We start from the raw sequence: 69565 nt of genomic DNA, 5'->3' as shown, positions 1-69565 counted from the left end.
CAACTGAAGCCGGGCTTATTCTTACGCGATTGTGTGCGTCACTGTGCAATTACATCGCCAAATGCTATTTGGTGGTGGGGTTTCTATGCTGCTGTGTGTGTACTTCCAGAGTTGGAGCTAATGGATTTTGAACAGTTACCGTTACCGAATTTACAGCAGCCCCGAAAAAGAGAGGAGACGTCGGAGGAGATAATGTGTACAACCACTGAACAGATTGAGGACAAAGGTAAGGTGAGTTTTTCTGTGCTCGTCCAGCCATTGAAACCACATAGATGAGACACGCTACCAAGTGGACCAATCAAATTTGTCGCAGCCTGCTTCGCAACAATGTGTACTTACATTCCTAGTGAGGTGCATGCCAGAAGCCTCAAGGCAGAAGTATGACGCTCTAGTAGTTAGTTATTATTAGTATATTTGTAGAATTTTTACTGTGAAATAAGATTTACTCCATGGACGATGCAGCTATAATCAAGTTCTCTGCTATTGTATATCCACATTTCCTTGTAAGCTTTTCAATTGTCTCAATGAAACAAAAAAAACTGACTGGCCTGCACAAAATATATCAAACACTGTCCATCACCGCGGTACTGCAGACTGAGCACTGCAGTAATTGGTGGTGATGTGCTACACTGAGATCACATATGTTAAAGGTCAGGGAGCAATTGGAAGTAAGGGAAGAAATCATGTATGACCGAGGGCTGGTTAGATCAAAGCCATGCCTGGACAGAGATGAGCCATTTCCTGCTCAGTGCAGACTGTTCATTTGGCAAATGGCAGCTACATCTTTTCTGAGGAGCTCAGCACAGCTCCCCCAGCCACAGCCCAGCAAAAGTGTCTGGCTGATTCAAAGTCCTTCAGGCAACAGGATCAGACTGCAGCGCAAAACAAGCGTGCGGTCAGGTACCGTTATGCTGTAGATTTCAGAAATAACAAGCCAATTATTAAATCATACAGAGTATTTATGCAGGCTGTGAAAGGGGGTGTTCTCAAATGACAGCTTCAGCACAAATCCCCCGGAGAAGACTCCTCAGGAGTAAATGATTGAATAATTTTGGCTGAGAGTGAGAAGAAAAAAAAGGACAGATGAGGCCACAAGTCATCGTAAAAGCAGAAATAATTTTTGAAAGGGACACGATTCTGTAGGTATCAAAATTCTATAGAAAGCCCTCATGTTAATAAATACAAAAACAATGATTGTGGTGTCTGAGCACAGACACCATGAAAGGACTGAAATCATTTCACCAGTAAACTGAACCGCGATATGTGAAGCACTGTCTGACCCTGGTTCTGGATGTTCGTCGAATGTCACGCGTGACCATAAACATTGAACTCTTGTGGAGCGGCTCTTTTGAAACAACAGAGTCCACCCTGTCATTCTGAACTGTTTCTGACCGTACCTCGGTCGAGGTCTGGCGGATACTTCGGGGCATCAGTTGGGATTTCGATGGAGGAACAGTTCCAACGCATATCGGCGAAGGTCTTCTGGCATGTCTTCTTGACCTCACGGGCGGCTTGGATGATGGTTTGCATGAGCTCCATGTTGCTGCGGCACAGCTGAGCTTGGGAGGACACCATGCCGGGCAGCAGCTTACAGTGTTGGGTCTGGTTGATGTGTAAAGACGCAGGAGTGTGTGACAGTGCTCTGCATGAGGAGAGGTAAACAAAAAACAGGGGGAATAAGATGGAATTATATATTCCTCTAGTTGCAGTGGTGATGGCAACAATGGCGATAATTGTTTGATCACATGCGTTGCGTTTCATGTGTTGTGAAACTGTTACATTCATAAGAATACCAAGGCGTGCTGTGAGTTTTATTCAGAGTGGCGTGTCAGCGATTTGAGTTTCTTGTGTGCACATATTTCCAGCCTGTGAGAAGCATCAGCTTTGGACAAACACTTAAGAAAGCGAAACAGATAATGCTTCATGCAGGGAAATATATTTGGCCTGAATCACAGAAAAGAACCATCTTATCAAAGGGAAAATCCCAAGAGAAAGTCAGCTGTGGATTCATAAAATATAAGTGACACGTTCTTGGCACATGGCTTTTCTTTTGTTAAAGCACAGAAGAGGCCTCAGGATGAAAAAAATATTAATATATATATGAAAACTCGGTAGAATTTAGCAGAACTACCACCATTTGCGATCCCTCAGCATTAGTGTTTTCCACCACAGGAAGCATCTTCTTCTGTGGCCTCAGTTTGACATGAATCATGAGTTTACACTATTAAAGGTTGAGCACATTTGAATTGATTCAAACAGTTTGAATTTATTGGGGATCAACTTAATAGAGAAACTACAAGCCGAGCAGTTTTAGCTCTGATCTCTGCTGTCTGTGTCTTGCGCTCTGCTGAGAGTTCGTGAGAACCGATGCACCTTGGCCTGTTTTACATTAGGGGCCGAGGGGGCTGCCACTCTGTGCCCAACGATAAGCTGTGACTCCACGGGGCTTGAGGTAACCCAGCACTCACAGGTGTTTACAACTGCATCTGTTTTGCATTGCGCCGCTCTGCATTATCATGACTGTAAGACTTCTCGCTTAGATTTAGCACATGCCATCCCAGCTCTCATGGCACATCTGCTGAAGTCTTCTCGCCCTGATGGGACATCATGCATGGTTTTGGTGAAGCCAGTGCAGAAAGTTATGTTTTCACAGTGATCGGACATAAGATGAAGAACGAGCAAATTGTTAGGAGGACCTCCAAAGATTTATAAGAATACCAAAGAAGGAAATTCAGTAAAAACATAACTAAACAAATTGAGTTAAAAAAAACTATATAAAAAAAACTTGTCAATTTCATGTACTTTCTAAAATCATTGTGAAAATTATTGTTTACTTTTACTCTATAATAAAAGCAGTGTGGTGTTCATAATGAGAAATCAACATTTGTGTCAACAACGTAGCTTCATTCTGACGCAACTATATTTTACACCCACGTGAGGCCTGACAAGACTACACACAGAAAGCAGTGACATCGGTCTGCGGCGCCATGATGCCCCGTCCCTTTATTTTCTGTTCCTATCTCGTCATTTCTATTCTGCAGGAGGTAAATCAGACTGAGATCTTAAAACTAAAAGCATGCTGGCTAATCTCCTTTCGCCTTCATTAGATACACACGTACACAACATACAGCCTTCCCCTTGACCAGGAGCGACCTGAGGAATGTTAGGGTCCATTTCAAGGCTGCCATGGGCCCGCCACCCCATAAAACATTGAAACACGCAACAAAGAGCCACACAAAAGGGTGCATCCTCAATTGAAATGAAATTGTCTGAATGTAAAACGGGGCAACGGTGAGGACTTGTCTAAAGAATGAAATAGCGGCAAATCCTCAGAAATACTTACAGCCATTTGATGCCAGAGCAGACCTGAGACAGCAGCAGAGCCGAGAGCACACAGAGAGGCAGGACATGAGAGCTGCTCCTCATGGTGGGACAGTGGCTGCAGTTCACGCAGGACAAAAACACAAAGGGCAGTTGGGCTTCTGGGCTCAGGCTCAAAAGTCAGCGCTCATGGCACGGCCTCCTCTTCGGAACCCTGCAATGAATATAATAAACATGATCAGGGTCTCAGCGGTGCCTCAGTGCGCCAGCTTCAGAATATTTTTTTTACTGTGTAATATCTGTGTGAGCTGTGAAAGGTTTAGATGTTGGAAATATTATTTAAAAAAACAGATCAAATGCAACAAGAGAGAAAAACAAACTATTAAAGGAGCATCATTTTATTCACTGACAACATTCTCAGATTCTTTGTTCGTGTTGGACAATGAATAACTAAATAACAAATGGGATAACCATAATTATTAACACAGTTGACTGATAATTCACTAACACTATTGTAAGAAAAATCACGGTAATAGAGAAACTGTTCAGCTTCCTCTTTTACAAATAAACACAAAAGTCAAGAGAAGCGATCGAAATGAAACCTAAAAGACAAAAGAACATTCTCAAATTCTCATGGGGGGGGGGTGTGCTGTGGGCTATCTGTGCCACTATGCTCACTTTTCTATACAAATAAATATACATATATCTCAAAATCACTAGTTATCACAGCCAGGGGTTTGTTTTTTTTCGTAGATCCAGAACTATTTCGGTGATCTGCAGTCACACTCAGAGAAGGACGCATTCAGACAAGGAGGCCTTATTCCCCATGATCCAGTTCATTCCAGGCTGGTAGGTTTCTCTCCCCACACATGTCGCTCTCTTAATGGAGATATAGGTGTCACCCCTGCTCCACTGGGGGGAAACGTATAGAATCCGAGACGGAGGGGGCATCAGTAATCTGGACAACATCTGATCGGCTCGGAGCTGCGTCCTTGAAGAGCGCGTAAAAACAGACAGAAGCTCCAGGCAGGTGATAATGCGCGTTTTTCTTTTAAAGCGCCACGGTTCCGGCCCTCGTCGCTGATTGGCCAAGCAAGTGTCTAAAACCACTGGTATTAATTATTCGAATGGACCAACTGCGGGTTACAGATGCATTTCTAGCACTATAGGAGTCTGACCCATTGAATGAAGTGATGATCAAGTCATCCATCTTACACTATATATGTCCTTTTCACAGTTTGGTCCGCCGCTTGGACGTCGCCTCTGTGTAATAAGTCGAGGGCCTGAGTTCTTAGACGTACTGCTCTGTACAAATGGCAGCTCCGCTTTCCCCCCGAACCGTGTGTCCGCCATCAGCCACGGATACACTGGATAAACCGGCACACACGTACAAGTGGACTGTTGACCATAACCATCAGCGGGGATGTCAGGGATATGAGCCACCTCATCATAATGTTCTTCACCAGCCTGCCCCGAGAAGCAAATGTTTTCACGAGGAGCGACTTTACAGTCACTTTATAGACAATCGAGACTTCTGACGTGATATTAAATTGCAGATAGATAAAATGAGAACCGATAATTATAAAACTTGTGAAAAGTATATAGTGGATTAAAGGCAATGTACCACTAATTCTCCTATCTTGCGTAAACGTTCTTTTCCATACTTCCCCCCCCCCCCCCCAACAGGTCACACCACTGTAGCCAGACTGTGCCTACAAACAAAGCAAATCAACTCTGCATTCACTGAGTAACTCCGCACTTTAAACGCGTGCGTCGCGCGTAAATACGCCGCAGCCACTGTAACAGCAGCCCCGCGCGCGCGCGCGCTGGGTCTTTCTCCTGCAGCCAAACAAGTCGGAACTCACCTTTGCTTGCGGCGCCGGCCACTTCTCACCGGTCAGAACGCGACGCCAGCGAAAAGCTCAACAACAACAAAAAAGAAAACAAAAGCCCAATCACAGTCAAATATCCTTTCAGAGAGTTGTCAGCCTGACGCGTGAGTACAATCCAGCACGGGGTGGTAGAATGGCTCCGGACAGGTACGCATGGTGCGCGTCCAGAGCGAGTGTGTGTGTGTGAGAGAGTGTGTGTGAGAGTGTGTGAGAGTGAGAGCTGCGCGCAGAGGAGGGTGAGTGAGCCCGGGTGGGGGCCGCCTCGCCTCTAAAGTACCCCTGCCCCGCTTTGATCCCGCTGCTGATGTCAGACCCGCATTAACATAAGAAAGCGCCGCTGCGCCGGGACGAGAGCGCAGCCACTCGGACGCAGCGCAACGCGCCGCTGCTGCGCAGTGATATCTCATCGAAGGTGCTCTGGACAAGTCCAACGATATTCCCACAGGGCCGCTGGGAGTGAGTTACTGCGCGCCTGCGATGATGAATAGTCCGCACTGAGCTTAGTTTAAAGGCATTCATGCATTTCTCTGGTATCGTTATCATGCGCTCCTTTAAACATTCCTCAGGTTCCCAGAGGACACGTTTGCAGCGATCTTAAAATGATTAAACGCATAGTCTCATGTCACCAATTATTCTATAGAGGACATATAGGCTATAACATTTTAGTCAGATTAAGATGGTTTAAAAAAGACATAATAGCCTACCTGGGAGATGTCACGTAGAAAGAAAAAGGAATTTACCGCCTTCCTTATAGGCGCTAATACGTCACTTATCTGTAGTTGTGTTCTCCTTTTTTGCGAATGATTCAGATAGTCTTTTTATACAGTGCATTGCTGAAACTAATATAACGTGTCTATAAATGATACACTGGTAACGCTATAACGAGAAAGGGCCACACATTCTCAAATTCTAAGTTCTGTGTCATTCTTGTGCCAAGCAGTGAAATTAAACAAATGTATCCGTTGATTTCAAATGTACATTCTTGTGGAAATTAGATCATAAATAGTAATTGAATCATTCCACTGAATTTAATGAATAAGTCCATGTCCCATGCTTTTCATTGAAACCCTTCACATTTAGGCGTTGCATGATCTTTTCGTTTTTCTTCGTGCACACAGAGAGAACGGCCACCAAAATTCAACAGGGGTTCAGCGGTGGTAGATCTCCTCGCACGGGCCCTCATTTGGGAGCTGACTGCCTTCGAAATGTGTAAAACTAATGCACAGACACACCCTTTCTATCATCATTACCTGCAGTGAAATATAATGTGCCTTTTTGTCTTTTGATCGAATTTGAAAAAGGAAAAAAAAGGCAAATAATGTTCTGAATTTACAATGTCTCAAAAACGTATTTAATTTATTATTGACACTATAGTTACAATATATGTGCTGCATTGTGACATGCTATTGTGGTACTCCAGGTACACACACACACACACACACACACACACACACACACTATTCAGCATATGTTCTTTAAAATCAAATCAAATAAAACCTCCCTGAAGTTACACAGAGTTCTCCTGCACTGGCTGATTTCCTTCAATATTAACCACACTGTAAGTGATACGTTTTCCGAGCCAGCTGTGGGAAAGCGAAGTACAGTTTCCCTGAGGATCTGCTGCACCCCCAGCACTCAGACAAAGGCAATAGTGAGCTGTTGTCCAGACCTTGACCTTGCAACTGGTATAACTAACATGACTTGGCCCCGTGCACTGCTGGCTGCTCCACTGGGAGCTGCAGATCAGGTGTTGTCATGCTGTCTCTGGAGCAGACACATTTACAGACCACAACAAGCTCTCTTCCTCTGGGGACACCCGGATCCTGTGTCGAAATCTGTTTGCCAAACAGGGTCCAGTGCAATAACGTCTGTACACTATGATAGCCCCATATATAAATATATATATATATATATATATTTGTATGTTATTTACAGTGAGGCTGTGATCGTGGTTCCAGAGAGACTCCATGTGTTTTACATGGCAGTCAACTGTGAATGGGCACAGGTCGGAGCGTGTGTGGGAGTCGCAGAGCTCCCAGCAGGACCGGGCCCGTCTTCAGACAAACTTTTTACACACAGGCTCTCCATTCCTGAGCTAGGATCAACACGCAGCCCATTGATCTTCACATCTCACCTACCAAGCAACACAGGCGAGGGAGGGCACCGTATGGGGTGACAACCACTGTAGTTCATCATAATGAAATAACTCATGTCACAAAAAGGCAGAATCAGAGCAGAGTTGTGATAGACAATCCTCATGTAGGATCAAAAACAGCTTCATGGAGATTATGTTACTCTGTCACTTTAATCAGCTTTTGACATGGTATTTTTAAAAAGCTACAGTGTCTCGGAAAAGATGTGCTATTATATTTATGGAAAAAAACATTTCTAGATTTCAAAATCTTGCTGTTTATCATTATTTCTTTTTTTTTTATGACACTATTGTTTAACCCAGATGTGGTTTGAACTTGAGCTGGAAGTTTTTCTCATATTTTCAAACAAGTTTCACTCAGTAAATAGAAAAAAAGAAATATCCTCTTGGATGATTCTGAACCACAATAACATATTTCAAGAACCCAAATGTAAATACCCATAAACAGTCATTTATTTGCCTTGTGTTCAATTTTTGTGTCGCAAAAATATTGACATAATTTAAATCTCTATGAAAAATATGACATTTCTAAATTGGCTGAATGAAGAATGGAATTAGTTCCGCTCTGACAGAACACAGCGTTAATATTTTGGAGGAATGAGTCCTCGGGCTCAGAGCACTGGGCCATTGTTCTTCAAATCTCAAGAGGATTGAGCCATTATCATGAATCTGGAGGCTCGCTGGGGGTGGGGGGAGGAGGACACTCAACTTTCACCCATGAGGATCAGAGCCTGAATGGGTGCAGAGTTACTATTATGCCCCTGGAAAATTATCCCATGCTCTGCACAAGGTGCAGATAAAACTAAACTGGTCTGGAACGAACGGTGCAACGGTGCAATGTGATGTTTTCCTTACCAATTTAAATGATTCAAGGTGATTTGAAAGGGGGGGGAAACTATAAAGTAGATGGTATGTTCTGAACTTGGTTCAGTTTTAATGCCAAACCCTCATTCCACAACCAGACCAACCAAACAATGATAGAATAGCAGAAATATGTAAACCACAAAGATAAATTAATAAAAGATTAACTATCTGATGAAGTATGTTCATTTCTGGCAATTCTTGCCTGTTCTCTATTACCAACCAAAGCTTTCTGACCAGAGATAACGTCCCGATCAAAATTAAAAGCAGGAGTTTGATTAGCAGCCATCATAAAGGCAATAAAGCTGAGACTTAAAAGGGTACTTATGAATGGAAACAATCAGTGAACCCTACCCGTGACGGTTTCTTTTCATTTTGCCTCTTATCTCCGGCTGAACGGAGCTGGGCACTGCTGCCAGCTGATTTCTGACAAATAACAAGAACATTATGTTTAGCATGAACAGTATTGCAACAGTGTAAGGTCTGTCAGGTCAGAGGGACAGTGGCAGCTCCTCTCACCCTCGGGTGTCCCCTCTGTGAGAGCTGCCGTATAGCTCACAGTGGGGATCACCACAGAAACAACAACCGCCGTCCAGTCTGTCTGACTGGACTCACATCTTTTGTGCACCATTTGTTTACAACCTCTGTCTCTATTGTGCTTCAAGGACATGAGCTCTTTCAAGTGACAGACGGGTGGCACCTTTGAACATGTCATGTGGTCCTGCAGGATCCTTCCCCGTGAGCGCTGTGCTCTCGAGGGACCCAGGCAATTTGCCCCGACCAGGAGGTCTTCCATCCATCCATCGTCTACCGCTTAATCCACTCAAGGGGTCGCGGGCCAATGCCAGCTGACATTGGGCGAGAGGTGGGGTACACCCTGGACAGGTCGCCAGCCTATCGCAGGGCCACATACAGAGACGGACAACCAATTTAGAGTCTTCATTTACCTAACCCCATACTGTCTTTTGGGAGGAAGCCGGAGAGAACCCGGAGAGAACCCATGCAAACTCCACACAAAAAGGCCCTGGTCGGTTTGAATCGGGATTCGAACCCAGAACCTTCTTGCTGTGAGGTGACAGCGCTAAACACTACACCACCGTGCAGCCCATAGACCACTCGGCCATCCTGACAACTGATACCAGGAGGGTCATCCACGACAAACTCAAATCCCCCGAGCTGAGATTATGACAGTTGCCTGCATTTCGGGTTGACCAGCCAAGAGGGGGGCGGATTCCTGTGATGTAACTCATCAAAACGAATTAAAAGTCCTGTCATATCGCCACAGCATCATACATCTGAGCTGTAAGAGTCCGTTCTCTGCATGGGGATGAGCTCCAACTACAAGTTTAAAGGGGAAAATCCACCCTTAAACTGCTGTCACCCATCAGGTATGTAAGAATCTTAGGATACTATCCGATGACGTCATCGGGAGACAGGAGGTTGATTGGTTTCATTGACACAGAATTAGTGACTGAATCAAAGAAGGAGTGCATTTTTTCCCCCGACCTCTTGTCATCCAAGTTACATATGAATGTAGGGCAGCTCTTACACCTATAATCCACTAAACCATCTTGAGATTTTGTTCCATTATTTACTGTCCACGGATCAGCTGCATGACATCATCGCTGTCTCTCTCTCTTTACTTTTCAGCCAGTCCAAGACTGAGCCATATATATCACTGAAGAATTAACATCCGGATATTATTTGTTCGGCCGGTGGACTTCCCTTTTTGAAAAGGGACATTACTTGCAACATCAAGGGCAGCAGCGCTGTCTCACACAGGTCACGCCGTAGGAATCTTTATCAAGAAGCGCTGCTAAAGAGGAGCAATAGGTGCCACGTTGGTTGGGGTGGGACCACTTGGGTGGGGCGATGTCTTCAGCGGAGCCTGGTTTTGCTCCATTCATCTGCAGACATCTCTCCAACCGCTCCTCCTGGTACGCATAAGGCAGAAGAGTGGTAGAAAAATCGCATGGATAGGCACCAGCCCAGCTGCAGGCCTTTAAACACTACAATAGATAAATTGTGCCGATACATCTGGTTTTCATGAGCTCAGCCCTTTAGATTTCTGGTTGGCAGGGGCGTGAGCGCACCAGAGCATCCTTGTAAATGATTAAAGCTTACTTTTATAAGGATTACAAAGGCATATTGAATCCCAAGCTGCATACCCATCTTTCTGTGAGAGTGTTCAGGGGCCAACTAAATGGGGGTCAGAGCCCAACACTGATTTGACAGGAGCCATTTCAGACAATAAAGCTGAATCAGCCAGCAATCATGAATTCAATTTGATTTACTGCCACATGATCGGATGAATCTCAGTGCTGGATAATCTCGCTAAGTCCCTTTGTGCCGCTCAGTTTTAAATGCTACAGCTTTTCAATGGTGACTAAAAACAAAGTGTTCTTTAAGGCTATATTCAATAAGTCGACTTCTAAATAATTCAAACCAAAAGTTTTGCTCCTAGTATGAGGATCTGAATTCAGGCCTGTGCTGCCAATTTTCCCTGAAAGGGAACCTTGAAATAAAATCCACTTAAGCCCTCTGTCTTCCCCTCCAGAGTGTAGTTAAACCCTGGCCGTGTATGGACATGATTACAGAGTGCCACAGGTTTTACATCAGTGCAGAACCTTGACTTCCAGCAGGAAACCTGGTGCACGGGTCAATTATGTCTATACCTTGTTTTGCTTAAAGATGGAGGATGTTCTCCACGCTCAGACACAGGCTGCACCTGAGATTTCCACTGTAGCAATGTCCGCGTAAATAAATAAAACACAGATGCAGGAAGCGTTTTACTCTTGGCAGAAAGCGTAGACATGGGGATATTGTGAGACGACACTGGTGTGCTCCTGTGCTGCCCAATGGCTACGGCGAGGCCAGCATGTGAAGGCTGCTGCGGAACCACAGCGGAGACAGATCCGTTTGCTCAGCAGCTGAGCGGGGACACGGAGATGCTCCTTTCACACTGAGCTGAGCACCGACAATCAGGGCTTTGTCAGACAGGCATCTGCTGTTACAGCTCACAGGAAGAATACTTGTCTCTCAGTGGGGTTATCAGTGTTAAACATCAGGTGGCTTCATGTCAACATAACCAATATGCATGCATATGGTGGGGTTTTAACTGGAGTTTATAGTCTTTCTTCTTAGGATATTTCAGCGGCAAAAGGTCGACTTTGTCCTGGGATGAGGTATTGAGCTTAATTTTAGTGTGATGTAGATAGGCCCAGGGGTTTTAAATGTGTCAATATAGTTTCAGTTTTTACAAGTTTTGAATAAAGTATAAATTCAGTAGTCAACAGTTACAGTATAAAACCAACATGAAGCTTAAATAAAGCCATAAAAACGAAAAAGGGTTTATGATGATGATGATGATGGTTCTAGTACAAAGCTTTTCTAATTGTCAGCACAGTAGCTGTTACTGAAATTCCTTTCTCCTGATTGAAATTCATGGCAAATAATTGACAAGAAAGACAGACACTATTCAACAGCAGACCCACTGAATACACTTGTTTCTAGAAATTACATATTAACTAAACAGCAGCCGAAACAATGGAGCTCAAAAACGACCATTTGCGTCACTGGCAAATACAAGTCAGACCTGTCCCTCTCACGTACCAAGCATTGCAGGGGCCATTCAAACAATTTGCGACAAAAAAAACGATTGTAAAATAAATATTAATCATTTGTCTAGAGCTAGTGTAGTGGTTATATGACCTCAAATACCCTCCCTCTAAACCCACACCCTTGTTGATCAGCAAGTGAATCATGTGAGGATTTTTTTATTCAATACATCTTGACCTGAACTAAAGGGTGGAATGTCTATAATGAATCAGCAATCATTAACACTGGTGGCCTGTTATGCAAATTTTAAAACTTTACAAGTGATCCATACACAGTCTGTGTGGATTATTATCTTCCTTTACCTCCTCTCAAAAACAGGCCAGACATTTGTAGCTGTGTTTTCATTTACCAACAAGTTAAAAGTGTAAAAAGTCCAGGACTTAAGGTCCCATTTATATTACCAATATTTCAAAGAAAAAACAAAACATAACACTTCTAGTGCTAACCCTTACAGGAATACTTCCCACTATGTCCCACTTGTTACCAGATTCAGCTTTAAGGCAAATTACAGTCCAACTACGCCACCTTGTGTTAACTTGCAGACATGACAACACACTTGACAACAGATTAAATTCTACTGTACATCTAGCTTGATAAAAACGAATAAATAAGTGAAAAGCCAAAAAGATATTTTTGGAGCATTTTATTTCTTTTCTGACAAATATATATACGAAGGTTTTCCTATTAAGGAAACATTCTTTCAAAGATACGTTTACAGCAAATTCATTCCTGCAGAGAGACAGGAATCATGGGAAATCATCTGAGGACATGATGGAACTAACTAATTCTATTTGTGCCCAGGTAAGGTTAAGGGTGCAATTTCATAATTATGATGAATGTGTGACAGTGATAGAGACATCTGTCTGGTCATTCAGGTAATGATAAAAATAGAGTTGTTTCACACGCCAATGGGACATTTTTAAACATATGTATTATCATAATACATGGGGTGAATTAATAGTTCTGCATCAAGGCACACAAGCATTGATAAAGGTCAGTGGAACATTGCTTTTTTTGCCAAGATATTGGTCCCATTGGGCAGTACAACTGTACAAACTACAGAATAGAAAGGGGAAAAAAAATAACATAGGATTTGCTTTGCAGGAAAAACAACAAAAGGATATCTCAAAGAATTTAGATCATAATGTACAGACATATTCAGTTTAGAACATGAAGGACTCAATTAGGGTTGAGACATCAGTTCTTAACCATGGTGGCGCTGACATCTAAAACATATTACTCAAATCTGCTAACTGTGATGGACACCTTCAACTCTTACAGTGCATGGAGCTCAGAGAGGGACCTCTTTTCCTGCTGGATGAACTCTTGTAAGCTTCTCTTTCCTTGCCTGAAGTTGCTCTCCTTCCTTGAAAATGGCAAGATAACCTGCAGTCTGAGGAGAGTCTCAATGTTACTAAAACTTCTTATCTGTGACGTCTTCAGGGTATCGAGCACAGTAGTAGGGAGATAGCCGGCCAGGGGATCCAACCATTTTTCCTTCCATGACTTCATCTCAGAGTGAAGGGAGGCCTGATCTGGCAGGTCCTCCTTGTACAGGCGGAACACAAGACCACTGAGAATACTGGTTTCTACTTTGGACATTGCGTAAGGCACAATCTCCAGACACTTCAAAGTATCCAATACCTTTTCTGTGAAGAGGTCGTCAATCTCTGCTATGGAGTGCTCTACAACTTTCATGCTCACTGATTCTTTGTAAAACTCACTCAATGGCTCGAGAAGCACTGAATGCAACACTTTGACATGGAGTTTAGAAGCCAGTGCGATGGCTTCCTCAAACCAGGCCTTGTGATGGGTTTCAATATCACTCTTCAGTTTACTGAAAGATGCTTTGAGATCAGGCAAATTATTCACAGCAAGTAACATATCTAAGGGTTTTCCCTGAAGAGACTGGCTTAACTTTTTTGTTACACTCAGGAGGTTTTTCTGCACAACTGTTGATAGGATGAACTCAAAGCTTCTGATTTCATTGAAGAACTGTGATGCTTGCTGCTGGCAAGACATACTTCCCTCTCCTTTCAGCTCATTCAAGCAAAGTGTTACTGCTTCTAAAATCTCTACCATCACTTCATGCATGTCATGACTCTTCTCCCAGTTCTTGATGAGTTTGTCCCGCATCTCGTTGCCCTTTCCTTCATCGTCCTGGAACACGTGAATGATCATGTCTTCCAGCTTGATCTGGCGTTCTGCATCCTCTGTGAGCCAATGCAATATTTTACCGATGAGAACTGCTCCATCAGCTACTTCTTGAGCGGGAGAGGATTTAGCCAGCCATACATTAAGAGACAAAGCAGAGCTGACAGTTCTTACAGCCTGGGGATATTTCTTAGCTATAGCTAAACTTACAGCCCTCATCTGAGCTCCTACATCACCAACACTCAGCAAGGCCTGTCCTCTACAGTACTCCATGTTAAGCCCCCATTTCTCAGACAGGGCAGTCTCAATAGCATCTGCAAGAGCAGCTGGGTCTTCACCGAAAGGGATGAAAGCCAGTGTTTCCTCACACTGGATGTCCTCTTTGTTAAGGTACCTGATGCACAAGGGGACATAGAGCTCTCCATCAATTTCAATGGCTTGCTCGGTTATAACTGTGAAGAACTGAGAGTCCCAGAGTTCCTTGAGGATTTGTTCACGTAGCTGTGGTTCATAAAAAGAAACTGCTTTTCTTGGTCCTTGAACAGCCTCTAGAATCACTTCATTATCAGCCAAATTTGCCTCTCCATCAGGATGTGTCTCTGATGCATTGGAGGCTTGCATTTCTGTTGGTGTCCCTTGTGTTACCTCAGAGGCTCCTGATAGCAATGGATAAATAAATACAATTAAAATTAAATATAAAAAATGTCAATTATTGCAAATAATGGCTAATGATTTTTCTATGTCTTTTTAAAATCAGAAGTATACATAGTGGATGCACTTACCACGGTCCAATTTTAGTCCTTGCAAAGTTCCCATCACCTACAAAATATGTGCAACAACTTTGATTATTACATGCTTATCGCAATGATTATAAAACAAAATTAATTAATTAAATTCCAATTAATTGTCTGCAGAGGACTTCAGTGATGGACCTTATGAAACTGTTTTTGCTTCTCCTTTTGGTTTCAGTAAAACAAAAAATCATCTGCCAAATCAAATATTCACCTACATCCTGGGTCCTCCTTTCCCACTCACAATACCAACCACCTTTGAGTACAACATTTATATTTGAAATTCGTTTAACTTTTGGCTGAAAAATCACTGCTGAATTTTCTGTTGGACAATCAAGCAACTAGATGTTCCAGCTCTAAAATACTCTGATGGAAATGTTTTTAATTTACCTGGGATAGACATGGACTGCTCTCTGGATCCACCTCCATACACTTCTCAATGACCTCTGGTAGTCTCTGCAGCGTGGAGCTGTGAGAAAGGAGCATCACATGATCCATTCTGCTACCTTTGCATAGTGTGTTTTTAAACAGGTCCCTCATGGAATTCAGCGTGGTCTTCATCAGATCACACTCCATACTGACACTGGGCAGGACAGCTACTACTCTCAGGAGTAAGGAAACTGTTGGGTGGCTCTTTGACTCAGGATGGACTAGTGTTTCAGCAATGGATGTTGGAGGAGCAACATCTTGGTATTTCTCTCTCCACATAGTGGCCCAGATGTTGATTTCCTGTTCGGCTGCTTCCGGCTCAGGAAGATCTGTCAAGTAGAGGCTGAATGGCTTGTCTGTGGTCTCCGACAGTATCGGCTGCGAGTTGCAGGAGGGCAGCAATGACAGGACCGACAGGGCCTTTAAGTGGCTGTCTGAGAAGCTGTACTTCATCTCATCATTGAGGCTTCTGAGGAGAGGAACACTCAGATTTTCTCTGTAATATAACTCGGGAGACTCATAGCTGTTGACTTCCTCTGAGAAGCACACTTGCTCAGGAGCTACCTTGGTTGCTAGCTGGAAGGCCTGCTCAAACCAAGTGGCGTGCACTGTGCTCACATTTTCTAACATTTTGTTAAGAGTCTCAATGATTGAGGGGATTTTTTCCACTTCACAGAGAATATCAGCAGGGTTTCCACAGCGGAAGACAGTGCTACAGTTACGAAGAGGAGCACAAGCATTCTTCAAAATCACAAGGGTGACAATGAAATCCATATTTCTTAGAGCGGTGGAGAGAACTTGTGCATGCATCGACTTGGCTCCTGTGGCGCTGGAGCTAATGGCATCCAGGCAGCTGAGAATACCCTCCAATGTGTCAGCGAGTATGTCAAAGAAGTCCTCTCTCTTTTTCCACCTTGAGCAACATGTTTCTGGAATTTCCTCCAGGGCCTCTCTTGGCATATTTAAAAGCCCATCAACGGCCTGTGCTAACTGTACCTCCAGACAAGGAGATTCATCAAAGAACAGCATCAAGTCTTCTGTGACATCCAACATTTTTGCTACTGAAGTGCAAGGCACACTTCCTGCCAGCCAATGGGCAAGGCCGCAAGACTCGCTGGGCGTTACAACAGAGAGTGGATAACACTTCAAGAAATCTAAAGACATCTTCTTCAGGCTTTGGTAACCAGAGCCCAAGTGCATGAATGCTTGCCCTCGACACTGAGACATCGGTAAGCCCCAGTCTTCAGTGAGAATCTTTGCAAGGTTGTTCGCTTGTGTGTCAACATGACAGTTTTCATCAAATGGTAAGAAACCCATGAGCTCGACTTTTGGGGCCGATTCTCCGACATACCTGACAAAAACAGGTAGGTGGGTCTTGTCAGCAATTTGAACAGGTTTGTCTGTTATAAGTGAGAAGAATGGAGATTCCTGCATTTCCTTGAGTATGACATCTCTGATTCCATTAATGAGGAGGTTCACCATGTCACCATCACCTATAGAGGGTATGCATTTGTTCTCTCTTCCAAACCAGTGGCACATGCTGAGCTCTTGGATGAAAAGCTCTCTATCCTCTTCTGAGAGGTGAGAGACACTGCTATTCTTTTTCCCCAGAAGTGCAGCCATTCTAAATACTGTCGCCAGACTTTGACGATTATCTCCTGTGTGCCCATTCTCATCTGCTGGTTTCATGTCTTGGTCGTCCATCTTGTCAAGAGATGGCTCAATTTTGGGCTCCTCAATTTCCTCTTTGACAGAATCAACTAAATATATCAGGGAGAAGAATAGACAACACAATGGCACTGTTATTGCAAATATAAAAAATATTATAATTTCAACAACTTAGTATTGACATTAATTTAGTCATGTACTGTAAATATGCATTAAAAACGTGTATCTCAAAAACCATACCTTCCATATTATTTTCAGAGTTTCTGACGATACTTTTGGATTCCTTGTCCTGTTGAGAATACCCATGTACATAAAAATTAGTCTGACATTCACATAATTAGTAAAATAATAAACTAAAAATGTAACACCGTCATTTTTATTAAAGAATACAATCACGTACCAGACAGATACCCTCCAAGGCCTGTGGAGTAACCTTCAAACACTGGGTCACCATGCGGTCCAGGTCTCTGCTGAAGTCGGTGCCCACCTGCAGCATAGCCAAGCACGAGGACCTTTCTTTAGGATTTGTATTTCTCAGGTACTCTTGGAACTTTTTGTGGCGCATTACAACACCACAGTCCTCCAGTGCTGTGCTGGGTAGCACGGACATGATCCTCAGCAGGGCATTGATGTTCCCAAAGTATTGCATGAGTGGAAGACGTAGTGTGTGAAATATGGAGCTTGGGATGGTCACTGATGCGACTTTGGTCTTCCAGGTTACTCTCCAACAGCACAGCTCTGTGAAGAAGTTATCAGCATCTGGAAGATCACTGCTGTAGAGAGGAGGCTTTGACTTCAAGCTCTCAAACATGTAACTCACTGTGACCGAGCATGGAACCAGTGAGAGGAAGTTGAGAGCCTCTTTGTGGTCGTCTGAAAAATGATCCTTCACTGCATTGATAAGGTTGTCTACTAGGGGCACACTCAAGCCATCTTTGTAAAAACCAACCGGCTTAATCATGCCGTCTCTTGGCACAGTGTTTTCAGGCACTTCAATCTGAACTCTTAGACTCTGTGCCATTGCACAAGCCTCATCAAACCAGTTCTGGTGAAAGACCTTCATATTTGTTTTCACTCGGTTCAGAGTGGCCACAATACCAGTGATTTGGCAAAGTTGGGATGCTGCACTGAAGTGGTCCTTCTGGAGACCTGCACTCAGCTCTCTGGTAAAAGAGGATGCATTCTTTAAGACCACCATGGCAATGATGAAATCAAACTCCATTAGCTTGCAGAGAAGGGCCCCAGCTTGATCAGACACAAATGATTTCCATCTCTGAGGGTTGTTTTTGACTTTCTCCAGACATTCGACCAAGGGCTCAAGCATCTGCACAAAAACCTCATAGGAATCATGCTTCTCTTGCCAAAGGGAACAGAACTTCCCCTGTAACTCTTGGACCTTCTCATAGCTCTCTCTGAGGCCAAAGGCTATTACATGGTCAAGTTGTTTTTCTAAAGCAGCACTGCTACCAAAAAACATCAAAACCTCTTCAAATGTATCCAGGGCTCTTTTAACAGCAGGCACTGGGATGGATTTTGACCACCATGTGTTGAAAGAGTAGGAGGAGCAGTGTGTACTTATAGCGAGAGGATATTGCTCCTGGACTTTGCAGGCAAAGGCTTTCAGCTTGTAAGAGACATCACCAGAGCCTAGGTATGCTTGACCTCTGCAGTTATTCAAATCGAGTCGCCACTCGACTGTAACTATTTCCAGGAGACGCTGCACCATGGCATCACAATCAAGATCTGCCTCAAGGAATCCCATCAATTCCAATCTCATGACATCAAAACTATCCACAAACCGAAGGAAAAGTGGAAGATAGTCTTTCTCACCAAGTTTTACAACTCGGTCGATGAACAAGGAAAAGAATGAACTCCCCACTTCCGTGAGGATTCCTTCCCTGACAGCGTTCTCGCACACAGTGAGAACTTCTTTCATTTCAGACTTGGTAACGTACTCCACCTCTCCATCCTGAGCAGAAGTGTCACCATGTAGCCTACTTTGACTGCTGTATGCAGCCGTCACTGCAGACTGCAAAGCAGATTTGAGGGATTCTCTATCGGTCTCGGCACACTTCAGCTCTACAAGCCTTTCAGCATCCATCTCTAAGTTTATGAGTTGTATTTCCTCTTCAGCATCCTTTTCAGTGTGGTTTCCCAGGGCTGCCACTGGAATGGAAAGGGGGAGTGGTTGTATAAATTAGATTACTTATTACAGTATTACAAATGACTGTAATTATACTTATTACTGACCATACTGACACAAATAAGCAAAATAGGTGTCTACATACACTGCACTATTCCACTTGTTGAATTTTTTTCCACTCAAGTACACATAATTCCAAAATGTACTCCTAAATGTTTCAAATTGCACTGTAGCTTTCATTCTGTAATCATTCCATCTTTGTGTATGAAGCTGTATTTTGAGAACCACTTTTATATTTTGGATTTATGTTTTATAACAGACATTAACCACAAGTAGCAGCATGTTGAAACGGTAAATTAATTATTTTAGAATTCACTCACCTTTGGAAGGCTTCTCTTTTGTGTCATCATCCTGTAACACGCATACAATCGTTCATACACAAACACAATTCATACATTTATATATATTTGTGTGTTTGAAATTTCAATGGAATTCTGCTAATGAAAGTCTACACACCATTTGCAGCATCTGCAGGATGTCTGGATGCTTCTGGACATATGAATCCACCATTTGCTCAACACTGAAGTGCACATCTTGGTTTACATAGACATATGCCATGCTGCACTGTCTTTGGTCATCTGGTGTGGCGCTCAGGTAGGCGTGGCACCGCTCGAGTACCATATGGTATTGACCATAAACATCTGCCTCTGCATTTACACATGGAACAGTGCCCAATACCCTCAGTAAGCTCTGCACGTTCGGGTAAAACCCAATATCTGGAATCTTGAGTGTAGCAAACACTGTGGTTGGTAGGATTCTGCGCTTGCTTGCATGCCTCCATTTCACTTCCCAGCAACCAAGCTCTTCATAGAATGTGTCAGGCCTTGCCAGGTTGTTCAAGTTGGCGTCTGCGACTTTATCCCTGCGAATGCTGAAATTGTGGTCAGCCATGTAAGATGGCACTAATGAGAGCCATCGGAGAATCCTCACCATCTCAGTGCTGAACACTCTCTTCACCTCTGCAACCAGATACTGCAAGATAGGTCGGCTTAGAGTTTCTCTGTAGAAATCCTCCAGTGGCGTTTCAGTTGTGTCTCCTTGGTCCATCTCTGGTTTTGTGACCTCCACTCCCAGCTTCTTGGCTCTACCAACTGCATCCGAAAACCACTTCCTGTGGAATATTGCAAGCTCTTGTTGATATTTGTTAACCAGCTTTAAGGCATTGGAGATTGTGTACTGCAAGGTGCTGCTGATGCTAATTATTCCCCTGAGACTTGAGTTGAGTATGCTCACACAACAGAGTGTGTTCTTCAGAACGACAAGTGTGATAATGAAATTGAAATTCTTCAAAACTGGCTTGAGCTTGGCCATCTGTTCGGCAGTGTCTTCATCTACCTTTGAAATCATCTCATTGATGCAGTTCAGGAATGGCTCCAGAATATCTAACATAGTCTGGAAGGCATCAGTCCCATGCTCCCAATTCACACCAACAGCTGCTTTGATCCTATCCACTTCCCCCTTTAAATGTCCATATGTCATCTGGATCTTTCCTTCTAGTCTTTTGGACAGCTCGGGTGTTCTCCTGAGTAACGAAGCCACCTCCTCCACAGTGTCTGCAGCCTTCTGGATGGAGGGCATAGGCATGCAGCGAATAATCCATATGTTGAAGGCATATGGGTCACTTGGCGACAGGACTACTTGCGGAAACTCCTGCAGAACCCTGCTGGTAAGGTCTCGCATTTTCTGACACATACTGCCTGTAACCAGATAAGTGAGTCCTCTGCAGTGCTCCATCCTCAGCCCCCACTTGTTTCTCAACTCTGAGAGGAGCATGTAAAACAGATTCTCTGTGTCCATGTCGCATGGTAGGAAACCAACAAGGTGCTTTTGTGGGAACCCAGCTACTGTGACAGACCGGATGAAAACTGGGATCTGCTCCTTTCCCTCTATGCTAGTCACATCCTGAAGCAGAATGGAGAAAAATCGGGCCTGTCTGAGGCTGTTTTCGATCTCCTCCCGCATGAGGTCTTCACTGAACTGCAAGATTTCTGTCTTGTCAATTTTCTCCACACAGATAGGATTGAGAGCTTGCTGACCCCTAGTGCCACCAATCGGCTCATCAGAGTTGATGTTTGCACCATTTATGCTGAATCCAGTGAGAGCCAGAATTTCCTTAAAATACACTTTCAATGTCTCTTTAGCTTTGCAGCCGGCCCCATCCTCTTGAGTTTGGTTATCGTTTTGCGGTTCAGGTGTTTCACTTTTCTCTCCAGAAAATTCATTTGTCTCTTCAGTTTCTTCTGCTGCTGCTATGTTTTCTGGTAGGAAAGGAGAATAAAACTAATTGAAATGGGGAGATAATTTTTTTTTTTTAAATTGCAAATGCAATCAGTGATTAAATATTTGCAAGAAGGACCAGAATATTTCAACAGACTAAAACTCAGTATATGTCTCAAGGGGCTGGAATAAGGAACTATTCAAAGTCTATCATTAAATTGAAGGCAGTCAGTACCTTTTGTTTTCTTCACAGACGTAGGTTCCTCTTCCGACTAGGAAGATGAAAAACATAATTATGTGTGAGGAAAAAATTGTTATTTGAGATCATTTAAAATGCAGTCATTTTAAACATTGAAACACTTACAGGATCTCTAGCTCGTTTCCTGTTGCAGGGTGGTTGATTATTCGCAGATGTTGTCAAGTCAAATATTGTTGGAACAGCATCTTCACTGAGGACACAACAGGAGGCGCTCTGAAAAACAAGAAGCAGGAGATCATATTGTTATGCCATATCTCAATATTCAATTTCACACCGTATATTAAGATATTCACCTAATAATTTTCTGGACTTTAAAATTCAATTACAAATTTAAGATTTTTTTTCACATCAACAAGTCTGATACAGGTCACAAAAAAGAATTGTAATTTAAAAAGTAAGTTGGTGTAACTCTTCAAATCCCATTGATATTTTTAAACAACAATTTAAAAAAGGCTATTATTCATCTCTTACACCCGTTATTTTCATTTTGTCATCTAAATAGTTTGTTTTCCCCTACTGTCTTTTTTGGTACACATGTAGCTTACTGTGGCTTCAGTATTCAGACCCCTTCAGCACAAATGGTGTTGTGGAATTAATTGCAAAAGGATAAAATTGCCATTAATGATAATTTCTTCCGGTACTTTGTAGAAGGCCCTTCGGCAGAAATGACAGCTCTGAGTGTTCTTGGGTACGTCTCTCTTTGCACAGCTGTATTTAGAATTTTTTTTGGACAGATTATTCAATCCAGGGTTTCCGTCAGGCTTCATAAGACATCACAGCACTTGGAAACTTTGCAAAATGCCTGTTCAGTCTGGCATTTGTAGAAAGGTCAGTTTCTCAGCGGGTGTAGTCACTAGCCAATGGATAAAGTAACTGTAGCTATTCAATTCCTCTGTCACTCCCACTCCTCTCAAAATCTTTTTCTGACATACTGCATACAGCAGACTGCTTTTTTGAGCTCATCATCTGGCTCATGGGTTCTTGGTCCAATCCCTGACCAAGAACCTATAACTTTATGTAGTCATGGTATGAATTGTGGGACCTTACTTACCATAAGCGTGTCCCTTTCTAAACAATGTCCAAATAATTCAGTTTTCTAAACTAGGACTCCGATCAAGACACATCTCGAGGATAATAAAATGTAAACAAGCTGCACCTGAACACAATAAAAAGAGTGCCACAGCAAAAGGTCTGAATATTTCTAGAAATAAGAAATTTCAGTTTTGCATTTTTGTTTTCACCATGGGTTATTAGGGTGTAAACTGATGGGCAAAAATAGCTATTTTTAATGGAAACTAAGTTAAGTACAAATTGTAGTGAGCAAAAAACTGATGACTGTGAAGTCACTGAAGGGGTTAATACTGATACGGATCTAAAACAATTGTCTGAAGGGAGATTGTTAAAGTTTTAAAACACATTTAAAACAGTTTTAAAGTGAAAATGTAGTAGTATGAATATAGCATTTTGGGCAGAGCTTTAATTAACATGATTAGAAACACCTGCATGATCCTACTGTCTTGTGTCAAAATGGCTGCTGTGGAAAGGTTTCTCCTTCTTCTTCTTCTCAAACATACACCAAAGCTAATGGGCAATAGGTTTGTTTCTTACCTGTTGAGAGATCGTAGAGGGCTCAAAGTGCTTTGCACAAAGTCTGTAGAGCTTATGCAACTGCTCAGCAGGTTCTGATGACAAGTCTTCGCGATGGCAGTTGATCAACCATTGTTTGCATCTGAAAAACACAGGAGGAGTTGTTGGGGTCACAACAATAAACTTAAGGATTAAAATAGGCATTTGCCAAAACAATTTTCAACTCCTTATCTTCTTTAGTTCTTCAGTCATTAAGTAATGACTAAAGAAAAAGTCATTAGAGCCCCTCAGAACATTTGAGATCTCTAACTAATTTTCATGTGAAGCAGTCAGCTCCAACCGAGACACAGTTCATTGTGATGCATCAATTTGAAAATGATGAGCATTACTATAGACAGCAATCGACCGAACTAAAAAGCTGGCCACTCCAGCTGTAAATGTCAATATATAATGGAAGTTAAAGACACATCTGAAAATATTATAACAGAGCTTGAGATATTGACATCTGTAGATGAGATATAGCAAATTTCATGAGAATTGAATGAGCTTACTCATACTAGCTTGTTGTAACTTTTTGAAAAGGCAAGAAAATTTGACCTTTTCAAAATCAGCCCGTTTAAGAAAAAGAAAAATTGAGGCAGATGAATTAAGAGATTAGAATGACAAAATTAATTTTGACTCTAGGCCTAAATCATTTTCAAGATGATTCTGAAAATGTAAAACCAATAGTTGCAGTTAAGCCTTAAGGTCAATTAGTCATTTCTGGTGCTTGAGTGGTGGGGGGAAATTTGCAACCCAACCAGGTTTTACTCTACCATGTGTTTTTGCTGCACTAACACTTCCAGCGGAGGAAGCCAGTTATGTTGAATGACTGCATGTATGGGTGAATGCAATCAAACATGACATGACATCTATATGAGAGATGCACTCTCTGCTTCTTTTTTTTTTTTTACACATGCAGGTGAGGTCATGGCAGCAACACTTCGACGTGGATTTCTGAGATCCACTGACACACCTGACTCTTACAAATCTGCTTCCATTAGCCGCATGTGCAACACAACCCCGTCTCAGTGTTAGCAGGCATTAAAAAAAAAAGCAATAACCTTTATTGGGGCCGATTGTGGACTAAAGCCTTCACCACTTTACATGAGCTCTTCGCTTTCATTTTTACTTTCATTATACGTTTCCATCCCCCTCGTTCTCTTTCTGTTTCTCTTATTTTATCCATATACAGAGAGAGAGAGAGAGAGAGAGAGAGAGAGAGTAAGGCTGGAGTGAAGTGCCTAATGCAGTTCACCTCTCTCAACTGAACAGACAATTAGGAGGGGGTCAAACGGAACAACCTCACAGGGCTGGCTTTACAATCTGATGAGAGCCCACCATGTGTCAGCAGGTAGACTTCCCTCCGGGGTCAGAGGTCACGTCCAGGCCGCCTGCTGAACTGCAGTTCACACATGAATGTGACATGGTTTGGTTTGGTTTTTATTTATTGTCTTCCAATCAAGACAATAGGCTATGATTGAATAGTTCCCCCCGTCCTCGCATTGCAAGGAGCAGGGGCAGTTGTGAGGCAGCAGCGGGGTAAGGGAGGCGCTAGACTGCTATGTATTCATCCGGGAAATCACCTGTTAAAACGACGTGTTATTATATTTCTGTCGCACCGCGACGCGATAGTGATCGCAATGTGCCAACACATATCCCCAATGAGGACCAACGGCTCAATGAATGAACCCTTTCTCACTTCCCTCGGCTCACGGCGGCGGCGCCGCCAGCAGCGTCACACGCCACCGAGGCGGTAGGTGTCGTGTGCCGATGGCGACTTAAATTACAATAGGGGGGGGAAAAGTTTTTTAAACTATCGTTTCTTGAGGTTTGTAAAACGACTGCGCACAGAAATGAAATCGACAGAGGCAGCAACACACGCCGCTGTCCGACTCCGCGACCAAATGACCGAGCGGAGCCTAATTTCGTGCAATTTTTTTTTTCTTCTTCTTTCAACAGTAACTAGTCTGCGCCATTTTCGACGGAGTTGTGTCACGGTTAGCCAACATGCTGCGAAGCTAGCGCCAGTGCTAACGGCGGATAGCTAACACGTTCGCTTGTGCACGCGCGGGGCTCGTTGTCGACCCGAAGCCCCCTTGAATAAAAGAGTGTTCTTACCGCTCCGGGTCCACGGGGAAGCTGAACAGCGTGGTGGTCGACTCCCCTTGCTGGTAATCACAGCCCGCCGCGGCGCAGCAGTCGGTCATTTTGGACTGCAATGTTGCGGGCTAGTAAGTTAGCTAGCTTAGCAGACGGTTGCAAGCTGGCTAGCCTACTATGAGCAAACCTGCAGGAGAGTCTACAGAGTCATGCCTCGGGCAAAACCCGCAACCGACGCCGTTTAGTTTCACTGGTATTTTCGCTTAATGTCCCTTTGGCAAACTAGGAAGCTTCTACTTCCATGCTCTCAAAAGTTGCCGTTGCGTGCTGAGCCAAGAGTCGCCGAAAGCGTGTTATCCCATCAACCAGGAACTACACTGTGCAGTACTAAATGTTCCCCAGCAGAGGGCGGTGTCTCCGCCGGGCCAGAGTTAACAAAGCAGCCCGGGGCCCCAGGCCCTCCGGTGTGGTTTCGGAGCAGGTAGAAACAAGTTTGACAAGGCCTGGTTTTGGTCCATGCTGTCAACTGGTTTGAAAAAACGTCTTCTTTATTTCCTGCAGCACCTGGTAATGGCTCCATACTCGGTTCACTTGGCAAAAGTCTACCATTCAATTATTTTGGAGATCAACCTCCCAAGGTGACAAGCAACAATGAATCTAAAAATCTATATCACTGCATATTTGTACTATGTAAGTGTGTTTGTTTATGTACATATGGCATATTTTTGCAGTGCAGTATACATTATTCTAGAGCCCGACCAATATGGATTTTTTGGGGGGCCGATGCCGATATCAACATTAGAGTATAAGATTTCTGATACATCTACCAATATGTATGTATTTATCTGTCAATGATTCCTAAGATGTCGATATCTATCCTTTGACAAAAAATGTAATTGAGGCTTGATATTTTTGTTTAACCTTAAACTTTATCATAAATAACTATAAATAAAAAGAAAACACAAATATAACCACATGTATAGAACTTGAATTAAGAAAACAATAAGTGTTATGCAAAATTTTGCATTTATTTCTGCATTTTTCTGTACAATAAAAGATTTCATATTGGTAAACACCGATACCAATATGTCTTTGAAAGGCTCATATTGGCCGACAGTATCAGCCATCCGATATATCAGTCAGGTTCTACAATATACATAGGCCAAATGGTTTTACTCTTCAATCGCATCAGATTTCATCAACAATAAGCACTATAGTGGAAATTTGTCTCTCGATGTGTAGCCACTGTCACTCCATTCAGACACAATACTTAAAGAGCAAGATAGAAAGTAACAGGCAATGGACATGAACGGGGACATTGATTAAAATGAAGGGCCTTTTAATTACTGGACAATTTTTTTTCAGTCGGTCTCAAAAAGCACATTTCTGAAATGGCATTAAGACTTGTGTTTGGGCAAGACCTTGTTTCAGAACAGACTCAAGATGAACATTATGGATTTAGAATGAAAATGACAAACAGTTATGAAATGAATGAATTTATGAATTTATTTAATTGTTCAGGGAAGGTTACATGGCTGATCTGATCCCCCTTACCCACTTCAATGTCAGCAGATCCAACAGTGACACACAGAAGCACGCACGTGCGCGTACACACACGGGAAAAAATGGAGCAGCAAAATTCAGAGATGTCTGCTATGACACTTCTGTCCGGTTGTTTGTTCATTTACATTCTACATTTTATCACAAAAACAAATAAGTATGAGTACTAGGTCGAATGAGAGACACAAAACCGAAGTCAATATAAAGTTCAAGATAACACAACCTGCACAACTAACAAAACTGTAGATAATCCTTCCATATGTTTAACCACCACATCACAACTCACTTGTCGCACACCACCTCCCCTCTGTCAGGGTACGTGTTCATGTAAACCTCAACCATTGAATCCAGATCATACCCAACATCATAGTTCATGTTCAAAAGAGACAAACTTTTTGACCTGAATTGGTCAGGCGTGTTCGCCATGTAGATCTTAAAGCGCTTATACGCCAGATTGCAGCTGTCCTCCAGAGCCAAGGTAGGCAGGATCCCAATCAGTCTCAGTACAGCAAGCATGTTTGGGAAAAACTTCACATCGGCCAACAGCAGTGTCTCACGGAGATCGGAGGGCGACGTCTCACCTTTGGCCTTTTTGCTCCATTTGACCCACCAACAGTGGAGCTCGGCAGAGAGGGTTCCTGCATTAGGGATGTCATTTTTAAACACCTGCACACTCTCCTCTTCAGGTTCGGTGGATTTGTGCTGCTCTATGATGGCAGGGATCAGTGACAGACACCTAAGAGCCTTCACATGGTCCTCAATGAAAAGCTCATTGATTTCTTTGATGATGTGGTTCACCACAGGAACAGACAGGTGATTCTTGTAGTAACTATCTGGTTGAATGGTTCCAGATTCTGACTGATGCTTTCTCAAGAATGAGCGAGGAAGCTTTACTGGGATCTCCATCGCAGCGGCTAGGTTAACGGCCTCATCATTCCAGAACTCATGATACACATCGATGTTGTCGGAAACTTCCTTCAGGGAGTGCAAAACAGCTTTTAAACTGGTTGCAGCAAAATGGACATCTGGTTCTTTTCCTTGCATGTTCGTCCCAAATGCTCGAGTAAGTGTCATTGCGTTTTTCAGCACAACCAACGCCATGACAAACTCAAAATCAGCTAGTCCTTTTGAAATCTCTAAGGCATTGTGTGCGACTTGGTCATTCCACCTCATGTCTTCGTTGTCATGCACACTGTCTACACAGAGCAGCAGTGCCTCCAGGATGTCCACTGCTACCTCGAATGCATCATTTCGCCTGGTCCAGCTGGTACGGCAGATCTCCTTCAGTTCATTGGCTTTCTCCTCTTTTTCCGGGTAGAAGATCATAATAGCGTGCTCCAACTCCAATTGCAGTAAATGGGACTGACTGAAGAAGGTCTCAATCTTCTTGAAGGTAGACATGACAAGCCGAACCCCTGACAAAGCCATACCGTTGGCAAGTGACACATTCAGTGTACAAGTAGATCTCAGAGCAAGCACTGCCATTGGATACTTCTCAATCAGTTTGGCAGAAAATGCTTTTATTTTACTAAAATGTGTCCCAGAGTAGGAGTGGGCTTGACCTCTACACTGTTCCATATCCAGGCCCCATTTGTCAGTCATCTCAGACAGCAGTTTCTCTGCCAGGGCATCTCCATCTCCTTCAAAGCCCAAGAATCCAAAAAACCTCTCCACCTGGCAGTTTGACTGGTCCACAAAACGGACAAACACAGGGAGGTACCATTCTGTCGAGATCTTCACCAAATCATCAGTAAGTAATGAAAAAAAGCCGTTTAGTTTAACCTCCTCCACCAACTTGCTGCGGATGCATTTCTCACACACCTCTATCAACTGACCGAGTTGGGCTGAGGAGCAGCACTCCTTATTCGTATCGTACCTCTTCTTTAGGACTTCATCTCCACAATTCATGCGATATTCTAACAATGCCTGAAAGGTGCTTGACCCAAGACCATCCTGTTTCATATCACCAGGGCCTGCAGGAGGAATGCTTTGCTCTCCCAACAGCACAAGAACTTCAAATAATGAGTTGAGATGCTCTCTGTATTCCTCCTCCTCTGAAACAGTCTGGACATCTTCCTTAGCTGTGTCTGCTTGAGACTTCTTGATTCCTGAAAGGAAAAAAACAGTTGTAGGACAGAAGCCAAATCAATTGTTCATATTGTTGCAAAGGTGGGTGTGGGACTCATTTGATTTTTTTGTTTTGTTCAGTGTGTTGCTAGTTCCTCTTACGTTTTCTCCCCCTACTCTCTGTTTCATCAACCTTGGTCTACAAAAATAAAGAGACAAGACACAAATTATAAATATGGTTACATGGAAATGACAAGAATCAAATTATTATTATAATTATTGTATTTTTTATCTTAACCGTCTCTTTGTTGCGCTTCTCCTGTCCATTTTGAGGTTGGCTTGCCACATCAAAGATAGTCGGTATGGCATCCTCCTTCAACACTGTACTCTGAGCATCCTGCAAACAGGCAAGTCAAAAAGGTTCATTACACAGCACATACGTGGACCAAATATATACTGATTTATTCAAAAATGTGTGAAGAAGGGCTAAATTCTGACATTTTACTTAAAAGGTTGGCGATTCCATGAAAAGTACTGCAGCGTCTTTGGTCACATTGTCGACCGCGGTTTGACTCAAAATCAAGTGCAACTTTGAAACAACTTACACAATCGATCAAAGATGTTTCGAAATGTTTTCCACACAGTCTGTAGTATCTGTACAGCTGGTCCGGTGATTTGTCTGCGAGGTCTTTCCTTTGGCATTTTTCAACCCACTCCTTGGACCTGGGAGGCGTGGTCAAATCAAAAACAGTGCAGAAGTCAAGAGAAATTTTAGGTTTGACATTCATATTAATTAAAAACATGCTGCACATTTGTCCAATATTTATTTAATTGTAAAAATGGCTAAGGATGTAACGTGAACAATACATTTAAGCAATTCAAAAGCATGAAATGCTCAAAGCAATCATCCTACCTATTAGCTGAATGATACACACGCACACACAACTATGTTGGAGGTTAGTAGGCCAGTATGATCGAATATAAACCTCACAATGTGAATACAAATACCTCAGCAGTATTGCTGCACAAAGTTTCACAGAGGTTGGTCATGGAGTGATTGTCTTTTTACTTTTTTATGATGTTCATGAAATGTCATGAATGTGTAATGTGATGAGACACAGAAGCTTAGTACTATAGACACAACCCAGTCATGATTCACTGATCATTTTCAAATGGGTTCATACTGTAATTACCAACATGGTTATAGATGTTTGGTCTTTTGAGGAAGTATGCCATCATACCAGGTCTACATCCGCTGCACGTGGTTGAACTAGTCCAACTGTAAACTAACCAGTTGGTCAAGGCATTTTATCAAAACGTCTAATGATGTGCTGGATGTGTTCACGTCTGAAAAACAAGAGCACGTGAACCTGCCAAACGTTTGCATCGTTTTTGCGCGTGTGAAAGTAACGAGCTGCATTTGAAAGTGCAAATGCTTGACGTGCTGCCGGACGGGACTCATTCATTACAATGCTGGTGAACCAAATGTGGCATTTCGAGCCAGTGCAGCTTGGTCTTTCCGCGCATGCCTTGTATTTGAACTATAAACTACAGAGCATTGTCACTGGTTAGCCAGACGCTTGCTGTCGGCTTTAGCATGGTGTTAGCATCGGTTACCTTTCTGGGTCCTGGGGAAACCTGAAGAGAGGCTGGCGGTCGGATTTGCTACTAATGCAGTTTGGTACAGCACAGCGATTCTGCATTGTTTGTTTGTATCATACACCTGCGTTTTGCTGTGAGACGCTTCTGAGAATAGCCACTGCTAACGCTAGCTATCGAGTTATTTGAAACAAGATGGCTTCCGCTTTTCAATTTCAAAATAAAACGCACGAGTTGAGTTTCATGTAAAATTTTGTAAAATCATATAAGAGATAAGATAAGATAGAACTTCATTCATCCCACGCTCGGGGAATTCACTCGTTACAGCAGCAGCGTATCACAAAGAAAATACAGGAAAAAAATATTATATCATTTTATTTTTGTCTTACCCCTATCCAAACAAGGCAATGTGAAGTGGTCAACTTGAATTACATTCAAATGTCCATGAAACAACTCCAGAGGATCATGTCAGATGCCTTCATATCTATGGTACACATATCCATAAAGACCACAGAGACAAATAATGTAGCGCTTACTTTTAGTTAAAGTATATACGACTTAGATTCATATTTGTTAGATGGAAGTTTGGATTTTATTTTGAAGGCAAACTTTCTTTTTTGTTCAAATCTGTAAAGTTTGACAATTTAACAACGTGCAACAGAAAGGAGCGCCCGATTTGGTTACGTCCCATAATCCTCAGCGGTCTTTTGAAAACATGTCTTGACAAGTTCCAAAACATATCTGGGTGGACGTTCCTCTGCTGATCTATCAAAGCCTCGAGAGATTAATATCAATATTATAGGACATGGTTTGTTTCTCAATTGTAACATTGACTCACAATCAAGCTTATTTCGACATATCAATATGAAAGCCAGAGTGATTCAGATTGGTCCTCATATTTTCCCATTTTGTATTGAATTACATCATCTCCTTGACTGTTTTTGAAATAACATAAAAGAAACAGAAGTTTTTGCAAAGTATCAAATAATGGGGAAAACACTTTGTAATAATAATATATGAATTGACACCCTGATTGCACCATAAACATCTCCCTCATACAACATTTTCTCTGATTTACAATTATTCTTGACTTTTACTTTCTCGTTTGATGTGTCTGGCATGAGTTTGTCATTATCCCAAAACGTTGATGTTATGTTCTCATTATAATGATGTGAAATATGAGAATGGCCTTGGTGTTTTTATTTAGATAGTAAGATGTATGGAAACGTATAACTTATACACGTATTATTACTATTACTTTAAAAATAACAATAATCATTACAACCATACGAGTGTTTGCATATTTCTATTTGTATTGATGTTATTCAAAATTTAATTTTGATGTAATCATGTGATGGTTACTGAAAATAACTGCCTCTAGCCGATGATGAATGACACCTGCTGGAGGTTCGGCTGTGTGTCTGTGCACTGAGGCCGTGTCAGGGCGGTAGTGCACTGGGCGTAGCTGTTCGCATGGACCAGTGTTAGTGGAATCCTATTTGGGTTCAAACATTTGAACCATGCGGAATGAAAACTTGCGGGAAGAAAAAAAAAAAGAAGGAAACTCGTGTTCTTCAATTCCCGTTCTCAGTATGGAGACAGTCCATTGGTCAATCGTGGCCTCGCGATACTGATGTGACCAATAGGAGCGCAACAGCGCCAAGTCAAATCGGAGACACACAGACCGTCAAGCGACTGGTTTTTGCTCCAGAGCGGCTTCCTCCTTGTGTCGTCCTACGATCTGCGCCAGCTGGGTAAGCTAGTTGTTTGTTGTAAATTTGACCTGAACACACTGCATGTGTAAGTCTGCGCACTACAGCACAATCACGGCTAGTGTTCGGGTTAGCTAACATGAACGTTTATTCACGTCTATCCTTCGCGGCAGCCAGCGCTACTTTGTGAGCGTAAACGTTCCGACAGATTCGCCAACATGACTGTTTTATTTGCTTTTCAACAAACATAACGCGATCAACTACCTAACTGCGGTTCACACGAAACCTGTACTTGGTGATGTCGCTTGACAAAAATAGTGACACAATGCCTGCATGCAATTGTAACTATAACCAAGGCATACTAGATTATGACCCGGTTTATTCATGTTTATTGTTTTGTCCACCTTCCAGAAAACGTTGAAGCCGCACAATGGATAACGTCGCTGTTTCAAGACGCAAACACACGAATAAAGTAAGCTTACATGTTGAGTTGAACTGCGTTAAATACTGTTCAGATCCCCCTGCCCACATAATGGTGTCATTGTTTTAATTGTGTCAGGGAAACAAGGAGAATGCCCAGCCTGCACTCGGCAGCAAGTCCCTTATCAAAAGAGATAAAACGTCTGTTGCTCCATTTCATCTGAAAAGCAATGAAAAAGAGGAGACACTGGCAAAAAACGGTCCTCTTAAAGCCAAGGCCAAACAGGCGGACACAAGGTCCGTGTCCGGTGTGGCTCTCAAAACGGCCAAGACTGCACAGAAGGATGGGAAAGGAGCCGTTGCTTCTGATGTATCACAGCGGCGAACACACAGCCGGGCATTCCTCGCAGAACAAGCGGTGAAGCACAAGAAAATCGCTGCGGATGCTCCAAAGCCAGCAGCGGCTGTGCAGTCATCCCTATCTGCTCCTGGCCTGTACAAAGGTAAGATTGTCCAGTCAAAAATTGGATCCATTTGGAGGTCAAATGTCAGTCTGGACAGGGCAGATCCCAAATCATCAGCGACCTCAATGAAGAGCCAAGGGGTTGGAAATGTGACCAAAACAAGGTCCAAACCTGTTGCTGGCCTGCCTGGATGTGGCACAAGAAAACCTGCACCAACAACGTCAAAGTCCGTGTTCAGTAGACCCGCTCAGGTATCCAAGCCTGCTGTCACCAGCCGCCCTCCCGCTGGATTCTACTCTGCTCGCCCTCCTGCCAGAACCATCCCAGCAACACTAACAAGTACCAGCTCCAGAAATCCTCCTGTGGCCGCCACCAAGGGAAGTGGGGCTCTGAACTCAAAGCCAAAGATTCCAACCACAGAACAGAAGGTCAACAAGCCTCCTGTCTCAAGCTCCCTCAGTCAGTACAGATTAACCATGGAGACTGCTGAGGAAAGAAGGTAACATTTAATTTTCTACACAGACATGTTTGTTGTTTAGCCCGTGGATCAGGAAAGTCCAGGAATGGGTTTTTTTTGTGTTTTCTCGGCAGAGCAAAACTGGCTGGGTGGCTGGCTTCCAAGGGCAAGACGTTTAAGAGACCAGCCATGACGACAGCAGCCCCCCCAAAAACCAACATTTCTAAACCCAGAGCTGATCTCAGATCCCAGTCTCACGCCGAGCCTCAGCCTACTGCACAGTGCAATCCTGAAATCGAACCCAGTCTGGAAACACATGGGCCAGACTCTACTGCTGCTGACTGTGCAGATACACAGGGAGCAGAGTTAACAAAATTCAACCAAACTCCAGAGATCGGTAACACCACCCTCGAGTTGCTGGAAAACTCTGATGTTGACACACAGGACAGTGTGGATGATGTAAGCAAACAGTTTCTGCTGCCATTTTAACTGCATTCATAATATATTTCACAGTCACACACCAGGTTATATACATATTTTTCAATTTGACAGATTGTTGTGAACCTGTGTGATGCTTTGAATGCAATGGAACCTCCCTCTAGATGCAGTGATGGTAAGTTTAGCTGTGCCAGGTAACTTGGTAAATACAGTGGTGTTAGTCATTATTAATCTACTCATCTCACTGGTATTTCTGGTTGTTGCACTACACAGACGAGTGTAATGGTGTTGAAACAGAGGACGGCAAACTAAATGATGAACGTAAAAAAGAGGAGGTGAAGAGTGAAGCAGAAGACGGTGATGAAAACCAAGTGCAGACAGATGATGAGGAAGTAGAAAGAGATGATGATGTGATGGAGACCACACCACAGATGGAGGATGCTTCAGTAGTAAAATACAGTGTGAGGACCACTCCGTACCTGCAAAGGTGAGACCAATCATTTGCCAAATCCTTTAAAATCGTTCCTTTCATTATTCTGTCATGAATTAAATCGCCAAGTTCAAGTTCTCACTTGTAATACAGTATTTTGTACCCCTCAAATATCTCCTGTGTGTAGCGTCAAGAGGACAATTGAAGGGGAGGTCAGTACATCCAGGAAAAAGAGCAACATCAAAGATCTGAAGTTTCTGACACCGGTGCGTCGCTCCACGCGCATCCAGCGCAAATCCTCCCACCTGCCTACTATGCTGGTCGAGCATGATACTTGTGTGTCGTCATTGGCAGAGTTGGTGAAGCTGGATGATGATCCCAATGCCTACATTTATAGAAAAAACCCCGCCCTTCTAGAAGATCTGCCTGACCAGCCCAGACAATGAGGAGCTCTGTGTTGGTTAATTTAGAAAAGAAAAAACAGGAGATGTGACTAATGGACACTTGATACTGATATTAATATGGTTTTACTAATCTTCATCTGTTCAAAGTATTTTAAATGTCATTTAAATTGTTTTATTGTCCAGTGGTGAGAAGAACACAAGCCTTGTCTTGTTGTTCTGGTCTGAATGTATTATAAACTTTACTTTAACACTTTATTTAAATGTGACATTTATTGTCAAAATGCACTACAATAAAAGTGTATTACCTTATCTTCTATAGTTGTGCTTTCATATTAGCCTCCTGAATATTCTTTTTGACTCTGTGGTGAAGATCAAGAAATCTACTTTTTTTTTCTCTTCTCCTATAACCACATACAGGAGTTGAGTTGTTCGGGGAGTAAGTGAGACGAATGCCTCAGTGTCCTCTGAGACAGAAGCCACTAGAATTTAGTGTACCTCAAAGTGTAGGTTCAGATTTTCTACAACACATCTTCCCAAATGGTGCAATGTAGTGCTTTATTAAATTTAAATGGCATGAGTTGCAACTTCTGTTCTTCAAATTACTATGTGCACATAGTGAGGTGAAAAAAAAGTCTTCAATTTATTTTCATATTTAATCCCACTTTAATTGACCAGATTGTACAAAATCTAAAGTGCTCAAATGAACACCGCTTTCTTTCGACTACTTCATGGTAAACTCCGGACATCAGACTGGATGTTTTGACACAAGCTTCCTCTGATCTCAGATGAAACATTTCTTTATAACAATACAAAAAGAAAAATCACAAAAAAAATCTCTGATGCAATTTTCTTCCCCCCCCAAACAAAAAGTATAAAAAAAAAGTAATCTTTTTCCCACTCATCTGCAGACCACAGGGGAAGGTGTTCAGTGCTGTGCGCTAAAATACTTTCCGCTGCCGTCAGAAGGTTTTATGTTCTTGAAAGTCCCCGATTGTCCAGGTCTTTCACCTACAAGGTGGAACACAGGACGAGGTTAGAAGGTTCTACTGAAATGCATCTGTTCAGAGTTCAGTGCTTTTGTAAGTAGGCATATCCTTCTGTAGTAGTATCATGGCCAATTCAAACTAAAACAAAAAAAGAGTTTCCCTCAGACACACATGTATTCCAGTAAAGGCTACAACTATTATTGAATAATGGATTATTTGATTTTTCATTTGTCTATTGAGACACCAATAGACAGCAAAAAAATCCTCATCAATGATCATTTCCCTTCACCCAAGGTGATGTCACCTGGTTTTGTCTAACCAACAGTTCAGTTGATAAACCAAACAACTAACCCCTATAGACCAATATGTCAAAGAAAGGATGTCAGCTGTGTTACCTTGTATATCCTAACCAGCCAGTGCTCTGTGGTGTAGGCCTCCTCTAACACATCCAGCTCAAAGTCTTTGTTCCCGATCTCAGCGTTCCTCACTCTGTCATATCCAGGTGGACGCTCTAGAGAGAAGATCAGAATTACAGTAGAAGAATGGTTCCCAATGCGTGTCTTGTTCTGACATGCATGGTTTTAGCCAACAGTTGCATCCAACCTAACATGTGGGTCGTTCTCAATACGCTTTTTGACTGCAAGGAAAGTACTGGCTAATGCACAGAGATCCCATCAGGCTGCAGAGTTACTCACTGGCCTCTGTGTAGACCTGGCCGAAGCGGTAGTAGCACATCTTGTACATGAGGCAGTTGAGCAGGACAGGCGATCCCTCGCGGTCCACTCTGAACTCTCCGGTGGGAGTGTAGTAGTCATGCTCCTTGATGTGTTTGCCTGTGTCTGTGCTTCCTCCAATCCGGACCATCCACAGAAACTTATTGATGTCTGATGCACAGAGATTGATTACACAGGTGCTCACAAAAACGCCTTTGAAAATAGTTTTTTTTTTTTTTTTTTACTTCACTTCATTTCTATGACATTGAATTAAAGAATAATTCAATGACAAAGTAAGAACGGTTTGGTGAACTTGCTTTATCCAAATGTGTGAACCAAATCATTTCTAGTCCAGGATATTTACTACAAATCCATAATTAATACACAGTAAACTTAAGAAAGAGGTTCTGATCAACTGATTCTTGGTACGTACCATCTGAGGAATAGCCCGTCAGTCCACCAAAGATGACCAGGACATAACTGACATCCAGCTCCCTCATGATCTCATACGCCCTCTCTTCTGTGGATGCCATGGCCTACAGAGCAAAACAATCAGTCAACACTGCAGCACTTTGTCAACACACATACACATGAGCATAACCCAGAAGGTTACCCAGCTCACCTGTCCAACTCGGGAGATGTGAGTGTTGTTCCACGTGTTGTTGTCCACTAGAATGGTTCGATTGGCCATGGCTGTTATCTGATAGCCATAATCCCACCATGACATGACTTTGGCATCCTGGAAGCACAAGTTCAAACTCAAGTACTTGAAAAGAAACACTTTGACCTAATGGCTACGACTGTGAGGAACTCAACAATCTATGCAATTCAGATACTCCAGCATCCTAATATAACGACCCACTTATTCTTTATTTCTTTGGCTATGACTGACCTCTGGAGTGTTGTGACGGAGCCAGTAGTAAGCCTCTCTGAAGTCATCAAAGATGATGCGGCTGCCATCACCTCCACGGGCAGACAAGACGATTGAGGGAGAAGAGTAGGCTTCGCTGGTCACCCACGTAGAGTGGAAGGTGTATGTGATGAGGAAGAAAGCCATGACCAGGATCATCCCACTGGCAACCTGGTAGGTATTTAACACAGGATGTCATCAGGTTTTAGTCTTCTGTATGTCTGCTTTTATTCAGACTACGGAAATAAACTGCAATGAGCGGTTATCTCCACCATGGCCAACCAACACTACACATCTGTCCAGCTCTTATAATAGAAAGATATAGAAGGAATCAAAAAAGAAACAAAGAGATACAGCTGAAAACTTAACCAAAAAGTATTAAGTAGCAGAAAATGCAAATATTCAAGAGAAGTACAAGTTACCAACAACAAATGTCCCACCACTGGAGAGAAATAACAAAATGAACAGAAGAAGAAACAACATATTTATGGTCTCTGAAACCATATTTTAAAACTCAAAAAGACAACATGTAGCTCTGCAAGACCTTTCAACATCTATTTCAAAAGCCCTTAGGACACTATAGTTGACACCGCCCTATAACAGCTATAATAGCACTCGGAACCAGTCTCTCAGGCCGCTTACCTCATTTTTGATGGGGTAGGTGGCGTCCTGCTGCTTCTTGCTCTTCTTGTCTGGCCGGCTCACATCCAGATTCTTCATGTAAGTGGTTAGCACCTGAGACACACCGATGCCCGACAGGATGCACATTACGGGGGCCAGCACCAACATCAGACGCACCTGAGGAGGCAACAAACATTAACCCATGTTACATATAAAGAAGTCCTAAATACATGTTTTTTCCATTTATAAAGCCAACAAGCAAACATCAAATGGCTCTCTGAGGAGTCCTACAGCATGTGGGGCTCAATACAGAACGTACCATGACAGCTGAGAAGTACATGCTGGTCACTCCATACATGATGATGAAGATCCTGGCATCTGACAGGTTGTTGAAACAGTAATACAGACCAACTGTAAGGAGAGCAAAAGTAACGTTCAGTCAAATCCCAACCGATTAACAGTAGGCTGTGATTTATTTGCATCCAAAAAAGAATTATCCTACGCTTTAAAGCCCTCGCTACTCTGTGTTTATGGTGAACGTATTCTTGCCTGGGAACATGAAGACCAGCAGCTGGAGGTCAAAGTAGTATGAGGACCAGGTAGTGGGCTGGTGCTCTGAGACTGAAGCGATGATGGGGATGTTGTTCTTTGCATAGGAGGGGTCGAGCAGGGAATAGAAACGACCAGTCCATGGAGAGATCTTTCCTGAGGGAAACAGAGTTCAGGCCATCAGTCATGATCCAAAGCAAAATAGCTTCAAGTCACTTTCTCAAAGAGTAAAGGACAAAGCAGGGAAGGGTGAAAGCAAACATTAAAAAAAAAAAGGATATTCAGTCGACTGTGTCACATGCCACTTTTTCTACAGGTGCACCTTGTCACTTACCTGTCAGCATGAGAACAGTGCCTACAGACAGCAGGATGAAGCCCACCAAAGAGATGACGCTCTTGAACAACACCTCGAATTGCTGGGCGTTGAGTTTGCTGCGCAGGTAGTCCACAAAGGCATGAATCTGACACAATCCAAACACGCCGAAGGCTGCCATGTGCTCTGATGACTGCACCGGCTGGTGTATGAGAGAGGAGAGATGGAGAGGTGAACTGTGTGTCATGGAGTCTTATCGACCACGCAAAGGGCTTTTCAGCACTTTTTCTGTCACATTCATAGTCTTGCCCAAGGACTTGGGAAATTGGGGATCAAACCACCGACCTTCAGGTTTGTGGACGACCTCTCTATCAACATCTTTGCCCAATCATGCAACAATTCCTTTTTTAAATCTTCTTTGGCTTGAATGATATTTTGATTATTCAGATATTTTTTGCTTAATTTTTTTTCTGAACACTTCAGATGTCCTATGAGCCAAGGCACAAGAACCAGAGTACAAGATAATTTTGACAAAAGATAATTTTGACATAAGATAAATTTATCTTTCATCTCACCTGGAAACCAACAAAAGAGATCTGCATAGAGAGGACAGTGCCCAGGCAGTAGACTGTGCAGTAAGCCACATATATGCGGTGAGAGAATCGGCCTGTGAGCATCAGCACCAGGACATGTAGGGGGATAAGGTTGATCAGGAACACGTAGCCACCCCAGGAGGAAACCTGCATACACACAAACACTATATCATGACCCTTGCTAACTCTGAATTTATTGAGTTAAACATGTAGACTTTTAGATGTCCTCACCATGTAGAAGTAGGCCAGTGCACACACGGACGACCAGTACACGGACCCTGTTTTGACAGCCTTGATCCACATGTAATAGGTCAGCAGCATGCAGAAGATGGCAATGCCTAAGCGGGACAGCACAGAGGGGTTTGATTAACATTCCATGTCGGATATTTTTCTTTCAACAGCATTGCTGTGCACATCATGCATATACCTTCATTGTCATATGAGCCAGCAACAGAACGAGAGATATAACCGGGCACCACTGCGATCATGGCAGCAGCCAGGAGCCCAGCACCTGCATCCTGCAGAGACAGAAACAACTATTTAGTGGAAGTAGATTTATAGTCGGTCAAAAAAAGACTCAACAGAAAGCAGTTCTCATCTACTACTAAAGTACTACATTGATTTTTCACATAAACATCAGTTAACTTGTCACAAGGCTTATCATTCACTCTATGTTTGGGGTACAAACAGGTGGTGTGGGGTTTGACAGACGAGAACATTTAGCCCTAATGACAGATATAATTGTGTTGTATTATAGGGTGTTATTTGTCCTATATCTGATTCTTCTGGGTCCTTGAATGGAGCTAAAATTGTGCCCCTTAAGGAAAAGTAGATATGTAAATCACTAAGAGTTTATAACCTTAAATAATTTAGTTTGTGGGTATCATGTGTATTACCTTCAGCTCCTTGGTGAAGTGGTAGGTGACTATGGCGGTGAAGGAGGAGAACAAAGGAGCCAGGAAGACGCAGACGTTACGTATGTCAATGGTGATGTGGAAAAAATGTAAGACGTGGTACAGGACAGCAGAAGTGATCATGAGTCCTGGTGAGGGAGAAAATACGAGACATGTTAAACTCAAGTAAGTTTGCACTACTACTGTGAGCTCATTGACTTTTCTGAACCCGATACAACACTTGAGCTTTTGAATCAGATATGGGACAAGCGAGGGAAAATGTTGATGAGCTTCTCATTGTTCACTTCATCTGATTCCTACCTGGATAGATGGTGCCACCAATGATCCTCCCCAGAGGATACCATGCCCTGTCATCAAACCAGTTGTGAAACTTATAAAATCCTTCCTCTGTCAGGAAGCGGGTGGTACGGTAGTTGAAGTACCTGAAAGTGAGATAAAGATTAAAGTGAGACTTCAATTTGACGAGGGAGCATCACCTAACAATCCTTCAAGATAACCAGGACACAAGCAGCACTTACGGATCGAACTCATGGATGACGCTTTCAAACCTCAAGACGGAAAATAGTCTGGTGGAGAATGCTGAAGGAAAAGGAAAAGCACACGGTCGATCCAGATGTTGTGTTTATTTTCAAATGTCAGGGAGACAATAAAAGTGTGTATCGGAAGTAGGGGGACTCACAGAGGACAGCAGCCATGGACAGGATAAGCAGCTTCAACAGTGTGTCCTGTTTCTCATAGGACAAGCGCAGGAAGCCCAGCTTGGTCATCGTGGCGAGGTTAGAGACAGCTCACCCTGCTACCTGAAGGGGGATGACAAACACTGTAACACCGGGACAACTGTGCAGAGGCAGGCAGCGTCAAACAATTAAATACATTTATTTTATTTATTTTAAAAAGCAACTGCTAAATGACAATGTGTTTTTAAGATGTTACTCAAGCAAGCCAGACATCAGACGGAGGTCTTGCAGCTCCGACGAGTCAACTTATATGTCCAGTCCAACCAGAGAAGGCCACGCACTACGATGTGGCGTCAGGAACCAGGAACCAGGAAGCACCCACTCGGGAAAACTCGTGCAGGGACGCGAGTTCGTAACGTTAAGATTTGTTTGCATTCAGGGGCATTTTGCACGATGAAAACACAAACCATTCAACTCGGCGGAGCTGTGGTTGACGCGAACTTTGTCGGCAGCACCTTCGAAGGGCGAGCAAGAGGAGAACGAACAGCTCCTCAGCCTTGCTCAACGCCACAGAGCGAGAAACCAGCAGGAGCAAGTGTTCGTCAACCACCTATTAACACGCGCGCTTCTAGATGGACACACGCACCGCTGCGGACCAGGCGGCATCGCTCAGCTCATCAGCAGCAGCGGGCCGGCTAGTGCTGATGCTGCTCACGTCCAGCGAGAAGTGTGTGAGCAGCTAGCGAGGCTAACCTGCTAGCTGCGGCGTAATGAAAGCCCCCTGCGGCGAGTCTCCTCTCTGACTTATTGTGTAAAAACGCCAGAGCCACCTTCGCGTACGGCAGCAGGACAACAGCCTACATTCAAAACCGCTGCTCACAAGTTTAAACTGTAACGTTCAGTAACACTCACCCGCTCTGCTCCTGCTCATACACTTTTCACACACAACCTTCACAGCGAGCTAATCCCGCCCCTCCCATGCCAGCATGCACGTTTATTGGTCGAGCGTCAGTCAACGGTGAACCCACGCACATCCGATTGGTTCCTCCACTGTTCCTCAACCGTGGTTCACTACCTTGTCGCGGTAGTGTAGTGACGTGTCCTTAGTGAGGAAAGGAATAGCGTCGCCCCCTGCTGGCTGAAAACCTCAAAATCCTAATGACTGATGTCATTACTTTTTTATTTTTTTTTACCACAGAAATAGAATAAATATTAACTTTATCAGCTACTGTATATGACAATTTAACTTTAAAAGTAAGTTTAGTAGTGTAATGTATAATATAAAAGTTAATTTGTACAAAAAATTGATGTCAGCATGTACATAAATTTTTCAGTGCCATACATTTACTGCCTCTTCACACATATACATTACACACCCACCATATCAGCTTGTATCATGTTAAGTAAGCAGTTGTAAACGTCTGAACACAGTACTCAAAATATTGAATACAGACCAATTTTATTGAAATAAGACGTGTATTACTTTTACAAATCCTCTCACAAACATCAGTCTGCACAAACACTATTCTCTTCTTACAATACACCCTTTCAAAATCAAGGTCCCTCTCCTCTGATGAGCGAGTGAAATCTTTGTGACTGGGCTACTGTGTGGTGGTGGGCCTGTGGTTGAAAATTCAGGATCTATTAAGCACACAGCCAATTTTTTTAGGGATGAGTTATATTTGCTTCAGCTATCTGGGGAAGACTGGAGCAAGCAGGTTAAGGCTGATCACCCAGATACACAGACTTAAAACATAGGGACTCCTTCTGACAGAGCTTAGCTTTGTAGTGGTGAAATAAACAAAACACAGACGTTGCAGTTTGGCAGTGTTATCTCACCTATCACCTACTAGATTCATACAGACTGAAAATACTGACAGTTTTTCCTTTGCTGGAGTCTCATCTGACAGTGGAGTGAGATTTGAAATTGGGATGAGACACCAGGTAAACCTTTCGTCAACACACAACTAGTGACTTTATCATTTGGATTCTACTACTAAGGTCACCACTCTGTATTATAGCAGCTTGGGAACTGAAGAAAGAACTAAGCTGTAACAGGATAAAAAAAAATCATCCTCCTTTTTACTGTACAAGGTCATTCTTGGAACTGCTCGGACACCATCATTTGACAGACAAACAGATCCATGTGCAAGAAAGCATTCAAACAGTGAGGAAGGAATGTGACTTGCAACATTAAGAAATCATGTACAGTATGCATGTATAGTGCTTTGCTTCTGACAAGCCCCTTCAGTAGCCACAAGTTTGCTTAAACATATTAAAACTACGTGATTTATTGTGCTGTAATTTATTAAAGGAGATTCACTGAAATGGCACATTATACAAAAAAACTGTGAAAGAAAATTCACAAAAAGAAAAAAAGTCAACAGTTGAGTGTATAATGTGTTTTGAGCGTGAGGCACATGGCAGTCAATTTTTATGTCACACTGAAAATGTGTCTGGTGGTTTACTGCAAATGAATAACCAAAGGGTCAGAGATTAGAAAATACAGGGAAACCCTTCATCCTAAGCCACGTCATCTTCATCAAGGGAAATCCTACTGGATGAATCACTTTTTCACATAATTGAGTGATGTCACTCATTAGTTTTGCCATCATAACTCCTTCGAATGGATCCATCACTGGTTGGGCACAAGTCTCTGGCGGGTCGGGGAAGTGAGAGGGGAGGACAGCCTCTCTGAGGAGGTGGAGGACGTCAGGGACGACTGCAGGTGGACTGTCTTGTGGAAAAGCTTGTTGCTAATCAGCACAACCAGGGAGAAGAGCCGCAGCTGGAAGTGGCTGAAAGAGTGGAAATGTGATCAGTACACAGAATACAAACCTTCAAAACATACAAAAAACTTTTTAATTTAGACCTACTACAGCTTAGTTGGCGTCTTAGCCTCATTTGCGCTGATGATGAATAGAGGGAAGAGGATGGAGAACAAGCAGCCACTGTGGAGAAACAAAAGAAATAGATCATATAAAAGCCTGTCAAGGATAATTCACCCACAACACGAGATCTGTTCCTGTTTGTTGTGTGGATATCTGTATACAGAGGAATTTTGTAACTCATCAACAGATGATCAAAATAGATGGTGATTATTCCTCTGTTGATCAACCAATTAATTAATCAACTACTTTCAGCCCCACACATTAAATTGTTTTATTTATTATATAGCTGCATTAATGTGGGAAATACCTTTGCACCTGAAACAGGATGTGATTCTTGAGGTGTGGAGGTAGTTGCACTTTTTTAACAAGAGTTGAATATATATATATATATACACACACACACACAATAGTCAAGAATGAACATTAAAATTAATTTCATAAAAACAAATTTCCTCTTTCACTATTCTTCCAATAGTGCTTTTCACTGAAGGTAAATAGTAATGTATACAAATGTATTCAAACAAAATATTTGTCATATACAAAAATGTATTAAAATTTTTCCTCTAACCTTTCCTCTAACCTTCCTTCCTAAACCTTTTGTAAGCACGTATTAGGAGTCAGGACTGGATAACTGTTTCTAGAGTAATGTGTCAAAAACTGTTAAATGAAGCTTACATACAGATTTACACATAAAGAGTACTGCATAAAGAGTAATAATAATAATAATGATAATAATGTATTGGATTTAGAAAGTGCTTTTCAAGTACCCAAAGCGCTAAACAAGACAAAACAAGAAAAAACTAACAGAAAAGAAGAAAGTGTAATGTGGGGGGGGGGGGGGGGGGGCGCTAGGGGTATGCAGATGAGAAGAGGAGGGTTTTAAGACGTGACTGAAAGGTTGTGAGGGAGTCGGAGTCACGGATGTCCTGGGGGAGGGAGTTCCACAGCCTTGGAGCAGCCCTGGAGAAAGCACTATCCCCAAAGCTGCGGAGGTTGGTTTTGGGGGTGGAGAGGAGACCGACAGAGGTGTATCTGAGGGACCGTGTGGGTTGGTAGGGGAAGAGGAAATCAGTGAGGTATTGGGGAGCAAGATGGTGGAGGGTTTTGAAGGTGAGGACCAGGACCTTGAAGGTAATTCGGTGGGACACAGGGAGCCAGTGGAGTTGTTTTAGGACTGGGGTGATGTGGTGCCAGGATTTGGTGTGGGTGATGAGACGGGCGGCTGCGTTCTGGACCAGTTGCAGTCTTTTGATGGAGCTGGGGCTGATGCCAAAGAGGGGTGAGTTGCAATAATCTAAACGGGAGCAGATGAAGGCGTGGATGAGTCGTTTGGCGGCGGGGAGTACGAGTGAGGGTCTGATCTTGGCGATGTTACGGAGGTGAAAGAAGGAGGTTTTGACAATGTGGCAGACATGGGGTTCCAAGAGAGAGGGGGGAGTCGATGTGGGAGAGGGGGGGGGGGGGGGGGGGGGGGGGGGGGGGATTTGGTGCTGAGTGTCGTCGGCATAGTAGTGGAAGTCCAGGTTGAAGTGGCGGAGTATCTGACCAAGGGGGAGGATGTAGGTGATGAAGAGGAGGGGGCCGAGTACGGAACCTTGGGGAACGCCTTGTGTGAATGTGGATGTAGCAGAGGTGTGATTGTGGAGAGTGATGAAATGTGATCTGTTAGTGAGGTATTCCTGGAGCCAGCTGAGTGCAGTACCTTCGATACCGAGGTGAGTCTGGTGAGCAGGATGTCCTGGCTCACGGTATCGAAGGCTGCACTCAGGTCGAGAAGGAAAAGGATGTTGAGGGAACCGGAGTCAGCAGAGGTGAGGAGGTCATTGAGGACTTTGAGTAAGGCAGTTTCTGTGCTGTGAAAGGGGCGAAAACCAGATTGGAGGGGTTCGAAAAGTTTATTAGCGTGGAGATGGGATTGGAGTTGAGTGGCAACAATGCGTTCCTGGGTTTTAGAAAGGAAGGGGAGGTTGGAGATTGGGCGATAGTTATTGAGGGAGGAAGGATCGAGAACAGGTTTCTTAAAAATGGGGGTGACAGCAGCAGTTTTAAAGGCAGAGGGGACAGTGAGGAGTTGAAGAGGTTAGTGAGGTAGGGGCAGAGAACGGGGAGGCAGGACTTTAGCAGGGGAGTGGGGAGGGGACCAAGGGAGCAGGTAGTCAATTATAATTATCTGCCAATTAACCCAGCAGCTAACTACTTGATAAATCGAGAGTTAACAGTTTTACCTAATGATGTATGAGGAGGGCAGGGCGGTCAGCAGAGCCATTGGTAGACCAAAGCCAAAGTAATAGGGCCAGTTCCTCTCAATATTGGACAGCCGTTGGTGCATCTCGATGCCTGAAGCAAACACAAACGGCCACATTTCTGTTTGACTTCTCCGGTCAACGCAGATAATTAATTTGCGTGTGAAGTATAACATCCATGAGTATCTCACCATGATTGAACCAGCGATACTCAAAGCAGTACAGGGAGTAGAGCAGAGACATGTGCAGGAGGCTAACCATCTGTCCAATGGCATCGATAGGGAAGAGGCTAACGATCATACCCTAGAGGATCATGAAAATACACAACACAATTAGATTCACCTGCACTGAGAGAGCAGTTTGTTTAGAGTAGAGACTTTGTCTAAGCTGTGTAGAAAATAATGCAGATCAAGTTGTGGTGCATAGAACGTCTTCAAAACAGGTAACAACAGCCCTCATCACCAGATTCCTCAACAACTTCATAAAAAGCACAACCTCAGCAACTGCGACAAACCTTTGATATTTTGAACATTCTTCTAATTGACTCGAGGCCGACGTGCTGGGGATGATGCTGCTCTTAACAGAGTGAAATTAGGCATCCTTGCACATTGTTCATGTACAGCATAACTTTAACTCCATTAAAGGACTCACTCAGAGAAGTGCACACTGAGCCGAGCAGACATTTGGTGAATCTGGGCTGACAATATCTGCTTTCAGACATTCAGTGAACATTGTCCTGAACTTCTCTGGAGGGGCTGTATGAGAGAACACAAATGTCCGCAGATGTTTCTCATGACATACTGCGGAGTTTCCCCTGTCAGCCTAGTATAATCTCTGGAGAATGTCTAAGTGAGCCCATGTGGGAATACAGCAGGAAAATCTCCAGAGGATTCACAGTGAGCGAGTGGGCGTGTTGATGACTGTAGCTGAAACTGCTTTCCACAGCACAATTATCGTCGTGTCCTGCCCCCTGCATGCTCTACCCAGATGCCAATGGATGTTCCAGATATATTCCAGCTTTTTTAAAATTTGTTTGACTTTGACAATCTCCTGCTGCGTTCGTTTGCATACGTCGTTCATGTCTGAGAACAGCTAATGACAGACCACAACAGCAACTTTACTGTAACTGTTCAACTCAAACATCCCATATGCACTATGGTGTGATTTTGTAGTTGTGATAAACAGAGAAGCACAAGGTATATGTGTCCCTGTCTGTGTAAGTCATACAGCATCTTCTGACCATCATGTCATGTTGGGTTCAAAAAGCACCTGAATGAGGAAGAGTGCCTGAAGGAGGAGGTTGAAGAGCATGTCTGCAATGATCTTACTGACGCTGGGGAACGGCTGAGCTTTACAGCCAGATACTTCAAACGCAAGGTCAGCAATATCCTGCAACAGAGAATCACACAATCATGTCTATATTTGTATGATTAAACACAAAAACAAACTGCAGTTTTCTTTTGCTTTGCAACGACAATTTGAGAATGGCGATACAACGCTGTCTCTTGTGATGATATGGACTGCAGGTAGAGACCATGGATATAGACAGATTGTGGTTTCTGTGTAATCAAATCATTCTTAATAACAATATTTGAATATAGATTTTTTTACTATAATGTTCCAATAGAGCTCAACAGTGACTGCCCATGTTGACGTTTCATAAAATCCAGCATGCAAAACTCAACACAAGCCTGTATGTCTTGTCTCTCATACTGGCCCTGACAGAACCCACAGGCTGGCCCTCACAAACACTAAACTCCAGTACGAGGCCTCATTCGTAGTGATTATCACAGCTTTTCTGTGGCATGTCAGAGAGGGAAATCATGGTTTCTCTGTCGTAAATGTACGCAAACGATTGTAGAGTTCAGTGGTAGCAGTAACTCACTAGCCGACATGAAGTTGGTGGGTTCATCAAGCATTTCCATGGTAACAGCGAGCTCCAACAATAAGAGACGTTGATGTTACAGTTTAGGATTGTGGGTAGTGTAGTACTTCTCAATGACATTATGAATAGAATGTGTTTTTCTAAAAACAAGGTTGATATACAGACTTGTGGCTTCTACAGGATTCTGCAAATATACACTTCATAGCTTGTGGTAAGTCTACCTTGGATGGTAACGACATGGCTAATAATCGAAATGCTTGATTCAGAATATGAATGGGATTTTTTACTTCTGGAACCTTACTATTGAGCTCTATGCTCTATCATTAAAGTTCTTGAAATATTCCCAAATAGCATAGAGTTGACTACTACCTTCTGTATATTTTGCCATTAGTGTGGCTTTCTGATAAAGGATCAGTCACAAACGTGGAAATATGAAATATGTTGTATTATGCAGCAGTAGACAGCATATACTGTACCTGTAGTAATTTCAGACCCATGAAAAGGAGACAATTTTCTTGACTTTATGAATATGAAACGTCTGTATGTGCAGGAGGATCAATGCAGATTTTAAAATGGCTGCCCACTGTGTCATCACATCATTAAGGCATATAGCAAAGCAGAGACTAACCTGGAACCAGATGGCGTTGACTATCTTGCTGAGGACAAACAGGGGGAGAACCCAGAGAGCACTGAAGACGGAGGTCAGGAAGAACTCTAACCAGGACCACACACTGCCATGGAGGGAGGGGTCACCTGGAACACAAACAGATCATTGACTGACTGGTTCCAACCACAAGACAGAGAACCTGCCCCAGATTCACTCATCGATCAGTACATACCGATGATTTTTGCTGTGAGAGTCTGCAGTAATGGGATAAAAACCCGGTAGAAGAGAAACAGACTGAGCTGAAGAGGAGATGAAACACAATAATTACTCAATTACTCATACTTTCTTATTAATATACTGTACAGTGTTGTGCAGTATAATAAGCACAGCAACATTTAGAAAACAAAAAAAACCTGAAATGGGATGACTACATTAACTGTACTGTTCTGTAGAACAGTGTCATAACCGCGTAATTCTTCCTCACACAACTGGTTATGTGAGAGATTATTTCTGCAGTTGATTTTTACGAGAAGGACATGTACCCAAATTGTGCAGAAGCTAAAAGTTGAGTTTGTGGAAAAAAACTGTCATCACCGAAACTCATGATGAGCAGCTGTAGTCTTCAACAGTGTGTGAGACAAGGTTGTACTGTGATGGTTGGTTAAATATCTTACCCAGAACACTCCTCCATTCCAGGCGCAGCACTGAAAAATCCTGCTGGCTACTTTGGGTTCACTGAAAGAGAAAATAAATAATGACAATTATCATCACTGTAGAATATCAAAGTTATAGTGTGGTTTCACTTTTAACCACACTGAAGGTACAGACAGATTACTTTACAAATCCTAAAAATGGGATCTACATACATCGTTAGAGCTGCACAGCCTGATGACTAATCCAACAACATATTGTAATTTACACGTTTCTAGATTTTCATCTACATATAATGTAGAAAAATGTCCAACCACAACAGGTACTACACAACAGGATTTTTTGGAAAGCTAAGCTCACAGAGGAGTTTCCAGTCTAGTCTTTTAGGAGAAGATACTCAATCCCATAAATGGCATTAATTAGTGGTGTAACAGATCACAGTTGATCCGTGATCCATACGGATTGCCACCTACAGTTCAGAAAGCATGTGATCCGCGGATTAATTCCAGAGTTTAACCATAATGCGTAAAATACCGTTCTACTTTCTTTTTTACTGCCACGGTGACTTTTTTAAAGCTGCGTAATAATTCCCGAAATGTCGATGCAGAGAGCTGCAGTGAAAATAAAATGATCGGGAGATGTTTAAGGAAGTTACATGTTCACGTGAACGAGGCATGTTAACAGCTGTCGAAGTGGATCATATGGCTACTAGGAGCGGAAGAAAGGGAGAAGCCACCGGCATCATTTAAGTCTTGTGTATGGGAGCATTTTAGCTTTTCTGTAAAATACACAGATGAAGGTGGTGATCAACTGGCATGGCGGAAAAGCTATAACTGTAAATACTCCTGTCTAATCAGCCAGATTCAGTTAACAGTAGCATGGCAAACAAAAGATACAGATTTTTTTCCCAGGCCTACTTGTCTGGTTTGCGCTCCTCACTCTGTGCCCTTCTCTGTGCAAGGGCCCCACTGGCCCTTCTCCTCCGCTGTTCTTCCCTTTTCTGCTGGATGCGAGCATCCAGCTTGGAGATTGTTCCAATCCCCAATATGGAGTCCTTGATCCCCTAGACATCCCAGAGCAGGAAAGAGAAAAAACACATGAGGCTACTAACTTGTTGAAATTAATTTAAAATGTCTCAGCTAGTGTCTGTTGAGCACAAGAAATAAAAAGCTGTGTTTGCTGTAACTAATGCTTTAGGTCAATGTTCAACTTTGCATTAAATCAATAGCAATGATGACAAGAACTTTGTCTATGGTGATTCTCATTCATCAAATTTATCCACAAGGGTGTTGAATCAGGAGCATCTGGACTACAACCAGTCACATTAAGAGCAATTCCACCATTATGAGAGGTGGATCATGGAGGCTGGATGATGAAAAGAAGGCCAATTTTTAAAAAGGTTGTCTAATATTAACCAATAGTTACACTGTTTACTGAAAGACTCCATATGGTTCATTCTCTTCTATGCAAGTAGCAGAGACTCGGAGAGATACCATTATTGGGGTCGGAAAAGAGATGAGAGAATTATTCCAAAGACAAATATTATCTTTGGACTTTGGAGTACAACCAGCTCACGTTCAAGCTCAGAGTATACAATGATAAGGTTTAAGGTAATAAAATGAAGTTCAACCATCTTTATCTGTCCTCAACAAAAGTGCACAAACAGCCATGCAAGTTCAGAGGTCTGTCAATATTTGACCTTCATACATCACATGTACAGCACTGTGTAAGCACCTGATGTTTTTTTATTCTTATTCGACTTTCAATACCATCAGGGAGACTTCTGATCTGTCCCGAATTCATTCTGCAGCATGAAAACAACACCACACATGCAGCCAGTCATGAAGAACATCTTTAGAGAAGGAACACACTGACACACATTGAGCGTAAATCCAGAGAACTGTTGAAGTAACTAACTCCCTGCCAATACCTTGGAAAAACTATGTAAGCGCACCGAGGACAACTTGCACCATTTGCTTTAAAAGCAAGGGGTAGTCACAACAAACATTGATTTAGGTTCTTTTTCTGTTAACTGCACTTTGTATGAAGTCACCCGATAAATAAAAAATAGTCATGCCATTCTTTTTGAAAGCGTCCTCACTTAAACCTTTTTACACAGTATTGAACTTCAGTCAAAGAATGTGATGTTCTATATTTGTATGAACTTCTGAGGACATTACAACAAAAATACATTACAGACTCTATTTGGGTAGCATGTACTTAAGAGCTATTGTATAAGATGAACTACAAGTGGGGCGTGTGTGAAGTTCTGGACATATGCACGCTGTTTTTATTGACTGCGTCACATGTCATTGTGTCTTGTAGAAAAAATTCAGTTTTTGTTGTAACTTTCAGAAATTTGATAATTCTACTTTATGTTTATTATTGAGAACATAACAGGTGGTGGTGTTGTTGTACTTGACTGCATACTAATTGAAACGTGTTTGTAAAATTCTGTATAACATACACCCCAATAACATACATAAAATAAAAAAAAATAGGTGTACTTAGTACGAATCCATAGATAATTTTCACTGTTTGTGAACTGCCTTAAATCACAGCATACGTGTGCGTGTGTGTGCGTGCACATCTGCTGACCGTCGCAACATTGCGCAGGAAGGCCCTGACGCTGTCTGTCATCTCTGGACCAGCTGCAGATCCATCAACTGCAGAAGGAGGGGGGGCTGGGGACCTGGTGGTCAGCTCTCATGGTAGGGAGGAGCTCACCCAGCAACCTGCAACCACAACAAACCATGAAAACAAAGTGAGGACAACAGCTGATGGGTGGAACTTTATCTAGCAATTTACTATTATTTTACAGATGAGATGTACACAGCTGCAGACTCACTTTGATATGCTGACACAGCAGCTAAATGCTCTATAGTGAATTTGCTTCCAATACATAGTAGTTTACTTTACTTTCCCACGAAGTTCAGCTTTATCCAGCAGTAGAATGGACATTTATACAGAATAATAATCTCTACAGCTTTTACTAATTTAGAAAATCAACCCTTTACGTAGTGGTTTATTTGGGCCTCTGTCTGGCTTTAAAAACAGTTATCATGGTTATTTGCTCAATTCGGAAGCTTTTCATGTACATTCATGAACCAAACTTTCCTGTATAACGCTGCTATAGCTCTATATCTATAGATATAGATCTATAGATCTATATCTATATATATAGATATACATCTATAGATCTATAGATATAATAGGTGATTGTTATTGTATCATAGAACAATAACAATCACTACACATGACAAAAAAACTCTTCTGGCAATGAGATTGTTCTTACATGTTTGCAATATTTGGTAGCCATTTTGTGCCGATTCATGACTGATATAATTTTATTTTAAATCCACTCAAAAACCCACTTTGTCATCCACAGCTGATTTTTCTTTAAAGAAAAGAAATGGCAACGTGGGATTTGTCACTTCGCTGCAAGTTTTTGGTTTGTTTTGATAAGAACACATCTTTCCTTTGTTCTGGAAAAAAATAACAAGTAGATTTATTATTTTGATGGCTCTCCCATGTGTGGTCCTTTAGAATGTGAACATGTGTTGAATGACGGAAAAGAGAACCCAAACTAGTTTAAAGTTTCAACTGAAGCTGCCAAGGGGAAACCCAACAGGATCTAATGTAAAGTAGGGAGGCACAGCTCCTGCCTGTTTTGATGAATGCTGCCATTGTCATATTTATGCACAATAAACAAATGGGTGTCGTGTGCACAACAGAAGAATCAGCTGTTGGTAACCTCTCGGTACATTTCACAGGTAAGACGTGGAGGTGAAACGCTTTTCAGCTGGAGCCTCTTGGGGGAAACTGTTTGTGTTCGTTGACGTTACCGAAGCCGTCTCGGCTGGTTAGCTCCGAGGGGTGACGCGTGTCGACCGAACTCTCTCCGGCCAAACGCAGACATTGTTGAGGAAGGTTTCCACAATTTTGATACGCGAGGACCCTCGGTGTGCAGCTGGCCTGGCCGGCGCACTGCCTCTGACGTGGACTACTTTGTCCGCTGCCCTGCTAGCTTGTCACACTGTGTGCTAGCTCAATGCTAACGCTCAACAACTAGTGTAATAGTTGTCGTTTCCGTCCGGACAACACGGAACCAAGCGAGTTCAATCGGAGACGCAGCACAGTTACCCGCGGCGTCGTCCTTACCTCGAGCGACAGGGTCAGTGTTCTGTTAACTTCGTCACTTCTTTCTCTCAGCTGCTTTAATGTCACATCAACAACAACCCTCCGACCAGCAGCAGCCAGGGCCGTAGGAAAAACAAATTGCGCAAGCGCCGCCCGCAAAGCACCATGGGAAGTGTAGTCCTCTTGTCGAGGGACTGAAATGAGACGCATGGAACATTCAGACTCGTGGGAAAAGTTTTTTTTTATTGTGAGCGTTATTGCATTATATTATTCAATATGCCTGCAATTGAAACTATGATATATCAGTAAGGCTTCATTGATAGGCTCCTCTGTCATCTTCCCTAGGGCTGCATGTAGCAATTTTCTTCATGATCAATTAATCTCCCGATTTTTTCCTTCATTATTCAATTAATTTTTCTGAACAAAAATCAGCAAATACTGAGAAATGTGTGCGAGAGAGAGAGAGAGAAAGAGAGAGAGAGAGCTTTTTATTCATACTAATTTACTATTCTATTAGTTTATCATAATCTGTACAGAGAAGATTCTTGGTCCAGCCAAACCAAAATGCTTAAAGTATCATCGAAGCATTTTAGTATTATACCAAGTAAGAGGGGGCAGATAACAAATCTAGGTCACGAGAAGTTACCTATATAACCCCAATCTGCATGTTTTTGGACTGTGGGAGTCGGAGTATCCAGAGAGAACCCACGCATACACAGGGAGAACATGCAAACTCCATGCAGAAAGGCTCTGCTTGGTTCGAATTGGGATGCGAACCAAAAACCATTTTGCTGTGAGGCAACAACGCTAACCACTACACCAACATGCAGCCCCACAAGAAGGCAACACACTTTGGTGAGGCATATTGCACATCTTACACATTATTAAAGATATTAAAAGTTGCATTTGTCATAAAATTCTCCATTGATGCAGTGCTAAACCTTGATCACTGAGGGACATTATTTTTGCAATAATCGCCAAATATGAAATAATTGATAGACTAATGACTAAATAGCAATGAATCCTTTTTTTAAAAAATCTAACCTAATCTAATAAAATTTTGAGTGAAGATCTATTTGGAGACAATGCACATGGACTGGGGGACTTTTAGAGAGGAGAGAGAAAAAGGAGAGGTCTTTGCTGTGTGACCACTTCGGTTCAGATGGGGACACTGCAACACAAAGAAACAAACTGATCAGTCCACTGAGACTCTACAAAACACTTTCAAAACTGGATGTTTCTTCTTTGATACTAATATCAAATAAAATCACATATGATTTCAAAATAACATAACTTCTGTTTTGTTTCTTATAAGGTGCAACATCTTTTGTGAACAATTCAGTCTTTAGCTGAAATTGGAAGGAGGTTCTCTTTCATAGCTGTCTCTCTATAGGTAACGCCCCTTGTGTGCCCTCAACAGAAACCCTTTCACATTACGCCAGCCTATTGGCGGGCCCTAATGTAGTGTATGTCGTGTGGGGTGACCAGCCCCCATACCGGGCTGACATACCGATATTCACCATTCAAAAACCTCTTCTCGCTTCATGAAGCCAAAGCTCACGACGGAACAGTCACTTCAGAGCCTCGCTCAACTGTTCACAGACACGGGCAACCAACTCGGTTATCCGTATCTGTGACACTAAGTTGTTGTCCGATGTGTAAGGGCAGCAAGGGCATCACTGCTTGAGCGCAGTTGCCAGTGCCGGCGTACATACCGGACCAGTGGTGGCCTCTCAGCTCCATCCTGGCACTCCTATGTCGGTGTATGGGACCTCCCTGCCCTCAAAGACCGACCGCTTTCAGTCAAGCCTGATGGACAAGGACTAGAAAGTGGCTGCCCTCACGGCCCGGTCACTGAACGCATCTTCACTCCTGAGGGCATACCAGTTAGAGTTGGAGGAGGTGGTGACAGCGAAGCCGGACGCAAAACTATGGGAAGAGATCTGAATCATTAGAGACCCCTGCGTACACCTCCATAAGATTGCAGTCCAGGCCACGGGCAGGGCGATGGGTCTGATGGTTGTACAGGAGAGAGCCAGGTGGTTGAATCTCACAAACATCGCTTCTCATGAGAGGGAGGAACTCCTGGATACACTTGTTGTCCCACAGGGTCTCTTTGACCCAGCAGTAGCCTCGATCCAGAAAAGATGTGAGGACAAGAAGAAAGAGGATGAGCCCCTAAAGCTCTGCTTGCCCAGGTAGTTCCAACCAGGCGCTGCTGGACCCCGCGGCAGACGTTTACACAGGGGGTGACACGCCCCAGCCCCACGCCTTGCTACACGATTCCAAAATTCCCCAGGGCTCAGTATGCGCCACAGACTGCTCCATGGGGCACACACCTTGTCATCAATGGGCAAGAAAGCCAATGACCCAGGCCAGCCCACAGGGGGGTCAGCGAGCTCCTCAACCCTCTCAGGGAGTGAGAAGGAAGAAGCGAGCTCTTTGACACACTTTACAAAAAAAGGTGGCTATTCTTGCCCCCTCACCCCAGATATACATCTCCGGGGTATTGGCCAGCCAGCCCCCTCTCACTGAGAAGGGAGGATTGGATTGCGAGCACAAAATCAGAATAGGTGTTGATAGACAGGTTCGCTGTCGTTCCACCTCAGTTCAAGGGAATCATATATTCTCAGGCTCAGGGAGAGTCGACTCATATTTTACAAGAAGAGATTGACACTCAATTGGAAAAAGGAGCCATAAGAATAGTTCCTCCTGGTCAGAGCCAGGAAGGTTTTTATTCTAGATATTCTCTAATCCCAAATACAGGGGGGCGGGCAATCCAAGCTATTTTAGACCTCAAGGTGCTAAACAAATACCTCAGGAAATACAAATTCAGGATGCTGACTCACGCTTCACTCCTGCGTTTTGTGCACCCGGGGGATTTGTTCATGTTGATCGACCTGACTCATATTTTCACATTCCCATATTGCCTCTATACACAGGAAACATCCGAGATTTGCTTTCCAGGGAGTTTCTTACAAATATCTGGTGCTCCCTTTCAGCCTGTCACTCAGTCCGGGGGTGCACAGAAGTAGCATGAATCTTGTGAGAGAGGGGCATACGCATGGCCACGTATATAGATGACTGGCTTATGGCGGCGGCCTCACCTCAAGATGTGGCAGCTCACGCGGAAATGCTGGCAGACCACATAGAGAGAATGGGTTTCAGAATAAATGTGTAAAAGAGTCTCAGAGGATTTCATTTATAGGCTTTGTGGAGGTTGCATCAGGAAGCAATAGAGGCGATCTTGGAGAAGACTCATTGTACCCTGCCATAGGCTGTCGTAATGTGATAAAAGGTTTCTGTTGAGGGCACGCAAGGGGCATTGCCCATAGTGAGACACTCACTCATGCTACTCAGAGAACCGGGGTTATGCAAATGACCTAACGTTTTGAACCTCATCGTTATTGTTCCCTTTGAGGGGAAGCTATTTTGTGTATTTCACATTTAATGTGATCAAACATATAATTTCTGATCATTGTTGTTGGTCACAACTTTCATGTAAAAAGTCAAACATTTCCCACATGGTCACATGTGATTTTATGTAGTTCCCATCAGGTTTCACATGAAATCTTAGTGTGATCCACAGAAGTATTGTCGTACCTTCAGCGCTGGCAGCAATTCTTTGTCCTGATCCTCTTTCTCTTCTTGCCCTACACAAAAAAAAACATCGGCTCAAAAAGTATTTATAGTGACTGTGTTGCATCATCTAGTGTAATAATGTAAACATGTATGAGTTGTATGTGAGCATTGTATACATACATAATTGTTTCTGGACGACCACTCTGGAAATTGTTCAGCGTGGAGTAGCCTTTCCTTGTTCGCCTCTTCATAATATCTGGCCTGCTCCTCCTTGGACAGTGACTTCCACTTTGGACACACAATCACATACTGTCAGCACAAACAGCAACGTACAGCTACATGCTACTACATGCTAACTAGTGCACAAACACAAGCATCAAAAATTATTACAGATCAAACTCAATCGGGGCAGGCCCAGTAACGCAAACTCCCACAATATGTTTGTGACATAAAATAATGGAATAGAATAATCTTCTGTTTGAATTTAGATTTGTTCTCTGGTCACACAGCAATACATAAAAATCGATTTTAAGAAAGAAAAAAACAGTGGCAAGATGTGAACATTTGTGGTCAGAGGAAAAATGTATCTGTGTTTTCTAGACATTGCTCAAAGCATGACTGTAGCAAACTTTACATACAAAGCAAAGACACTCACTCTTTGTCCAAGAATAGTGTTGAGTGTTGAACTGTTCACTGTGGTGTCCAGTTCAGCGCGGACTTTTGGCCTCTGCTCTTTCATGTACAACATGAAAGCGTTAGGCGGCTTCTTAATATATGTCTGATCTTCCTCCTGCCAGCTCTCACGCTTTCTTTTTCTATGGGAATAGAGAAAAACAAACACAACAAGAGCATGTGTAACCACTGTGTGAAACTGTGAGAGAAGAAGGGATTAGGAAAGGTTAACTGGGATCTCGGCACCAAAAGAGAACTTAATTTGATCATCAGTCTGGCTTTGTTATGGTCTTCCAGTTGGTGACCACTGCCACCGATCAAGTGTTTCTGTCAGGTTGACTCACTGTGACATGGAGGTGTTCTGTGGAGGAGCAGCAGGATCAAAAGCAGTGAAGGACATTCCCGGTGGAAGCGCATACACCATCTTTCCTTTCCTACAAAAATAAGATCAGACACATACATCAGTTAACAAATGTGTCTGAAGAGAAAAAAACGGGCTCAAACTTACATACACTCATATGTGATTTCTTTGCATTTGTGTGTTCCTTACACTACTCCGACAGCAGACAGGTTTATCTCTCCACCCTGAGGCAGCCACATTGACAAATCCTGGAGATCACAGAACAGGTCATGAGAAAAGATACGTCCTCTGTGTCATCTGTCAACCAGGTGTCAGTGTCCCCTCCCTTTAAGTTTTACTCACTGCTTGAATGAGCTGCAATGGAGTAAGAACACATCTGGAGAGTCTATGACACATTGGTAAATAACCACCAGCCTTTTATGACTACCAACATGACCAGTCTACAACCACACGGTGAAGATGCCTCAGTATGTGTGTGGTTAACCATGTACTTGCTTGTTGTGGAGTACTAAAGCCTGCTGGTCCTAAGACGTTGTATCCGGGCCACTGATGTGGCAGGTACTGTGAAGGAGAAAAGTAAACGGACTGTATTTATATTGCGCTTTTCTAGTCATATATATATTGTCTGTGTTGCAGCACCAACTCCATCCCCTCAGAAATCCGAAAATGCCCCCTCTCTGGACATCTTCAAAAAACTCGTCAAAACCCATCTGTTCACCAAGGCCCACAATCCCCCATGACTTTTGTTTGTTTGTGCATTTATGTTTTTTGTGATTTGTTAAGCGACCTTGGGTCCTTTTAAAGGCACTATATAAAACTAAGTTATAATTATTATTATTATAGAACACTCAAAGCACTTTACAGGAAAGTCATATTCACCCATTCACACACATTCATACACCGCGCATTTTCCTGTCACACTCCTTCTCTGTCGGAAAAGCCGCCAGAGGCAATTTAGGGTTAAGTGTCTTTCCCAAGGACACAACAGAATGTGGACTGGCGGAAGCTGGGATAAAACTGCCAAGCCTTTGGGTTGGTGGACGAACGACTCTAACGCCTGAGCCACAGCCACCCAATATCATCATTGATGTATGTAAACACAATCTTTACAGTAAACCAACGCAGAACATGTATTCCAGAACAGCACTGGATTTAGGATTTAGCTGACTGAGAAATGTATCCAGAACTGACTGCAGAAAACTTGAAAATCGTTTACCAAATTGTGATTAAGTTTAAAATTGTTTTGAGGAACTCAAAACTTCTGAACAAACAATCCCTTACTGTTACAAACATCAGCGGTGGATGGTACTGTTTTTGAGACTGCTGTCAGAATGGTTGTATCATAATGTGAAACCTGTTACACATCTCGTCACATTAGTAAAAGAAAATCTTGACCCTTTTTGTTGGTTTAATGATCTAATGAACTTGTAAATCAGTCTATTCATAAAGTGTACTTAAGACCACCCTGACACCTGACACTCGTACATAGATAGCTTTTTTCATAATTAATATTTTTCTGTTTAAATACTTCTAAAATCTACTGCACAAAAACCCTGCTGTGACTTGTCCATCACTGATATCATTGATATCCCAGTTATGCTGCGTAACCTACTGTCTACAGCAGCACATCTACAACCGGACAGTGAAGATGCTTCAGTATTTGTGTGGTTAACTATGGACTTACTGGTTGTGGAGGAGCACTGATGGCTGCTGGTCCTGGGACGTTGTATCCAGGCCACTGATGTGGCAGGTACTGTGAAACCAACACAGAAATCCAGAACAGCACTGGATTTATAATTTGGCAAACCGTCCCAAAAGATCACAATGACCACCAAAGCAACACAAAGGATAACAGAGGGGACTTCTATTAAAAAAAGATTTGTCTGCTTCTGTCTCCCTAAAGCTTCCGCCCATAAGTATCATGTTTGATAGGGGCATTGATAAAATCTTCATGAATCTCTCTACCACTAACCTATGCTTAGTGTCTCACCTGTTCTTGGCTTTGAGCACCTGCCTGGTTGCACAGTTGACCACCTGACTGCATGATATTTTGATCATAGAGTGGCTGTTGATAGAAACTGGGAGCAGCCTGACTGGGAGCAGACATCCATGGCTGCTTGAAGCTGTGTGAAGCTGCTACCAGGGTGGTGGAGACACCATATCCATCACTCAGAATTTCAACTGCCTGAGGGTGGCTGTTGAACCCTGTCTCAGCAGGGACAGCAGGAAGAGGTGGTGAAGTGTTGCCTGTGTCTCGCAAAATTGTATTTATCGCCTCCAGGACTAGGTCAACCACGTCTGCCTCCTCCATCTCCATTGTCTGTAAATAATTCTCCAACTCTTTTTCAAGATCCATCCACTCGACTGATGCTTGTGTCTCTGTCCCTACAGTCTGTTCTCCCTCAAACTCTGGAATTTTTCTTTCTGACATCCTGTAACATTGATAGAGACTGGTTTTCAGAGACGCTTATAGGGAATACTTTATCAGGTGCAAATTCCCACTACTTCACCACATTTCAGAGGGAATAACTGTACATTTTACGTCACTACATCTATCTGACAGCTTAAGTTACAATATTTTGTAGATACAAATTACATGTAGCTCATTTAACATATGAGAAGCTTGAAAATATGATGCATAGTTGAAGATAAAACTATCCAGCAATATATTATAGTTGATTCACTAAAGGCAGCCTCATTGACAAATCCTGGAGGTACAAACAAAGCAGGTGATGAGAACAGTTACATCCTCTTTGTCATCTGTCCACCAGGCGTCAGTGTCCCCTCTCTTTAAGTTTTAGTCACTGCTTGAATGAGCTGCAGTGGAGTAACGACACATCTGGAGAGTCTATGACAAAGGCAAATATTCATCACACAGCAGTGTGGGAATGTTTGCACAGAGACTCACAGAATCAGGAATATTTATTCAGGACCAGACAACAGTAGAAAATGTTTGACAAGAGCCTTATTAATGCACTAAAGCAGCATTTTATGACTCGCGACACGACTTAAAACAATGTACAACCAGACAGTGCAAAGTCTTCAGTATGTGTGTGGTTAACTCTGGACTTACTGGTTGTGGAGAAGCACTGCCGGCTGCTGGTCCTGGGACGTTGAGTCCAGGCCGCTGATGTGGCAGGTACTGTGAAGAGAGAAGGAAGGTTAACCAGCCACAATGTATACTCACAGTATCACCTTCAATGTATGTAAACACACATACAGTGGCTGTTGATAGGAACTGGGAGCAGCCTGACTGGGAGCAGACATCCATGGCTGCTTGAGGCTGTGTGGACCTGCTACCAGGGTGGTGGAGACACCATCCCCATCACTCGGACTTTCCACTGCCTGAAGGTGGCTGTTGGAACCTGGCTCAGCAGGGACAGCAGGAGGAGGAGGTGGTGAAGTGTTGAGTGTGTCTTCCAAAATTGTATTTATCGCCTCCAGGAAGCGGTCAAGTTCATCTTCCCCCTCCACGTTTTGTTTAATCTGATTTAATTTGGCAGCAGGTTCCATCCTCTCGACTGATGCTTGTGTCTCTGTCCCTACAGTCTGTTCTCCCTGGAACTCCCTGTGACATTAATAGACAGCTGGTTTTCAGACACTTTTATAGGGAATAACTTAAGTAGGAAGTCCTGCTACTTCACCACATGTCAGAGGAAATAACGCTACATTTTATTACACTGCATTTATCTGTCAGCTAAAGTTACTAGTTACTTTGGAGAGAAAAATGACACGTAGCTCATTTAACATAGGTGTAGCTTGTAAAATATGATGCATTCAAAGATTAAACTATCCAGCAATATACGATAGTTGGTTTTACTTTAGTTTAAAATACATTGTACATGTTGATGAATATGTATTAATGATCCAATAATATCCTTTAAAAATGGTGTACTTTTAGTTCAGTAAAATGTAGATTTCACTTGTAATATTGTTACACAGTGATATTACTTATACTAAAGGAACCAAAGTCACTAATATGTGATTGTTTGCATTTGCGTGTGTGTCCCTTACACCACTCCAACAGCAGATAGGTTAATCTCCCCATATCGAGGCAGCCTCATTGACAAATCCTGGAGATACAAACACACAGAACAGGTCATGAGAAAAGTTACGTCCTCTGTGTCATCTGTCCACCAGGCGTCAGTGTCCCCTCTCTTTTAGTTTTAGTCACAGCTTGAATGAACTGCAGGAGAGTAACAACACATCTGGAGAGTCTATGACACATTGGTATATAACTACACATAGCAGTGTGGGAATGTTTGCAAACATAGTCAGAATGGTCCGGAATATGTATTAATGTGAGGACAGTAAGTCCTAGTTGCCATCATTACACAGGTAGTTGCAAGTGATCCCACGCAGATCTTGCACAATAGATTTTCCACTTGTAATTATTTTACTTTAGTTTGTAATCAATTGAACTTGTCTCCCATTTCCCATAACCAATGACGGTATATATAAACCCCTTCCTGTGCATCTAATAACCACCACCAATTATCCAAAATAATACTAGATCTAAACAAAATGATATAACATGCCAACAACAAACATACAAGAGCCTTATTAATACAAAATTTCATGTTTCACCTCCATGAAGCGGTCAAGCACATCTGCCTCCTCCATCTCTATTGTCTGTAAAAAATGCTCTAACTCCTTTTCAAGATCCATCCACTCGACTGATGCTTGTGTCACTGTCCCTAGAGTCAGTTCTCCCTGGAACACCGGAATCTTTCTTACTGACATCCTGTGACATTGATAGAAAGCTGGTTTTCAGACATGCTTATAGGGAATAAATTTCGGAGACAAAAATATCAAGTCCAAAGTCCTAACTTCGGAACATTTCAGGGGGAATAACTGTTTATTTTACTTCACTACATTACTTCACAGCTTATAAAATATGATGCATAGTTGAAGATTAAACAGCAATATATAATGGTTCCACTTCAGCGTTGAATACATGTTTCATGTTTTGGAATAGATACTATTGATACAATATAATGTCAAAATTGTATACTTGTATTTCAGTAAAATGTTGATTTGACTTAATATTGTTATATTGCGTTCACACTGGACGCTTTGCGAATTTTCACGTTGCATTGCTCGCAGAAGTTTGGTCGTGCAGCTTGGAAAGCCACACAAAGCGGTTGTACTAACTCCAACTTCGTCGCTCACTTTCTGCCTATCCCTCTCCTTCTCCTTCGCCCGGTCACAATACAAATAGCAACTCGTGTCGGGGTGTCCACACAGTGACAATAGTTATCCTCCATTGATGGAGGTAGGATCTCAACGTGAACTGGCCATCGCGTCACACGGATATTTCGCTTGAGTTCTAATATTTCAACTCGAGCGACTGAAGCGCCTCAAGTGAATTTTGCATCTTTGGTAAACGGACTGTATTTATATAGTGCTTTTCTAGTCTTATAGACCACTCATAGCACTTTACAGGAAAGTCATATTCACCCATTCACACACATTCATACAGCGCTGCTATTTACCATGCATTTTTCTGCCACTTTCATTCACACTCATACACTGTCTTGCCCAAGGACACAACGGCATGTGTACTGGCAGAAGCTGGGATCGAACCACCAACATTCGGGTTGGTGGATGAACAACTCTACGTCCTAAGCCACGTTCCGTTCCGTTACTTGCTCCATTCGCGTCGCCCGCTGTCAGTGACACGAAATTTGCATATATTCACGGCTTTATATTGACTTTCTATGTAATTTACTTGTGTGAATAATGCGCTGCATCCTGTGTTAACACACCATTACACGTTGATGCCCATGTGGGTTTGTTAAGGTGTATTGCGTTGTGTTGGAATTGTGTGGTTTATTGCGAGATTTAGGAGCTACAGTACATTGCAGAGGCCAGTACTGCGAAGCAGGTTTAACGGTTATCAATGTAACTTCAGGTCTAAAGGGGCAGTAAGCAATTTGAATCCAATAAACTTTGTGTAAAATTCAGCGAATATTTCCTCATGGCCCGCTAGCTGTCGGTTCTGTGTGCACCAAAAAAACATAGGCACGGCCCTGGCACTGTAAATTAAAAAAAAAAAAATGGTGAGGACCACACCACTCAACACTGTGTGCAGTTTGTAAACATCACTCCCCAACACCTTTAAAGAAGTGTTGGTGACAGATGCTACAAATAAGGGGTTCTGGCCTCGTGATTAGTGTGTCAATCTCCCAGACCCGAGGCTGCGGGTTTGAGCACCTACCAGTACAGTCAGAAAATCAACAGCAAACAATGTCTCTGCAGAATTGTTTACTGCTAATTTAACTTTTTTTCCGGCCTGCCAAGCTGATTCTCTTCTTACCGGGTAAATCACCATGGTAACTTATGCCTAATGGCTAATCAGCTCCGGCGCAGGTGAAGTTCAAGATAAGAGATCAAAGCGACTCACCAGTCCAACTACTGACCAATCAGATCACTGGAAAACCAGTTTCACCATTCTACAGGATCCTGACTGGGACAAAGGGGTTTAGAGTAACTTAACAAACAATAAAGCGCAGCAGATATTGAGCTAAAAAGTGACGCACACTTTTAGAACTGCTCCTGTTCCGGAAGTGAATTTCCGAATCACTCACTCACTTGACGTCATAAAACCCTTTTAGATTTTTTAAAAATAAAAAGTTTTAAGCCCGGAACCAAGCCAATAAACCACGAAATGAATCGTTACCATAAAAGCTTCTATTCAGAGCAAAAAAAAATCCAGGACTGTGTACATAATATTTTTCAGAATGAAGGAACTACTTGTCCCATAAACCATCGCGGATGCCTTTCCCACGCCTTCCAACCAATCAGAGATGTTGATGTTACACTTTAGGTTTGTGGGTAGTGCAGTACTTCTCGATGAAAACTTTTCCTAAAACAAGGTTGATATACAGACTTGTTGCATATCCTTAAAAAGCCGACTCTAGACCCGTATATCTTAGCTAACCAAAGACCAATATCAAACTTCCCCTTCATTTCTAAAACCCTCGAAGAAATCTGTTGTTTACCAATTATGTGATCATTTGCACAGGAATAATTTGTTACAAGATTATCAGGCAGGATTTAGAAAAAATCGCATTTGTACTCTGCACGCGTGCAGAACGGCATCCGTGAGTGTAAAACCATTCTCGACTTCGCAACACGCAAGCTCGACAAGTTGAGTTTTGAGACTTTGGAGGTGTGATCAGTGTCTGATGCTCCCCTCCGTTGATTGGTCACCAAGGATGTGTCGGGGAAATGTCGGAGTTGGAGAGGAAGTAGGCAATTCGGCAGGACGGTAAAAGAGGTCAGTGGGGGGGAAAGGATAAGGTACCAAAGAGGGAATGAAGGGAGTCAGAGGGGAAAATACATAACTTAGTTTGCACAGTGGTGACTATGAATATAAAGAGAGACATAAAATAAATACAATAATAAATACTGTATATATATATATATATGTTAAAAAAAGAGACTTTTTGTCTCTGTGTTTGTGGTTTTGTCTCGTCCAATTTTAAATTGATGGTCCTGGGGGGCACGGGGGAGCTGACTTGTGGACCCAGTAGGTCGCTATCGTCTTCATTTGTGTTTTGTCTATTGTCATTTTTAATGTTATTTATTCATTTATTAATCTTTATTCGTTTGGCTCATCACATCATCAATGTCCTTTCTCTCATAGTCAGGTTTCTATCACAAATCTAAATAGATATTCTCAGGTCTACAGAAGGATGATGAAGATGACAAACCCACCCCCTTATATCACCACGGCAGCTGGGATCCTTTCAGCACGGCGCAGCCAATGGCCAACATCAATCAATTCACTTAATTATTACATGATGATTAAGGGGTCAATGAATCAATTAATTCTAGTAAAACAGCGATATATCACTGTATATTTTTTACTCTTTTTCCTTCCTCAATTATTTATTCTTTTATTATTTTGACTTCATACTATGATTAAGATAAGACAAAATACTCATGTTGGGGGAATTTGGGTGTTAGAACAGCAAAAATCGATAGCAGAAATAAAAGCGATCAGATATCTATGAAATACAAATACTAGACATGCAATAACTGTGTGGCCGGTGATCCAGCGTTCAATTTACTCTGTAAATAAAACTCTGATTCTGTGTTGATATGAGTGACCGTAAATTAGGCTCAGAGACAGGGATTTCCAAGTTTATTTTTGAAAACAAATCAAAAAAGAAAAAAAGGTAAAAACCAACAATTTATTAGAGACTATTAAAAACAGTCAAAGTAATCACCAATATTTATACTAAATTAAGGAGTGCTGAGGATGGGCGGCGGCAGCCGCAGACAGTGAAAAGGGAAAATTCACAATGGGACAGAGTACTCACCACACTCCAGTGCCCTACACACACACAGCAAAGCAAAACCAAAAATAGGGAATATGAAATATATTTGCCATTTGTTCTTTTAGGCGTAAGTATGTTTACACTGTTCTTCTGTGTTGTAGGGGCAGCGGCGAGTGGCCGGCTGGACAGTAGAGGGTTCAGCGACATAGTTTCTCACCTGTACTCGCAGGACTTTAACCACAATTGTCTGCTCAACCTTTGACCTTTGAGGTGGTCTTTTCATCAGTTAACATCTGAGATGGTTCATTCTACCTGTGAGGCAGGGACACATTCTCCAGCGATTGGAGAGATTTGATTAACACACATTCATCTGGTTTAAAATTTATATATGAAACATCACCCATGATGTTTCCAGGAGTCTGTGGATGAGCTGTCAATGAAATCTTTTAGCATTACTGTTTGTTAGTTTTTAGTTTTGTTAATATTCAATATACATACAATATCACACACTCATATATACTCATCAGTCCAGAGAAGAGGGTGATACTTACATGATACTTTCATGAGGACTTGGTTCAGTTGTTGCATTCTCTGTACTGCGGATGAAATAGAGAACAATGGTTGAGTTCCTTCTCTCATTCTCACTTTCATTCATAGCCTTGACAGCTTGGCATATGTATAAATCTATTTTAAATACTTCTAAAATGTATTAATACAAATATTATTAACGATAATAGCAATTGACTGTTTTATTGGCAATAATAACATGTGACTGTTTTATTCCTGATAATAATAACACATTTCTGTTTGTTGATAGTAATAAGTTACTACTTTAATCTGATGGAAGCTGTAAGTGGTCGTGTTTTCACAGATCTTTGTTTTTTTCTTCTTTTACTTCTACTCAATATCGTGTGTGACATTTGTGTGGGGCCTGGTGCAAATCATCGTAATCTAATAACATAATCATCCCCATTTTGCTACATGTGTGGGACCCTATAAAAACATGGGCCAAAGCATGAAGGAGGGCATTTTAATTTTATAGCCAGAATGCAGGCTCTAGTGAGAGCATATTATTCTGCTGCTTGTCAACATGCCACTAGTCAGCAATGGCTTCCATCACTTCCCTATCACTCACTACAGCGCAGCCAGGTGATTTTGATCTTTAAATCCATCAATGTACAAAATCAGATAAGAATTTTGAATCAGTGTCTGCATCTCTATAAAGAAATATGAGGGTTTGGTCACATGATTCATTGCCTGATCTCCTTGCTACATCATGTTTTTCAGTGGCAGACTTGTTCAAGATGTGCAGCACTGTATGAAAAACATTAACAACACAGTCGTGATCAACAAAGCATTTTCTATGGAGTGGTCTGCTGGAACAGCAGCATCTCAACAGCTGACAGGAGGAGACTAGACAGACGGTCAGGAAGGCCAGCTCTGTCCTAGGATGCCCCTTGGACACAGTGCAGGTGGTGGGAGAGAGGAGGATGGTAGCAAAGCTATCATCAGTGATGGACAACGACTCCCACCCCATGCAGGACACTGTCTCTGCACTGAGCAGCTCCTTCAGCAACCGGCTCCTTCACCCTCAGTGTGTGAAGGAGCGGTATTGTAGGTCCTTCCTTCCTGCTGCTGTTAGACTGTACAACCAGCACTGCTCCCAATAGACCCTCCCCACCCCTGTTGCCGTCTCTCTGGCTGCTCTTTTCGCAGTCATCATCCAGTCTGTTCCTGGTTGTAACAGACACCCTCCTCCACAATCCAACCATTACATTTACCTCTGTACAAGCTGCACAAATAATGAGAACACAATGTGTCATGACATCTGTTTAATTTTTTTGGAACATAATACAATATAACAAATATATATATATATATATATATATATATATATATATATATATATATATTTATATATATTATAATATTAGCATAAACAACATATGTACAAAAAAGGAAGAAACTGTCTGCACAGGGTTTCCTAGCTCTTAAGTGTCAAAGCAGGTCTGTTGGCTGACGGGTCAGGCTGTGCTGTCGTCTACAGGCTTAGCCATTCGGGGGGACGGCTGGGTGGTCGGGCAGACAGGCGTAGCAGTTCTGGGGCTCTTGTGGTCCTGTAGAAGAATATCACGAGACTAAATCAACATTACTGTCAAAGACTGACAACACTACAACAGCATTATCTGCAGTGACAAACACAGTTTTCTGTGTCACCTTTTGTGGGAGCCAAGTATAATTTATTTAGTGATTTGTTGGTGGACCAGCCACACTTTCATATGGATGTGTTATGACTTTGTTTAGATAGATATTGAAGATCATAACTAGTTCTGAGGTTCAGAATCTGTAAAATAAATTCTACACAACCCACCTGGCATAAATGGTTACACTTTGGAATTATTTACATTGCCATATGGATTTTAAAGTAGATTTTGTACTTAAGTATGTAACCACTTCATGCTCAAACTACAGTATCGTAAGCCGACTCACCTGGTCCTCTGCTGACTTGCTTCTCTAGCTGTTGACGGGGATTGTCTGGTCTCAGTGCTCTGGTCCGTGGATGACAACCTTCAGTGTGTAAAACCTCCAGGTCCTGGGCTTCTTCATGTACAACTTGCTGTACCTGGTATAAGAGAAAGGAGGTCAACTTGGTGAAATGTTAAAAGCTAAAATAGATAAACAATCAAACGATATTTGCTCATAACTACAGTGAAGACACCCGGCAAACACACAGGCAGCGTTAGCTGTAGATACACACAAGCTAACGTAGCATTAGCTAACTTACCTATTGTCCTCAAGCGAAGCTAACTTGGCGCTGGCTAATACACACACAAGCTATCTAACAGTTACGTTGGTTAAAGTTCAAGAAAATTAACCTCTTTCACCCAAATCAAAGCAGATCATCACCTTTCACCCTCTTCTCATCCCGGAGTTGATGCCAGCATTGAAGAGCCACACAATGTTCACTCTGTTCCCTCCTCCTCATAGTATCCAACCTCTTTTTGTCCGTAGCCGCCTCAGATGCAGGCTTTCTGTTGCAACCAGAAGCTTTTGTAAGCACTTTCTCTGCCGTTCTGCAACTCTTTTCTTCTTTAGTTCAGTGAAGCAACTTGTCTGCTATCTG

General features: G+C 42.6%; 7 protein-coding genes across 14 annotated transcripts in view; 1 reads left to right on the top strand and 6 right to left on the bottom strand.

Moving 5' to 3' along the window:
* The window catches only part of wnt11 (wingless-type MMTV integration site family, member 11), a 9118-nt gene extending 3522 nt beyond the window's left edge, over positions 1–5596 (bottom strand). The window contains exons 1-3 of the mRNA XM_035626923.2: positions 5187–5596; positions 3344–3535; positions 1398–1642 (exon numbers count right to left, since the gene is read on the bottom strand). Coding sequence (XP_035482816.1) covers positions 1398–1642; positions 3344–3426 — 328 coding nt within the window. The 5' untranslated portion in view covers positions 3427–3535; positions 5187–5596. The remainder of the gene's footprint in view (positions 1–1397; positions 1643–3343; positions 3536–5186) is intronic.
* Positions 5597–12472: 6876 nt separating this feature from the next.
* si:dkey-250d21.1 lies at positions 12473–25667 on the bottom strand. The gene is made up of 11 exons (XM_035625087.2): positions 25313–25667; positions 23174–23294; positions 21671–21778; positions 21542–21578; positions 19546–21347; positions 19410–19440; positions 17287–19052; positions 17127–17175; positions 15180–16978; positions 14781–14817; positions 12473–14654 (listed from the first exon to the last, which is right to left on the bottom strand). The coding sequence occupies exons 1-11, from the start codon at positions 25399–25401 to the stop codon at positions 13120–13122; spliced, it is 7374 nt and encodes a 2457-aa protein (XP_035480980.1). The 5' UTR covers positions 25402–25667; the 3' UTR covers positions 12473–13119.
* Positions 25668–26665: 998 nt separating this feature from the next.
* Positions 26666–30738, bottom strand: thap12a (THAP domain containing 12a). Its single transcript, XM_035625122.2, has 5 exons — positions 30539–30738; positions 29527–29644; positions 29220–29318; positions 29084–29120; positions 26666–28962 (listed from the first exon to the last, which is right to left on the bottom strand). Exons 1-5 carry the CDS (start codon positions 30622–30624, stop codon positions 27137–27139), a joined length of 2166 nt encoding a protein of 721 aa, XP_035481015.1. The 5' UTR covers positions 30625–30738; the 3' UTR covers positions 26666–27136.
* Positions 30739–32087: 1349 nt separating this feature from the next.
* On the top strand, positions 32088–35154 carry si:ch211-266i6.3 (cytoskeleton-associated protein 2). The gene is made up of 7 exons (XM_035625125.2): positions 32088–32274; positions 32644–32704; positions 32792–33615; positions 33708–34032; positions 34126–34186; positions 34285–34498; positions 34629–35154. The coding sequence occupies exons 2-7, from the start codon at positions 32663–32665 to the stop codon at positions 34885–34887; spliced, it is 1725 nt and encodes a 574-aa protein (XP_035481018.2). The 5' UTR covers positions 32088–32274; positions 32644–32662; the 3' UTR covers positions 34888–35154.
* A 307-nt stretch (positions 35155–35461) lies between these two features.
* Positions 35462–42186, bottom strand: stt3a (STT3 oligosaccharyltransferase complex catalytic subunit A). Of its 2 annotated transcripts, none has more exons than XM_035625123.2 (18): positions 42034–42186; positions 41124–41244; positions 40963–41023; positions 40745–40866; positions 40427–40572; positions 39958–40048; positions 39762–39868; positions 39513–39677; positions 38959–39139; positions 38625–38780; positions 38395–38486; positions 38097–38252; positions 37437–37625; positions 37167–37283; positions 36978–37080; positions 36527–36715; positions 36227–36342; positions 35462–35853 (listed from the first exon to the last, which is right to left on the bottom strand). In XM_035625123.2, exons 2-18 carry the CDS (start codon positions 41209–41211, stop codon positions 35815–35817), a joined length of 2118 nt encoding a protein of 705 aa, XP_035481016.1. In that variant the 5' UTR covers positions 41212–41244; positions 42034–42186; the 3' UTR covers positions 35462–35814. The 2 variants fall into 2 exon arrangements, with proteins under 2 accessions (XP_035481016.1, XP_035481017.1); XM_035625124.2 differs by lacking the exon at positions 42034–42186 and adding an exon at positions 41393–42009.
* Positions 42187–42563: 377 nt separating this feature from the next.
* On the bottom strand, positions 42564–53710 carry ei24 (EI24 autophagy associated transmembrane protein). 2 transcript variants are annotated; one of them, XM_035625890.2, is made up of 11 exons: positions 53560–53710; positions 51997–52133; positions 50316–50461; positions 49422–49482; positions 48980–49046; positions 48769–48893; positions 47525–47644; positions 46447–46558; positions 46238–46349; positions 43998–44072; positions 42564–43919 (listed from the first exon to the last, which is right to left on the bottom strand). In XM_035625890.2, exons 2-11 carry the CDS (start codon positions 52036–52038, stop codon positions 43757–43759), a joined length of 1023 nt encoding a protein of 340 aa, XP_035481783.2. In that variant the 5' UTR covers positions 52039–52133; positions 53560–53710; the 3' UTR covers positions 42564–43756. The 2 variants fall into 2 exon arrangements, with proteins under 2 accessions (XP_035481783.2, XP_035481782.2); XM_035625889.2 differs by lacking the exon at positions 53560–53710 and adding an exon at positions 51133–51202.
* Positions 53711–54491: 781 nt separating this feature from the next.
* Positions 54492–64502, bottom strand: LOC118300950. 6 transcript variants are annotated; one of them, XR_004790189.2, is made up of 16 exons: positions 64374–64502; positions 62741–62897; positions 62168–62226; positions 61374–61721; positions 61227–61295; positions 60144–60585; positions 59838–59915; positions 58649–58714; positions 58343–58401; positions 58137–58226; positions 57776–57935; positions 57301–57408; positions 57142–57191; positions 55510–56674; positions 55254–55410; positions 54492–54709 (listed from the first exon to the last, which is right to left on the bottom strand). XR_004790189.2 is itself a non-coding variant. In XM_035625886.2 (14 exons), the coding sequence occupies exons 2-13, from the start codon at positions 62894–62896 to the stop codon at positions 57144–57146; spliced, it is 1683 nt and encodes a 560-aa protein (XP_035481779.1). In that variant the 5' UTR covers position 62897; positions 64374–64502; the 3' UTR covers positions 54492–54709; positions 57142–57143. The 6 variants fall into 6 exon arrangements, 3 of the variants coding, with proteins under 3 accessions (XP_035481779.1, XP_035481781.1, XP_035481780.1); XR_004790188.2 differs by having other exon boundaries at positions 55254–55670; positions 56518–56674; XR_004790187.2 differs by having other exon boundaries at positions 55254–56674.
* Positions 64503–69565: the final 5063 nt, after the last annotated feature.

The sequence above is a fragment of the Scophthalmus maximus genome, chromosome 2 (assembly GCF_022379125.1).
Source record: "Scophthalmus maximus strain ysfricsl-2021 chromosome 2, ASM2237912v1, whole genome shotgun sequence".
NCBI classification, from domain to species: Eukaryota; Metazoa; Chordata; class Actinopteri; order Pleuronectiformes; family Scophthalmidae; genus Scophthalmus; species Scophthalmus maximus.
Note: the sequence above shows the minus strand (reverse complement) of the source record. Positions and strands in the feature narration are given on the sequence as shown.

Excerpts from the sequence above, each read along its gene's own strand:
- si:dkey-250d21.1 (XM_035625087.2), bottom strand. The coding sequence starts at position 25,401 with ATGACCGACTGCTGCGCCGCGGCGGGCTGTGATTACCAGCAAGGGGAG. Across the intron at positions 21,348-21,541 it reads GTCTGTGAAGAAAACAAAAG|AAAACATAGCAGCAGCAGAA; the intron begins GTACTGACTGCC and ends CTTTCCTACCAG. Across the intron at positions 14,655-14,780 it reads AGGACTAAAATTGGACCGTG|GAGCCTCTGAGGTAACACAA; the intron begins GTAAGTGCATCC and ends CATTGCTATCAG.
- thap12a (XM_035625122.2), bottom strand. The coding sequence starts at position 30,624 with ATGCAGAATCGCTGTGCTGTACCAAACTGCATTAGTAGCAAATCCGAC. Across the intron at positions 29,645-30,538 it reads TTTCCCCAGGACCCAGAAAG|GTCCAAGGAGTGGGTTGAAA; the intron begins GTAACCGATGCT and ends CACGCCTCCCAG. Across the intron at positions 28,963-29,083 it reads AGAGAGTAGGGGGAGAAAAC|GAATCAAGAAGTCTCAAGCA; the intron begins GTAAGAGGAACT and ends TTTTCCTTTCAG.
- si:ch211-266i6.3 (XM_035625125.2), top strand. The coding sequence starts at position 32,663 with ATGGATAACGTCGCTGTTTCAAGACGCAAACACACGAATAAA. Across the intron at positions 33,616-33,707 it reads GAGACTGCTGAGGAAAGAAG|AGCAAAACTGGCTGGGTGGC; the intron begins GTAACATTTAAT and ends TTTTCTCGGCAG. Across the intron at positions 34,499-34,628 it reads ACCACTCCGTACCTGCAAAG|CGTCAAGAGGACAATTGAAG; the intron begins GTGAGACCAATC and ends TCCTGTGTGTAG.
- stt3a (XM_035625123.2), bottom strand. The coding sequence starts at position 41,211 with ATGACCAAGCTGGGCTTCCTGCGCTTGTCCTATGAGAAACAGGACACA. Across the intron at positions 38,253-38,394 it reads TGTACTTCTCAGCTGTCATG|GTGCGTCTGATGTTGGTGCT; the intron begins GTACGTTCTGTA and ends TTGCCTCCTCAG. Across the intron at positions 37,081-37,166 it reads ACATCTCCCGAGTTGGACAG|GCCATGGCATCCACAGAAGA; the intron begins GTGAGCTGGGTA and ends TTTGCTCTGTAG.
- ei24 (XM_035625889.2), bottom strand. Across the intron at positions 48,894-48,979 it reads TCTCACAGCAAAAATCATCG|GTGACCCCTCCCTCCATGGC; the intron begins GTATGTACTGAT and ends TTTGTGTTCCAG. Across the intron at positions 43,920-43,997 it reads AAGACGCCAACTAAGCTGTA|CCACTTCCAGCTGCGGCTCT; the intron begins GTAGGTCTAAAT and ends CCACTCTTTCAG.
- LOC118300950 (XM_035625886.2), bottom strand. The coding sequence starts at position 62,896 with ATGTCAGTAAGAAAGATTCCGGTGTTCCAGGGAGAACTGACTCTAGGG. Across the intron at positions 58,715-59,837 it reads TCAGTGCTCCTCCACAACCA|TACCTGCCACATCAGTGGCC; the intron begins GTAAGTCCATAG and ends TCTCCTTCACAG. Across the intron at positions 57,409-57,775 it reads ACACTATTCTTGGACAAAGA|TGGAAGTCACTGTCCAAGGA; the intron begins GTGAGTGTCTTT and ends GTGTGTCCAAAG.